This window comes from Triticum urartu, chromosome 7A (genome assembly GCF_056163025.1).
Source record: "Triticum urartu cultivar PI428250 chromosome 7A, HENAU_Tu73, whole genome shotgun sequence".
NCBI classification, from domain to species: Eukaryota; Viridiplantae; Streptophyta; class Magnoliopsida; order Poales; family Poaceae; genus Triticum; species Triticum urartu.
Genome location: NC_141879.1, coordinates 682,882,134 through 682,953,768, shown reverse-complemented (window position 1 = coordinate 682,953,768; position 71,635 = coordinate 682,882,134). Strand labels below are relative to the sequence as shown.

At 45.2% G+C, this 71,635-nt stretch overlaps 4 protein-coding genes, 2 long non-coding RNA genes and 1 pseudogene across 7 annotated transcripts; 3 read left to right on the top strand and 4 right to left on the bottom strand.

The window, feature by feature from the left end:
* Positions 1 to 269: 269 nt before the first annotated feature.
* LOC147961455 (uncharacterized) lies at positions 270 to 1,368 on the bottom strand. Its single transcript, XM_087532715.1, has 3 exons — positions 1,186 to 1,368; positions 603 to 868; positions 270 to 471 (listed from the first exon to the last, which is right to left on the bottom strand). Exons 1-3 carry the CDS (start codon positions 1,366 to 1,368, stop codon positions 270 to 272), a joined length of 651 nt encoding a protein of 216 aa, XP_087388841.1.
* A 21,812-nt stretch (positions 1,369 to 23,180) lies between these two features.
* LOC147961454 (uncharacterized) lies at positions 23,181 to 23,976 on the top strand. Its single transcript, XM_087536567.1, has one exon. The coding sequence runs from the start codon at positions 23,240 to 23,242 to the stop codon at positions 23,573 to 23,575; it is 336 nt and encodes a 111-aa protein (XP_087392693.1). The 5' UTR covers positions 23,181 to 23,239; the 3' UTR covers positions 23,576 to 23,976.
* Positions 23,977 to 41,721: 17,745 nt separating this feature from the next.
* On the top strand, positions 41,722 to 42,258 carry LOC147961453 (uncharacterized; annotated as a pseudogene).
* Positions 42,259 to 47,898: 5,640 nt separating this feature from the next.
* LOC125519827 (bZIP transcription factor RISBZ5) lies at positions 47,899 to 49,980 on the top strand. 2 transcript variants are annotated; one of them, XM_087532169.1, is made up of 6 exons: positions 47,899 to 48,217; positions 48,323 to 48,440; positions 48,771 to 48,906; positions 49,018 to 49,093; positions 49,229 to 49,354; positions 49,448 to 49,980. In XM_087532169.1, exons 1-6 carry the CDS (start codon positions 48,026 to 48,028, stop codon positions 49,544 to 49,546), a joined length of 747 nt encoding a protein of 248 aa, XP_087388295.1. In that variant the 5' UTR covers positions 47,899 to 48,025; the 3' UTR covers positions 49,547 to 49,980. The 2 variants fall into 2 exon arrangements, with proteins under 2 accessions (XP_087388295.1, XP_048540557.1); XM_048684600.2 differs by having other exon boundaries at positions 47,900 to 48,217; positions 48,320 to 48,440.
* On the bottom strand, positions 49,414 to 56,942 carry LOC147961452 (uncharacterized). Its single transcript, XR_015609780.1, has 2 exons — positions 55,897 to 56,942; positions 49,414 to 50,144 (listed from the first exon to the last, which is right to left on the bottom strand). It is a non-coding gene; the product is annotated as an uncharacterized LOC147961452 (long non-coding RNA).
* A 3,564-nt stretch (positions 56,943 to 60,506) lies between these two features.
* LOC125522642 (uncharacterized) lies at positions 60,507 to 61,308 on the bottom strand. The gene is made up of 3 exons (XR_015610806.1): positions 61,271 to 61,308; positions 61,125 to 61,187; positions 60,507 to 61,044 (listed from the first exon to the last, which is right to left on the bottom strand). It is a non-coding gene; the product is annotated as an uncharacterized LOC125522642 (long non-coding RNA).
* Positions 61,309 to 63,193: 1,885 nt separating this feature from the next.
* Positions 63,194 to 65,789, bottom strand: LOC125524027 (subtilisin-like protease SBT3). The gene has a single exon (XM_048689107.2). It carries the CDS (start codon positions 65,589 to 65,591, stop codon positions 63,330 to 63,332), a length of 2,262 nt encoding a protein of 753 aa, XP_048545064.2. The 5' UTR covers positions 65,592 to 65,789; the 3' UTR covers positions 63,194 to 63,329.
* Positions 65,790 to 71,635: the final 5,846 nt, after the last annotated feature.

Here is a 71,635-nt window from a genome sequence, read left to right as displayed (position 1 = left end):
AAACCGGTGCTAGAAACGATGAAACCATTGTAATAATGATAAACATAAAAACATATCTGTTGTAACGCCTAAAATAGGTTCACGTCCACACATATATTACAGAAACTATTCAAATGTCGCTCACACACCACCACTACATAGTAGGCTATGCGGGGTTGCAGTCATAACATAGCACACAAACATAGTTTTCGACGAGAACAAAGAGATAGTACCTTACATTCCTCGGCAACAGAATGTAAGGTATGCGTCCGGTGTGTAATGCCACGTGATCACTTGTACTTCTTGAAGACTTTCTTGACAGCTTCCTCCACGAACTCGCGTGCTCCGGACCGCTTGTTGAAATCTTCATTCGTCAACCAGTTCCATGTGTAGATTTTCCGGAGCTCAACGACCGTTGCAGCTGTGATAGGGGGGACAATTCTGCCTTCCCACTTTGCAAAGTATTCCAGCGCGTGAAAGCCACAGTCCGTCCTGCACGAGGAAAAGAGTCAGGTGAACACACAAAAAGGACAGACGTAACAAAGATAGACTTCAATTCAGATGTGACAACAAAAGAGGGGTTGGATTGATGTAAATGGCACATGAAGGAAGGAAGAAATTACTTGTTCCCTTGCTTCGCAGTCGCCACATACTCAGTCGGGAAATGCCTGATCTGGACCTTTGAATGTTCGTAGTGACGGTTCCATGTCTCTTTGAGGTTGTTAATGAAGAATTCGGCATGCGTAGTAAGGTCTGCATCAGCTTTCGAACGGATTGAATAAAGCACCTCAAAACGTTGGTTCTTCAGGTCAAGACAGATCGCATAGTGGTGACCACACTTGTCGTGTGGGTCATGTGGTGCAAGCTCCTGGAACATGGGGAACATGACCTGCATTTAAAAGTGAAGAAATGAGAAGCAAAGTTCACATAAAGAACAACAAAGAGACAAAAAAATAGAATCACGTAGAATGTTTGGTTATGGGTGGGGGTAGTTGAAAGAAAGTTGCCGTCCATGTATGAACAAAATGTGCCGTGTATTTTACTATCAAGTTGCCACATAGTTTGCACGGGATGCAAAAATCAAGAAGTCAGTGTGCACGGCAAATGTTGCCACATGAAAACATCTGCCACATAAACACAAGTGCAAATGATGGCAAAAAACCACACCATGTGAAAAAACATTGCAGACAGGGAAGGAGTACTCACATATTTCTTCAGTGTGAGCTTGAATTCACCGTGTTGAGCAAAATTCTTCCTCGGGATTTTGTGGTGGAAGTCACCATCCCATATTTTGCAGGTCACACTGTAATGCATGATTATCTTGTCGGCACACACATCGGTGTGATTGTTGATGTAGTCGATCCCGCATGCAACTACATTCGTCGACATTTTACCGTTTGACCTCACGGACTCGGCAAGATCACCCAGCTCGAGGTACGTCGCTCCGCATTGAATGACTTTGGTTCTGTCCAAACATAAGCTGTATGAAAACGATATGACATGGAAGAATCATGCCTACTAAGTAAAAAAAATATGAAAGAACTAAAACGTAAGCGGGTCGTGTATAGAAAGTACGAAGAAGATGAATGGTAAAAAAGGAGCAAAGAAAAATGAGAGATTATGGGGTGTGTTCATTTACGCTTTCAACTCCTTCATGTGCTTGCTGCTGGCCCTCGCATTTCCAAACCGCTTGACGATATCGTACAGCTGGGTCTATTCCTTAGTGGCCCTGAATTCGGGCTCGTAGTCTTCCGCGGGAGGTGGGTGAACTACCCTCTGCTGCCTCACAGAACCAGGAGTGGCACTCCTAATGGTATCCTCAGATACCGTATCTGCAGGCACGTTGGAACGATTGCCCTTGCCCTCGTGAGGACCTCCTCTGCAATGCTGCCTCCTCAATCATGTGGTAAGCTTCGTCAAGTGATGGTGAAATCTCCTCAGGGGTGGCTGCAATGATAAAAAAAGTGGGTTAGGATACCTAGAAAATCAAAAACAGATGGATTGTGAGAAGATAGGGTGCATGATGTGAGATGTAGGTAGAAAAAGTGGGGCAGTTGCCATGTGTGGTCCAACTACAGTGGCCATGTCATAGCAACTACAATTGCCATGTAGTTGCACTGTAGTTGCCATCTAGTTGGACTGTAGTTGCCATGTCACAGCAACTACAGTTGCCATGTTGTGTCAACTCCACTTGCCATGTGATTCCCGTATGAAAAAATGCAGCATGGAAACAAAAAATGCAGGTGACATGGTGTGGCAAATCCAGTTGCCATGTGTAATGCACTGTATTTGCCATGTGACAGCAACTACAGTTGCCATGTTGAATCAACTTCAGTTGCCACGTTGTTGCCCCAATGTCAAATGCAGCATGGCAGCAAAAAAATGTAGGTGACATGGTGCATCAAATCCAGTTGCCATCACAAGTGAGAACCCCCAAAAAATATGATTGGGACAAAAGTCAAACTACAAAGATGTATACAAGAAAAATCATAAGGACATGACAAGTGTACCTTGCACAATCGGCTCTGCGAACTTGACAGCCTTCCTGCCCTCGACCATTGGCTGCGCCATCATTGCGGGCATGCCTCCTGGGAAAGCAAAGGCAACTGGCATAGGATCTTGCACCACCGGTTGATCTTGACTGATGCCAAGGCTGAAGCTCGGTGGGGTAAAGGCCATTGGGTGCCTCTCATTCCTACTGGCCGGACCACGAATGACTTGCGGGGCAGAATCCAAGGGTGAAAGACCGACAAACATATCTGAATCGGCCGCTATAGAATGATCGGCCTTATTTGCAGGGTGGGGCGTGTTGTCAGCGGTATCAGCCGCAGCTTTCATGACAATCTTCTTATTTGGGCTGTAGGGGACACCGACATTGACTGGGAGCCTGGAAGTGCGCAGATTTATGCTGGGGATTTCCACTGCGGGTAAAGGCGTAGTCTGCTCCGGTTTTTCACCTGCATCACTCGTGCCCGGCTTGACACCTGCATCAGTTGTGCTCTGGTCTTCCGGTTTCTCCATCACATTGCTTTTGGCAGGTGGCGGGAACAGTGTGGACGCAGGAACACAACCAGACTCGTCTCTCCTGCTCCTAGCTACAGCCGGTGCATTGGGTATGTCTGTTGGTTGCTTGCGGGGGCTACGATGCCTAGGTGGAAGACCAGCACGCGAAACAGTCACCTTAGCAGTATCTGCACCGACAGGAGCTGGAGCTGTTGTGCCAGGACTCTCACCTGTAGATGGCATATCCTTGTGAACTGCCGCCTCAGCCGCTTCTGTCGTGGACACGGGAGTGCCACCACGCACGTGCTTGGAATCAGTGTCAGATGAGCAGGAATCTTACTTGCTTAGGTTCGTCTCGGGAGCGTCCACTTCAACGCTTGCTGATGGGGTGGCATGGCTCATAGCAGCATCCTTCATTGCCAGAAGAGTTGGCAATATTTCAGCTGTCCTGGCAGATACCGACTCGTCACTCCCCGATGTACGGATGCCTGTTGTTCTAGCTTGCACATCTGCAGCCGGCGGAGATGGTCGGCCACTTGCATCAGAGTTGGTGGGAGCGGTCAACGGTGCAGCAGTAGTATTGTCGCCTGGTGCCTCATGTACATCTGAGTTGCCCCCTGTTGACAACTTTGAATGCAGGCGTTCGAGCGGGTCCTTACTGATATGCTTGGCCCCGCGCGTAGTAGTCTTCTTCACCCTGCAAAAAAAGCACATGAAAAAGGTATTAAAATGAACAAAAATATGTTTGCCTTGGTAGAAATCTTAAAAAAAATGAAAAACAAGTGGAAAAGATGGTAGTTGCCATGTAAGGGGAACGTGAGTTGCCATGTGTCATAATTAGCAGTTGCCATCCAGCAGTAGTTGCCATGTTAGCCAACTTGAAAAATGATAAAAATGTCTGATCTGCCATGAATGCAATTTCAAACCTAGGTGTGGGATGAGCTCACAAGCCAACGGTAAAGATGGCAGTTGCCATTAGGTACATTAAAGTTACCATTTGGCCTAGATTCCAGTTGGCATGTAAAAAACAATAGGAGTTGCCATACACTTAAAAAGGAAGGAAAAAATCATTTGGAGAACAGTAGTTGCCACGTGGGGGGCGATGACAGAAGACAATGTGACAAGCTAAACGGATGCATTGGAAAATCAAGAAAATATAGCGCTATGTCAATGAAAGCGGATGAAAAAACCTACTTCTTGACTGCCTTCCTCGGGTCTGGAAACACAACAGGATCCCCGGTGTTAGTCGTCGTCGTGCGAGGAGATGACCTGGTGGAAGGGGTGTCACCGGCAATGGGGGCGCCTTTGTTCAACCGAGCAGAAACACGGGTTGGCGTTGGCGCCTGTTTCTTCGTAACTGCTCGTCCACCAGCTGTCGGCTCGCTGCACGTATGTGATGGAGGAAAAAAAAGGTGGCAATTGTCAGACAGCAAACTCGTTGCCGCGCTTGACAAAAACAAGTGCAAAAAAAGGATGAGTCTGTTCGAAGAAAATAGACAAAGCAAAAAACTAAAATAAAAGTCGAACCTCTTCCTGGCAGCTATGGGGTCGGTCCTAGACCTCTTGCCAGCAGAACCCTGCCCAACACCCTCTGGAGCCCTCCCCCTCTTTGATGGCAAAACCCCCTCGCCTCTCGCAGCCATATGTTGTTTGACTTTCTCCGGTTGGGGGACATCTGTTGCATCCTTTCCCTTGTTACCACCTGCGCGAACTTCAGCATGATCATCATCATCGGTGTCCTATTGCACATTCTCCATGACATCGTCGTCATCCTTGCTGAGACCAGCATCTCCACCTAGTTCATCTTGTGTGTCAGCGGGCTCTTGGGAACTGTTGTAGTCATACCGGCCACGGCAACCCGTTGGCCGGTGTGTACGTTCTGGGACAAATGAAGTGAACTGCCTCGCAACCGCGTCGCTGTCAGAGCCACTGAGGGACGTCCACCCCTCAACCAACTTCCCGAGCAAGCCGGTCATTCCAGATGCAAACTGCCCTATTAGATGCTCAACAGGTGCCCTCGCCTGTGCACGAAACAAAGAAGCATCAATGACCACCCGTATTGCAATCACTTGCACGACATCAAAAAATACTCCACGGCAAACCATAGATGTAGATCTTTTGATTACCTCGGCAGGGCAAGACGGAGCTGAGTGCACGTCCATCCACTTTCCAAAGTTTTGAGGCCCCCAAACACGTTGTAGTCTATAGCATGCTTGACCATCAGCTGGAAAGAACAAAAAATAGCTAGGACGTAAGAGAGAGAATGTAAGTTTAAGCACGAATGAAAAGAGTTGCCATGTGGAATGAGACATGGATACAGTACTCAGAAAGCCATGGATAACAAAGGTAGTCATCTCTTATGACCCACAGACGGTTGCCTCATGCCAATTTGTAGGCATGCCGTGTGGGCAAAGAAACCAGAACTAACCTGCAGTTTTCCATATGTGGTGTCAGTAGCCTTGTCTGCGACAAGCACAGCCTTGACAGCGTTGATAGTCCATGCAGAAACAGCAAACTTGTGCGCAGGCGGCGGGCCTCCTGTCCTAGTGAAATCCACAGTGGACAGATCAAGACAGTCGACGTACATGAGCTGATGCAAAACAATTTTAAAAAGAAAGAAATATCAGTTGCCATCATGGGTACTGTGTGGGGGAAAACAGGATAATATATGTTCCCATGATAATCAAGTTGAGGTGCATGGAAGAAGAGAAGAAAAAGAAGAAGATGCCATCTACATGTGCTAATTGCCATCATAGTGTGATAGCAGTTGCCATGTTGTTATGATGGCAGTTGACATCATAGTATGATGACAGTTGCCATACTAATATGATGGGAGTTGCCATATTGTCATTATGCCAGTTGACATATGTCATTATGGCAGTTGCCATCTTGATATGATCAGGTTGCCATCTTGTTATGATCAGGTTGCCACGCATGAATAAAAGTGTGTTAAAAAAACAGTGTTCACCAGAAAGAATTGGTAAAAAAATATCATTAAATGCAGTCGACAACCCTTTTGGTACATCTTGCTTGAGAATGCATCGTGCAGGAAGTCGGAAATAAACTTACACCAATTCATGTTCTTCACATTTTCCAGATCCGCCTGCACCACACAAAATTTCAGGACAAAAAAGGTTGCCGCATCAGAAATCAAATGGAAAAAAACATCGGAAAACGCTGGCAGTCACTAGCTTTACACATGACATCGGAGCCAAAAAGATCAAAGGAAAATAAAGTAGTAAAGATGGATCATTCACCAGGATGGGGAAGCATTTGTTGCTTGGGCGAAGAGAGGTCGTCGGCGCAAAAACAACTGAGATGAGGTACATGAGTAGCTTCATCTTGAAAACATCTCCATGCGTCGTCATGGCCTGCAGCGAATCTGCCACTGCAGACGTGTTCGGCATGGATTCTGACCCAGGAAACAAACGAGGGAACAACGCTTCCTCGATCTCATTGTTGACCTCGTACGGGACTTTGATATGTCCACGAGGCACACCCAAAGTGCAGAACACGGATTCCTTGTCCAACGGTAGTCTTCCACGTCCCGGAATCACGAATTCCCTGGAGGCGGGGTCATAGATCTCACCAAGCCAGTCGCATACAGGGTTGACAAGGTTCGTGCACCGGACATCCATCATAGACTGCATACCCATCTCAGCAGTAGCCCCCTTCTGATCGTCGGTGAATTTGTCAATCAACGCAGTCAGTCGTTCTTGGGAGGCTCTGTTGCGAATACGTTTCTTCTTCTGCAAAAAACAGACAAAAAGTGATCGGTTGTTGCCATGTTTTTGCAAAAAGTGATCAGTTGTTGCCATGTTCTGCAATGTCATGAAATTTTAGTTCGTGTCAGACGACTGCAAGCTCGAGGTGTCAACCAGTAACATAAAGCAGGAGGAAGGGGAATGTGTGAACATTTACCTCATCACCCTCTTTTCTTTGTCTAGTTGCCCGATTACGCTGTGGTGGATCTATGAAATCATCATCATCGTTTTGATGATCGCCACGAGCCATTCTGCTGAGATAGGAACAGACCAAATTGTCATGGTGGAAATGTAAATGCAAGAGGTGAGGAGTTGCCACCTAACAGAAAATGTCAACTAGTGAATGCAGAAAAAATAACATGAACACACACGCACCCCTCCTATGATTGTCGGAAACATAAACGTGGCAAGTAAGCACGTTGGTTGCATTATCAAGTAAAAAAAGTGTACATATGGTAAATGCACTTGAAAACAAAAAATGTTGAAGTTGGCATGTTAGCCCAAGATAGTACGATAGAAAGTCACAGAATCCTCCACATCAGAAAAACTAAGATGTGGCAGCTCACACACTGTCCTAAAAATACACCAATCAAATGCCACTTGTTCAGCGGCAGAAATGTGCTAGGGTGAAATTGCCATGCTGAAATGCAACACATACTACAACAAATCGATGAAACCACATCTAATCAAGAACCTAGAAATTGCCACAGTGTGATCAGATATCACAAAGTCATTGTGGCAAAACAAAAAAAAATTGCGCCTACAGTACAATGAATTTGCCATATTGTACTGACTGCGGCATGGCAACAGACATGATGTGGTCAGCCAAAAACTTGCCACATGCAAAGCATATGTATGGCATCTGACACAATTGATATGCAAATTTGGTTGCCACATTATGCAGCCAATTTGCCACACTGTCTTATCTGCAGAATGGCAATAGACAGTGTGTTCACATTCTATTTGCCACATGAATATACTATCCAAGTGGCAACAGGCACACTTGATGTGCACATTAGTTGCCGTCCAGTGCAGTTGGCTCCTGAAACTGCATTGACTACTGATTGTGGCAACTATCACAGTGTGGTAACTATCACAAATCATTCAGAAAAATTAGATGCCACAATGAAAAAGCATGTTTGTGGCTACTATCACAGTAATTCAGCAAATTTAGTTGCCACATGGAAGAGTGTGTGTGTGGCAACTATCACAGCCATTCAATAAAAATAGTTGCCCCATGCGAAAGCTTATATGTGGCAACTAACACAGTCATTTCAATAATTTATTGCCGCAAGGGGAAACACGTTTGTGGCAACTATCACATTTGTTCAGGGAGTTAGTTGCCACACAATCATGATAGTTAATGAAACTATCAAGTTCGCCTCATACTACAGTTTCAAAACCCAACTAACTAGATCTAGGGTTCAATGGCAACTACCGCGACTTCAAATTCACCCTCAAAATTCTCCCACGAACTGACTGCAAACACAAATTCGAACCAATGCGCATCAAACAAACCAGGAGACACCTGCCCAATCCATAGGCAAGATTAGTGTGTGCCTCCGAACAGGCATAACCACACCGACGATGCCGCCGCCGCGGCCGCGACGAAACTGCCCAGTGCCACCAAAAACGGCTAGCAGACGACGTCGGCGCCGGCGGGAACGCCGACGCATCGCCGAATCGCCTGAATCTCTATGTATCTCGATCCAGGAATCGAACAGGGTGGAGGTAAAAGCCTACATCCTGCTGCATTGATATTGATGATGATGATCATGGTTACAAGAGTGCTCTATCTTGAGAGCTATTGTCTAAACCTAACTTGTTCAACTTGTGGAACTTGTCAATCTTGTCCCTTTTGGGGAGCCCTGCCCCTCCTTATATATGTTGGAGGGGTGGGTTACATGTAGAGTCCTATTAGGATTAGGACTAGTCTATCTCTAATACAAACCGGATATAAGTCCAGGTCTTAACTCCTTGTAGGACAAATATTCCTCATGCCTTTCCTCTTAAACCGGCCCACCGTTAAACGTGAACCGGCCTTCTGGGCCTTGGGCCTTGTCATCCGTCTGTCCCGCATGCCGGATCACCAGTGAGTCATAATGACCAGGTGGGTTGCTTGTAGACCGCCAGGTCAGGGCGGGTCGCTAGTAACTTGCCAAGTGTCAGCGGGGGTAGCAACCTGCGCAGGATGAGCGCTAGTGCAAAAAATAATATCTGCTCATGCCCCTTTTGCAAGACCTTTTTGTGAGGAATAATGGTCCTGCGAAAAAATAGCATAGACCAAATAATTGTTCTTTGATAAAAACAATGTGTTAAGAAAAATAAACTTTGATAGATATCACCTGATTCGTCTGAATGATACTCAGCCGCCAAGTTGATGATGACGTCAGCATATTTACGTAGGAATTAGTACTGATAACATTATGCAACGTACCAGCCACAGTAGTGTTTGTAGCCACTGTCCCTCATCACCTCCGTTCCGGTCTTTTCGGCATAAGTGCGTGCAAAGGGAGGGGCGGCTCAACACATCCCTGGCGGCTCATCTCGCGGCAGGCGCAGCGTTGGCAATGGCGATTTAATCGTGGCGACTCATGACGAGTCAACGGAGTATGGGACGGCTCAAGAAAACGGGCGTGCACTTTGGCGGGTCACAATAATATAAGCGAGCAGCAAGGTGGCTCAGGGTCAGCAGGCCACGTTTCAAATCCTCATCTTGATCGATGTTAGTTTGGCTGTCCATATCCGTGTCGTCCAGGTCGTAATCTCCCTTTTTCCTTTTCTTTTAAGCTGGACATGAAATAGGCCATTGGGAGATTCACGTGATGAACTTGACTGATTTTGGTGCATGCCTCTTGTCTTATTCCTTCCCATCCAAATAGGTAGTAGTACTATTCCTTGATTTCTCTGCAAACATTGCTCTGCTGTTTTGGCCTATACCTGGGACGCAGAGTAGTATTTGATTTTTACGAGGAAACAGACTGCCCCCGGCCTGGCGGCAGCAGGAGCAGTGATTTGTCTAATCACCTGGTAGCAGTACTAGTTTTGATCTCCACTTGATTTATATTTGTGTACCCCCGCTACATCAGCACACGCGATTGACTTATTGTTCGCCCCTGCGGCCGATTCTCCCGCCCGCACCGGTTTATAACGCTGCGGTCGACTCGCTGTCCACGCCGGCTTACAAACGTCGCGGCCGACTCACCCGTCCGCACCGGTTCATCTGTGAGCGACTTCAATTTCACCCAGCGATATCAATCTCATGACGGATTATTTCCGGCTTGGCACATTAGGTGATATCAATCTAAGATATATTTTATTGGCATATATTATTGTTGTCAAAGAGCAGTTTATCTTTGCCTTGGTCTGCACTATTGTTGATGCAGGACAATGTGGTTGACTCACCCGCGCCGGTTTACAGCACTGCGGCCGATTCATCTGTCCGAGCCACCTCTAATACTGTGGACGTCTCTACCGTCCGTTTATTGCGGCCTGGTTTACATGGACATGCCAGGGCCGCACCTGTCTGCATGAGCTGTTTATTGAGTATGAAAAAGTCACAGCTTGGGTAGCCCGGTTTTCCTTCAACAATTTGGAGGCAATTATTATGTATTATCAGCCGTCGTCTGCCACTGGATGGTTCAATGGACATGCACACAAGTCGCCGCCACTATAGTTTGGTTAAACTTCAAGGAGCCAGTTGGAAGGAACCATTGGCCGAGTTGCTGACACGGCTCATACGGGATCATTTATAACCCGCCGCAGTCACCTCAACCTTCTGTGGATTCACATCATGCTATCAACATCAATAATATACAAGTTATGCCGGTTTATATCGCGGTCAAATATGGAGAGTCTCAAGCCAACTCCTCGAGGCACCTTTGAGACTCGGGGGCTACGATGACATGACTCACCAAATCTTACCAGTTTCAGCCGGTTTAAGAACCCCAGGACGATGGAGGGAAAGATAACCCAGTCCTGGAGGCTACTGTTATATGAAAATTTAAAGGCCGTCAGAAAATTTCCGGTTTAGAAAGTATATGACAGTTACAAAATCCCAGCTCAATGAAGAAGATCCGGGTCATCAGAAAGGATTCCGGTTTAAAATCCGACTCAAGGGAAGTCAGTATGACTGCAGCTCTCAAATATCCGGTTTACAGTCCGGTTCAAGGGAAATCTGTTCTCCCACAAAGCTCTGAAGCGCTCAAATCCGGTTTAACAATGTCCGGTTCAAAAAGTAATTAACTTCTCGCAAGTTCGAGTTTAAAGGCCGTCAGAAAATTTTCCGGCTGAAAATGAAGATTCCGGTTTAAAATCCGGTTCAAGGGAAAGATGTCTCCCACAAAGCTTTGAAGCTCTCGATATCCGGTTCAAGATCCCGGTTCAAGAAGAATTTATCTCTTGCAAAAAGTTAAAAATTGCCAAAGAGGACCTGCTGCCATGATGCGCGGTTCAAACATGGGTATCCCGCCTTACTGGCCTGACATATTATTGATCACATGGGGGCTTTTGCTTCATAAAGCGGGGTCTCTGTTCTTTTACATCATGTGTGGTTACACGGAGTTGTTCTAAAGCAGCCTCCGGTTTACCCCTTGAGTTAGCTTTTCAATAGCATCATGTTATATCACTTGGGGGCTTGGTCATGTCCAAACCAATGAAATACCTCTTGATAGGCGAGAGCCACCAGATCACTTGGGGACTTGGTCACGTCTGAACCAGTCATGCCTCTTGATCGGCCTAAGGCCACAGAATCACTTGGGGGCTTGGTCGAACCCGAACCATTGCCATGCCACTTGATCGGCATAAATGCCACGGTTTCATTTGGGGACCTGGCTGACTTGAACCATAGCTACACCTATCGGGAGCTTGGTCGTGTCCGACCATGGTAACGCCATCTGATCAGCTCAAATAAGCCTCTTTTTGCAAACGGTTTTATCATTGCCTTTGCTTGAAATTTTCTTTGATAGATATTTCTTTCTTTTTGTTGCGTTTTTTAACCGGCAAAATTTTAAACCGGTTCACACTGTCAAATTGGCGGAACACGGTCAAATCTTAATCCGGAGACTATCTGCCCGGTTTGATTTTCTGTTACCATCCTATTATGGAGTAAACCGGTGTTTATCACAACCCGGCACGGTTTTATCATAAACCGGCACAATATGGAAGGAGTTATCAGTACTCAAGATTTGGGTTATCACCTTTACTACAAAAAGTTGGTAAAACCAACAATGTGATTCAATGTCACAGGTATGATATATTTCATATTTGATTATTCTTAAGTGCAGCCTTGGTTATAAACCCGGGTTATATGTTGGGCATTATGACCCGTCCGGCGGTAAACCGCCAGGACACTTTAAACTTGTTGTATGCAGAAACAGGTTGAATAAAGCATAATTACAAATCATCGGGGTTTATTGACCCGGCCTAGCTTTGGACTATAAGTCGCCAGTATATATTTGGATTGCGCCATTGGAATTATGCGCTTATAAATCATTGGGTATATTATTCAAATAGCCAACATGGCTGGATTTTTATTATGGTTATCAATAACCAGTATTATGATTAAGGTTTTCAAAAGTCGCTTTAGCGCAATGGCTATCATATTATCAATAGATATGATTTATTCTAGAATTGAAGGAATAGTCCTGAGTTGCTGCAGGCTTACGACCCGGCACTTGAGGGCTATATTATTTCAGTTGAAATTACATCAAATACACAAGTCTCATGTCACTGCAAGCATGCACCATGACACTTGGGGGCTAATGCGAAGACATTTTTTGCTCACCTTATTGAAGACCCGACTCATCATATTATAATGAGCCGGCCCTTGGGGGCTACCAATTGCTCCTGTCAACAATTGAAGATACACACGTTTTCATCTATTATTGAAGGATCCACTGCTCAGTTGGTAAAGCACAAAGCTCTCAACCTTGTGGATATGGGTTCAAGCCCCATGATGGGAGTTACATAATATAATGTTATTCTCAATGAAGTATATATAAAGTCCCAGCTCAATATTATCTTACTGAGCCGGCCCTTGGGGGCTACACGTTGCTGTTAAAGTCTACATGATCATATTTTCAAAGTCCCTGCTCATTATTTACATAATGACCCGGCCCTTGGGGGATACACTGGTTGAAGTTTTTTATGAGCATCAGGAAATTACAAGTCCCAGGTTGCTGCAAGCATGACAACCCGGCACTTAGGGGCTACATATATGGAGTATTCAGTTTATATGATTGAGATGGACTAATCGGATTTCTTCAAGGTTGAAACACTTATTGGAGCAAGTCTTAAGTTATCACTATGTTCTCCTCTTAAGACTTGGGGGCTACGGGTATTATGCATATAAAGGAGGAACATCTTCATTTTATCAGTTTTGAGCAAATCAGGAAGATCAATTACACGACCCGGTGTCGACAACAATTATGACCCGGCGCCATCAATATTTATAAACCGGCCATTTTGGTAATATTAAACCGGCAAGTTTTACATCTTCAAACAGGCTGAATATCAGATAAGTATTTTCAGACCCATATTTCTTAAACCGGCGGAGCTGAGTCAAAGGAGTTATTCTTCACAATATTTCTCGATGACAAGCCAATGTCGGCAAATTGATTATGAAGCTGGTCTGTTGACCCGGATTTCCCACAAGGAGGAAATAACAAGGACTTAAGGATGATCAGGTACCGGTTTACAAAAATTCTTAACCCGGAGCATAACCTGTCAAATTTGTTCTTGTGTTTATTTTACAGCATAAGTTTACCATGAATAAATCCAAGCTAAACTTGGGGGCTAATGTCGGGGATATACCCCGCGGTGTAAACCGGCCGGAAGTTAACCCGGCCGGACTTGGCGGTTTATCTGAAGACCCCGCTGACACTAAGGACGTCTGCCGTGACAATTCCACGACAAAGGGGGGAAAATGCAGGAAGGGATTGCGAGAGTTGTAGCGAGCATTACCTTCAACCCGCGGGCGCTCCGGCGAAGCCGCTCCGTTCCGGCGAGCACCACCGACGGCCGCGAACACCGTCGATTCTTCCGCCTCCGCCGTCGCCTTCTCCCCTCGCCTTCTCCTCCAATGGTTTGAAATGCGAGTGGGTTGTGCCAGTAACTGCGGTGCGGGTGAGTAAATGGAACCGTGAGGGAGAGGGGGCAGAGGTGTGCGACGTGTTTGACGTCAACCGCGATCGGAGCGTGGCGTGCGGGCGCATAGCAGTTCCACCGCACGCCTCCGAGTGGAAACCGCTGACCGCGGGATGGCAACCAACGTGCAGGCGAACTGACTCGCACACCGCACACGCGCCTCGTCCTACGTGGCGCAGAAAACCGGCCGGTTTTTGCAAGATTCGTGCACAAAGTTGCCAACAGAGATGCTTGCGTGTGGTCGGGATGGTGAACGCCCACACGTGTGGGCGTTAACATTTCCGATAATTTATTATATCTGATTATTATATAGTTTTAAAATATTATTGAATATGAGTAGCATGGATGGTGCATGTTAAGGTGGGATTTTTTTTCCTGTAAGGTGACATGGTAAGTTGGTATAGTTGGATGTTGAAAGAATTAAATTTAGTGAGGCATTCATGTTAGCATGATGAGTTGTCATGGTTGCATGTTAAGATAATTGAGTTAGTGGGGATCAAATATTTAGGTAGCACGTGCGTTGCAACGGGGCATAAATACATTATAGTATAAGATCAGTAGTACCACACATGCATGTGCTTCACTATGGTGCAAATGGCAATTGCCATGAATCACTAATGGTCGGGTTGAGTAACTGAATCACGAGACAATTAAGAGTTCAGTTCAACCTTGGTACCTAAAATGAGTGTGTTGCTACAGAAAAAAAAGGTGAGGAAGGGCTTGCAAGTGAAAAGGCGAGGAATGCATTCCTAATGAGAGCATTTGATTGTTTTTTGTAGTATGCGTTCATTATTCATAGTAGGCATGGAACGACCTCTTCATCAGTCACCATGAATCTGCAGCTTAATTAATTACATATGAGCTAAATATGATATTAGTTACATATGAACTAATATGTTGTGAAGAAAGGAAGCATGTCAAAATTTAACAACGGGGCAATTTTCTTGCTTTTTGGTTTTATGTGACAAGAAACATATGAGATTGATACTTGAATGAAAAACTAGGAATAAGCTACGCCAAGAATTCTTAGCTGCAAGATTGATTTTGGAGTTTTTCAATTGGGCAATCCAATAATCCATCATATACCTCTCACCTTATTGGAGCACTTGCCTTTTATTACACCCCTGAATTAGCACAAGAACAACAGATGCAACATGCATCTTTGCCAATCATGCATTCATACCATAGTGTACTGCCACCTAAGTAAAGTTTTGCTGATGGGTTTTGTGCTAAACGGATGAACAAAAAAAAAGATGAGAGTCCCGTGATCACATGACTTGACAGAAAAATAGACTGTGAAGATGTACCTGAACGATCAAATGATCGGACGCGATGCTCCCTGATTCGTTCATGCAGTCAAGCTGCTGAGCCACAAGGCAACATCATTGTCGGGTGCGGAGGTCGTGTCCAGTCGCAAGCCGGCGTTGTATAGGAGCCACCGTCATATCCAGTCACGAGATGGCAATGCCTATACGCTACAAACGATACAACAACATTGGGATTATGTCCTGTGACAACGGCATATAGGGAGGTGGCATCGACGCCCGTCAGATCGGAGCATTCTGGTATGAGGAGTCGGTGACAACAAACCTTCGGCGAGGAGCCTATACCAAGATTACTTTTGTGTGTGGCCGACATGAAGCACATGAAGTGCGTAGAATCAACAACAGCACCAAGTCCTCGATACTAATACATGCATACAATGTGATCATCCATGGTCCTTTATATCATTGTTGGAAGCAGCCGCTAATGCCATCAATCAGCAAGGTCTGATCTGAGTGCTCACGTGCTTGATTGGGAAGAGGAGAGTACGTGAGTACTTTTGCATATGAGTTGAGGCCAGACAACCTCTCGGCGGGCATGCTGTCATCTGTGTCGAGGCATGGCTTTTGCTCACTATTTAGCCTGATGGAATTGTTCCTCTCGCCCTCTCGGGTATGATCCCTCTGCGTCTCCTCGTTCGTTGGTCGCAAGACGATAGTACGTGCTCCGTTGAGCGGATCGAGGCCACAGGCCGCAAGAGATTGGATTGATATCATGAGGAAAAAAAATCGAGGGGGGGTTGCGAGTAGAAGGAACGATTATGTAACGTAAGGTTGGTTCTCCTTCCTAATCCAATCATTAGGAAATAGGGGGCAGATACGTAGTGTGTTCGGTCATGACTTTTATTAGTGATAGCTGCGTGCAGGTAACAAATGGCTACATGCACAGTTATTAAAAAAAACAATACACAACAAAGAAAGAGAACCAAAAACCTCAGCCGTCAATTTTTATGGTTAACACAAAATCAACGGATATGAAGGGGTGATGAAAGAAGAACTAATAAAAAAACGATCAGAGGGGCCACACGGCCCTCATTTTCATTACGAAAATGGAGTCACAGCATACGAATCAAGTTTCATACAGACTCAACTTCTTTCGATGCCTAACATATGCATCATGAAAAAAAAAACTACTCCTACATCTTGAGGCACTTCATCTGCACCTACAGGATGCTACAACATCTTGAAGCTCATCAACAAAAAAGCTTCATTTTTGCATCAGGTGAAATAACTCACTACAACTTGAGAAACCAAACTCTGCACCTACAGGGTGCTATAGCAAAAGAACAAGAGAGATCATCGCAAATGCTACATCTATCACCACTTGATCAACAGAGCCTCCGTACAGCAGGCCCCCAGCCGTAAGCACGCTTGAAGACGTCCCTCGCTATCTGGGCCAACCTCTTGGTCACTTCCTTAAGAGTTTTTTGCACTCCTCTTTTCTGTAGCACACCCCACGAATCCAACACGAAACATAAGGAGAAGATAATATCAGTAGGATCATTAGGTAAAGAACTTTGAAAGCAAGATTTATTTCTTGTTTTCCAGATCGACCATAATAAAGCAGCCGTGCCAATAGCTATAACCACTCTATCTTTCCCAGTATACTTAGGAAGCCAATTCTGGCAAAAGTAAAAGAATGACAGGGGTGTTTGGGGATTTCCCAAAGCACTCCCAACTACATTCCAAAGAAACCGAGCAAAAGAGCAAGTGAAAAACAGATGGTCAATACATTCATTGGCATCACAAAATTCACATTTGTTGGTGCCTTTCCAGCCTTTTTTACATAAATTGTCCTTGGTCAGGATCCTCCCTTTGATAACTAACCAAATAAAAGCCTTAATTTTCAAAGGTACCTTCAGTTTCCATAGAAACTTAAAAGGGAACACTACTCTCCTAGCAATAATATATTGATAAAGAGATTTAACAGAGAACTGGCCAGAGCTGGTCAAAAGCCATTTGACTTTGTCAGGTTCCTCACTCAGAACAACCTGACTGCACATATCTAGAAGTTTATTCCACATATCCAATGTCTCCCCATATAAACATCTCCTAAATCTAATGCAGTTAAAATCTTGTTCAAATGCTTTAGCAACCGTAATGTTTTGATGGAAAGTAAGTTTGTACAAGCGAGGAAAAGTTCACAGAGAGGCTTGTTGTGGATCCAAGCATCTTCCCAAAATCTAGTTTTACACCCATCTCCAACAATTCTCTGACAACAGTTGTAAAAGATATTTTTAACACTCATGATACCATTCCAGAAATGAGAGTTGGCAGGAGATGACTCACATTGAGACAAAGTTTTTCTCTTCAAATACTTTGCTCTAATCATCTCCTGCCAATCCCCATCTTCATTCTCAAGTCTCCAGAGCCATTTACACAAAAGACTAATATTCTTGATATCCAGATTAGTAACACCCAACCCCCCTTGGTCTCTAGGTTGACAGACATCAAGCCAGTTAACTAAATAAAACTTCCTAACCCCCTCTTTCTCTTGCCAAAGCACCCGAGCTCGAAAGAAGTCGATTCTTTTGCCTACTCCCTTTGGTAGACGGAAAAAGTTAAGTAAATGACTAATGACGTTACTCAAGCAAGTTTCGGTACGGATAAGCCTACCACCCATAGATAAAAGAGCCCCCTGCCACGCTGCAGCTTCTTTCTCTACTTTTTCTTCCGCTGGCTTCCAGTCAGCATTACAAAGCTTTTTATAATGCAGGGGAAGACCTAAATACTTAAAAGGGAAGCCCCCAATAGCACAAGTAAAAATGCCGGCGTAGTCAGCTTGTTTCTCCAAAGCTTTACCGAAACAGAAAATTTCACTTTTTAAAAAATTAATCTTCAGACCGGTCAAATGCTCAAAAACACATAGAATTATTTTGAGGTTCCTAGCCCCCTCAAGGTCATCTTCAAAACAGAAAATAGTATCGTCCGCATATTGCAAAATATTTAGACCTCCTGAATACAACCTAGGCAACACTCCCTTGATAAATCCTTGTTCTTGCGCCCTTTGCACCAGGGTAGCAAGAACATCAGCCGCCAAATTGAAAAGCAAGGGGGAAAACGGATCCCCTTGCCTCAAACCTTTCCTGGTAACAAAATACGGGCCAATAACATCATTAATAGTGACGGGAACCTTTCCATTACTAACGACATCTTTTGTCCACTGGACAAAACATTCAGGGAAGCCTTTCATTTTTAGGACATCAAGCATGAAACTCCAGTTAATTTTATCGTAAGCTTTTTCGAAATCAACCTTAAAAAGCATAGCAGAACATTTATTTCTATGTAAAGAGTGGATAGCTTCATGAAGCATAAGCACATTGTCCAGGATGTAGCGACCCTTTATAAATGCAGATTGCGTTTTAGAAATTGTTTTATCAACAATTTTCATGGCTCTATTGTTAAGAACTTTTGTAAAAAAATTAAAAGGAACATTCAGCATGCAAATGGGACGGTACATTTGAATCCTATTAGCCCCTGCCCCTTAGCAAGCAAAGTGACTACACCATAGTTAAGCCTTGAAATGTTAATCTTGCCCTCATAAAAGTCATGAAAAAGCCTAAGGAGATCGTTACAAATGAGGTTCCAGAAAAATTGAAAGAACTCGGCAGGAAAGCCATCCGGGCCAGCCGCTCTGTTGCGCTTCATAGAAAATAACGCATTTTTAACTTCATCCATAGTAAATTTGCAACTGAGCTCAACCTTATCCTCTTCTGACAAAACATCATCAAGAGGGATACACAGAGATATAGGGGGTAAATCTACATGACCAAATAAGTCCTTCAAGAAATTAGTTGCATATTTGAGCAAGTTATCATCCCCCTGGATGATCCCTTCATCCTGGATAAGTCGAAAGATTTTACTCTTGCGCTTCCGCCCACTAGCCTTAATCATAAAATACCTAGTGTTGCTATCCCCTTCTTTGATATCCCTCTCCTTCGAGTGTTGATACCATTTTATCTCTTCCTCTCTAAGAATTTTATTCAAATCATTTTGCAAACTATTTCTTTGCACATAGTCAGCTGCTGATACACCAGCAAGCTCACACTTCTTATCAAGTATATCTAAAGCGTTAATAATAAAACTCTTCTTTCTCCTGTAACTACCCTCAACATTAAGGTTCCAACCCTTGAGCCCGCTTCTTAATTTTCTCATAACAGCCTGCCACCACTCCATGCTGTTTTTATTAGGAGCGATAGAGTTCCAAATTCTAGAAACAACGGCCGGCAACTCATCTCTGACAAGCCAGCAAAGCTCAATTTTAAAAGGCCTGATAGCTACAGCATTTACAACTCCAGTATGTACCAAAAGAGCAGCATGATCAGAGACACCTCTAACGAGTGTCCTGACCGTAACTAAAGGAAAATGTTGTTCCCAAGATGGGCTAACAAGAATCCTATCTAGTTTTACATACAAGGGGTCGTCCTGGTTATTAGACCAAGTAAAGCTCCTCCCTGAGAGCTCTAACTCTTTTAGCCCCCAGTGTTCAATGATGGAATTAAAGTAAAAAGACCAAATAGGGAGTATTTTAGCTTTACTTCTCTCATTGATCCTCCTAATGATATTGAAATCACCACCAATAACAAGGGGCAATTTATTATGACCTAACATATGGACAAAATCGATCAGGAAGTCCTTCTTGTCTTTGGTATGAGCAGCCCCGTACACATGATCAAAGTCCACTTGAAACCCGATCTCTTATCCATAACGATCATACTGGTAAAAAACCTACTAGCAATGCACGTGTCGACCTCAAACAGGTCCTCCCTGACACCCATGAGGAGCCCACCCGAGGCTCCTACAGAGGGTTGCCAAAGCCAAACGAAAGTAAAACTGCCACCGATACTAGCTAACATGGCATAGCTGTCAGGAACTAATAAATATTCCTCCATTTATTAATAGGTATGGATATAGATAGATAAATAGATAGATAAAATGAAAAAATGAAAAAATGAAAGAAAAAATAAAAATAAAACAAAATCACTGAAAATCGGACAAAACAGTGAAAACCTCGAAGCAAAAAACCACAGAAGAAAAAAACGCAGGAAACAGCAGCGAACAAATAACACACGAATTACGTACGTGGGCCGGCCCAACTATAGGCTCGCTTCAGCGAAGCCATGCCTATTTTCCCGGGCACCCCTATGGAAAACCCTATTGGACGCTCGCTGCGTCCAGTTGTCGAGGCTTCGCACAGAGAAGCGAGCGACTAGCGATCAAGATGGACCGGCCCAGTCACGAGATAGCACAGGCGCTACAGCATCCTGGTTTTTGGGAACCTTCTAGAGGGTTCCTGAACGGTTTTGGGAACCTTCTGGAAGGTTCTTGAACTGGGTTTTCACTGGTTTTTTCTGTTTGCTTTTTCTTTATAGTTTTTTCTTTCTTTTCTTTTTCTTTCTTTGTTTTTCTGTTTCTTTATTTCATCTTTCAATTCCTTTTTCTTTTCTTTTTATTTTCTTTTTGTTCATGTTTCAAGTTATGTTTGGGAGTTTCAAAAAATAATCCAATTTCAAAATTTGTTCACCAAATTCAAAAAATGTTCATGTTTTCAAATTTTGCTGCGAGTTTCCATAAATGTTTCCATTTAAAAAATTGTTCGCAAATTGCAAAAAATGTTCATGCTTCAATTTTTGTTCGGGAGTTTCGAAAAAATGTACGCAAGTTTTAAAAACTGTTCATGTGTTCAAGTTTTGTTTGGGAGTTTCAAAAAATGTTCCAAGTTTTAAAAAATGTTCAAGTATCCAAAATTTGTTTTCGAATTTGAAAAATGTTCGGGTTTTGGGAGACTTTACAAAAATGTTCCCATTTCCAAAAATTGTTTGCATTTTTCGAATTGTTGAGTTTTTACAAATTTTGTTCTCAATTTCTAAAAGTGTTCGCTGTTTCATACAACCTTCATGTTTTTTTTCTCAAAAATAGCGTTTCACAAAAATGTTCGCACTTCCAAATTTGTTTGGAATTATTCAAAATTGTTCTCTATTTTAAAATATGTTCTCAAGAAACAAAAAATGTTCGTGCTTTACAAAATTATTCATGCTTCCAAATTTGTTCAGGATTTTTCAAAATTGTTCTTCATTTCAAAATTTGTTCTCAAGGTTCAAAAAATAATCCGCGCTTCCAAATTTGTTCTCAAGATTCAAAAATCGTTCATGCTTCATAAAAATGTTCACAAACTCCAAAAATGTTCAATTTCCGAAAAGGTTTGGGAAATTCAAACTTTTCGGTTTTCATAAAATTTGTTCACATGTTCAAAAAATGTTCATGTTTCAAAATTTGTTTACAAATTCAAAAAATTGTCCACATGTTTATTTTTTTACTAATTCAAAAAATTGTTCCTCTTTCCGAAATTTGATCACATATTCCAAAAAATATGTGAACAATGAAATTTACAAGCTCTATGTCAAAAAATATTCCAAAAATTTGTTCACATGTTAAAATACTGTAGGATGATTTACAAGCTCTACGTCAGAAATTTCTTTTTGAGATTGTAACATGCAAGGACAATGAAATTCAGCTGCCGTTAGTAACTTCTTTCCTGCAGAGACATGTAAGTTCTCTATTTTTTTTTTCTCTCCTATGGAAACAAAAGAGATGTTATTTTCTTAGAGCCTGTTCTTTCATACCGAACAGTGAAATTAATTTCTTCTAATCGCATATATGTTTCTTCTAATTCTTCTTTCTATTCTCAAGGGTCTCATTAATACTGTCACCTTCAAGGGAAGTGCACTGCAAGATTCAACTCAAAGGAATACTTCCATGGGAAAAATATTTCCTTACCGATAGAGCTATCTTTTTTTTCTCTTGCTGATCTAGTGATAGTTTCTTCCAAGACCTTCAACTATAAACAATGTCCGAAAACAGCTGAAACAGTTATGAAAACGAGCAGTAAGACATGTACATTTTTTTTTGTCTTTCATGACGCCTTGGTGATACTATCATCACTCAATTTCATCAAGATGTAAGCTTACCACTTTTATGACAGTTTTAGAAGTACCACTTTGTAATAAATGTAAAATGAAATTTCATGTTTTTTTTATAATTAAAAACTAATTGAATCAATAGGAACAGCACCTGGTTTCATAAAAATGGAACCTACAACCATTGTTAGTAAATTCAAGGTTTTTGTCTTTCATGTTTCTTTGGGAAACAGTTGAAACTGTACCATTGTTTAGTTTATACAAGGAAAACAGAAGAAACAGTAGAAACATAAGAAACAGTGGAAAACAGCAGGGACAACAATCAGTGGAACAGCTTCGCGAAGCAGAATCAACGAAGCAGTAGAAACAGTTCAAAACCAGGGAAACGCGCGCCTCGCGGCCCACAAAACAGTAGAAAAACGAAGCAGTTCAAAAACAGTTCAAAACGAAGCAGTTCAAAAACAGTTCAAAACGAAGCAGTAGAAAAATGTTAATCAAGCATTTGGAAAATGTTAAATGTGTATAGAAAAAATCTTTTTATTTGAAAAATATTACTCAATCATTTGAAAAATGTTTAAAATGTATATAAGAAAACGCATTTTTCATAAACCAGTAAAACTTGTATTTAAAAACGGAGAAAAATGATGAAAAAAACAGTTAAAAACCGGACCGTGTCGCCTCAAGTATGACGCGCCATAGATTTCATCAATACGTCCGACATGAGCACAATGGTTAGCTGCTCTTCTTATTACCCGCCGGCGGGACGCAAATAGCAGTATTGGACTGTGTGATGTGTGAACATACCCATTCACAAATTCAGGGGGCGGCCCATCACCTTTTGCCCCGCCCTCCCCAATATTAGTCACTTCTTTGTATTTTGGGCGTGAACAGTAATTTTTTTGTTATGTTTTCTTAATCAGGCCCCCCTCAAAATCATAAATTTACAATTCCTGCCTCCGCCACTGCTCCCTCCACTCCTCTCCAGCCGAAACTCAAATCTTTTCATCCCTCCCTCTCATTCCCCTCCCCCACCTCCGGTACAAATACCCAAACCAGACACCTCGCCGCCTAGGCATAGCTCATTACCGTGCCCGGATTCCGAGAGCGGATGCTCTTCTCTTCTCTTCTCTTCTCCGAGATGGCAGTTGACCACGCCGACAAGGAGAATCTGCCGCCTTCGACCGCCGCCGTCGCCCGTCCTCATCTCGTAGCTGTCAGGAGCTGCAAGCTGAAGCTGCTCGGGAGGGCGCAGTGGCGGGTGCCGCTCAGGGACATCACCAACCTCTTCGTTGTCGGGTCTGCGGTTGCCGAGTGGCAGCAGGCCCTGCTCCAGCAGCCGCGGCACGAGGGGTCAGCGGCGGCGGAGCTGGCCGTGAAGATTGGCCCTGCCGGTGGTGCGGCACTGAAGCCTGGCAGATACTTGCTCCGGAAGGAGTTTAGATAGCTACAGATTGTATATGTATTATACTTCCCATCTCCTTGTCCAATGATTCGTTGGACAAGATTTGGTTGGATTGATTATAGTAGGAAATGAGCGGCTGAAAGAAAAAAAGAAATACTAGTAAAAAAAATATGCCAAATTGGTGAACGTCTGTCATTCTGAATCGGAATCTGGAACTCTCAAGCATGTTTTGAGAAATTGTAGTTGGACTTGAGATTTGCTTCTCCACTTCTCTAGCTGACATTCACAAAATACTGCCCGTATTTTCTACGTCGTGTGTATGCGATTTTGAATGCTGCTGGCAGTGTGTGTGTTTTTTCCTTCTAGATTTGTCATCATCTGGTCTTTGTGTCATATTATGAGTGGTGGCGTATCCACAAGCTTTTGACTTATGATGTTCTTTTATTTGATTGCCTTTCGGGTTTCAGTTCTTTTTAGCCTTTTTCTTCAGATTTTACAGTGACTCCCGGTTGATGCGTCTAAATTGGAGTCAGTAGTTGCCAAGCTTTGTTAACATATTCTACTCTTATTTATTTTCTGTTTTCTTTTTTGTGAGTTCTCTTATATAATGAGGTGATCTCCATGAATTTACAGCCACATTTCATTGACAATCGTGCTCAAGAGACTCCAAAGATGTCAGGATTGTCCGAGTCTATACTAGAGCATCTACAACCGGGCTCCCCAAACTGCCCTCAAACGCCTGGGCGGGATGACCGGTCAGTGACTGATCACAAAAAAATCAACCCAGCCGAGCGCCTCAAACGAATCTCAAACGCCCGGCCTAACCGGCACCCCTCATATCCAGCCCAAATATGGGGTGTATATGGGGCGCCCGGGCATGTCCGCCGCGTAGGACTGACGATGGGGTCGCACGCGGGTGAAGGAAATATGCCCTAGAGGCAATAATAAAGTTATTATTTATTTCCTTATATCATGATAAATGTTTATTATTCATGCTAGAATTGTATTAACCGGAAACATAATACATGTGTGAATACATAGACAAACAGAGTGTCACTAGTATGCCTCTACTTGACTAGCTCGTTGATCAAAGATGGTTATGTTTCCTAACCATAGACATGAGTTGTCATTTGATTAACGGGATCACATCATTAGGAGAATGATGTGATTGACTTGACCCATTCCGTTACCATAGCACTTGATCGTTTAGTTTGTTGCTATTGTTTTCTTCATGACTTATACATGTTCCTATGACTATGAGATTATGCAACTCCCGTTTACCGGAGGAACACTTTGTGTACCACCAAACGTCACAACGTAACTGGGTAATTATAAAGGTGCTCTACAGGTGTCTCCGAAGGTACTTGTTGGGTTGGCGTATTTCGAGATTAGGATTTGTCACTCCGATTGTCGAAGATGTATATCTGGGCCCTCTCGGTAATGCACATCACTTAAGCCTTGCAAGCATTGCAACTAATGAGTTAGTTGCAGGATGATGTATTGCGGAACGAGTAAAGAGACTTGCCGGTAACGAGATTGAACTAGGTATTGAGATACCGACGATCGAATCTCGGGCAAGTAACATACCGATGACAAAGGGAACAACGTATGTTGTTATGCGGTCTGACCGATAAAGATCTTCATAGAATATGTGGGAGCCAATATGAGCATCCAGGTTCCGCTATTGGTTATTGACCGGAGACGTGTCTCGGTCATGTCTACATTGTTCTTGAACCCATAGGGTCCGCACGCTTAAGGTTTTGATGACAGTTATATTATGAGTTTATGAGTTTTGATGTACCTAAGGAGTTCGGAGTCCTGGATGAGATCGGGGACATGACGAGTAGTCTCGAAATGGTCGAGATGTAAAGATCGATATATTGGACGACTATATTCGGACATCGGAAAGGTTCCGAGTGATTCGGGTATTTTTCAGAGTACCGAAGAGTTACGGGAATACGTATTGGGCCTTATTGGACCATACGGGAAAGAAGGAAAAGGGCCTCAAGGGTGGCCGCACCCCTCCCCTTGGTCTGGTCCGAATTGGCGCGCCCCCTCCTAGGGCCGGCCTCCTCCTCCCTTGCTCCTTTATATATAGGTGCAGGGGGCACCCCAAAGACACAACAATTGATCATTGATCTCTTAGCCGTGTGCGATGCCCCCTTCCACCATAATCCTCGATAATATTGTAGCGGTGCTTAGGCGAAGCCCTGCGACGGTAGAACATCAAGATCGTCACCACGCCGTCGTGCTGACGGAACTCTTCCCCGACATTCTGCTGGATCGGAGTCCGGGGATCGTCATCGAGCTGAACGTGTGCTCGAACTCGGAGGTGCCGTAGTTTCGGTGCTTGATCGGTCGGGCCGTGAAGATGTACAACTACATCAACCGTGTTGTGCTAACGCTTCCGCTTTCGGTCTACGAGGGTACGTAGACAACACTCTCCTCTCTCGTTGCTATGCATCACCATGATCTTGCGTGTGCGTAGGAAATTTTTGAAATTACTACGTTCCCCAACAATGACATCCGAGCCTAGGTTTTATGCGTTGATGTTATGCACGAGTAGAACACAAGTGAGTTATGGGCGATATAAGTCATACTGCTTACCAGTATGTCATACTTTGGTTCGGCGGTATTGTTGGATGAAGCGGCCCGGACCGACATTACGCGTACGCTTACGCGAGACTGGTTCTACCGACGTGCTTTGCACATAGGTGGCTGGCGGGTGTCAGTTTCTCCAACTTTAGTTGAACCGAGTGTGGCTACGCTCGATCCTTGCGAAGGTTAAAACAGCACCAACTTGACAAACTATCATTGTGGTTTTGATGCGTAGGTAACTACGGTTCTTGCTAAGCCCGTAGCAGCCACGTAAAACTTGCAACAACAAAGTAGAGGACGTCTAACATGTTTTTGCAGGGCATGTTGTGATGTGATATGGTCAAGACATGATGCTAAATTTTATTGTATGAGATGATCATGTTTTGTAACCGAGTTATCGGCAACTGGCAGGAGCCATATGGTTGTCGCTTTATTGTATGCAATGCAATCGCGCTGTAATGCTTTACTTTATCACTAAGCGGTAGCGATAGTCGTGGAAGCATAAGATTGGCGAGACGACAACGATGCTACGATGGAGATCAAGGTGTCACGCCGGTGACGATGGTGATCATGACGATACTTCAGAGATGGAGATCACAAGTACAAGATGATGATGGCCATATCATATCACTTATATTGATTGCATGTGATGTTTATCTTTTATGCATCTTATCTTGCTTTGATTGATGGTAGCATTATAAGATGATCCATCACTAAATTATCAAAGTATAAGTGTTCTCCCTGAGTATGCACCGTTGCGAAAGTTCTTCGTGCGGAGACACCACGTGATGATCGGGTGTGATAGGCTCTACGTTCAAATACAACGGGTGCAAAACAGTTGCAACGCGGAATACTTAGGTTAAACTTGACGAGCCTAGCATATAACAGATATGGCCTCGGAACACGGAGACCGAAAGATCGAGCGTGAATAATATAGTAGATATGATCAACATAGTGATGTTCACCATTGAAACTACTCCATCTCATGTGATGATCGGACATGGTTTAGTTGATTTGGATCACGTGATCACTTAGAGGATTAGAGGGATGTCTATCTAAGTGGGAGTTCTTAAGTAATATGATTAATTGAACTTTAATTTATCATGAACTTAGTCCTGGTAGTATTAGCATATCTATGTTGTAGATCAATAGCTCGCGTTTAGCTCCCATGTTTTATTTTTGATATGTTCCTAGAGAAAACTAAGTTGAAAGATGTTAGTAGCAATGATGCGGATTGGATCCGTGATCTGAGGTTTATCATCATTGCTGCACAGAAGAATTATGTCTTTGATGCACCGCTAGGTGACAAACCTATTGCAGGAGCAGATGCAGATGTTATGAACATTTGGCTAGATCAGTATGATGACTACTTGATAGTTTAGTGCACCATGCTTAAACGGCTTAGAATCGGGACTTCAAAGACGTTTTGAACGTCATGGACCATATAAGATGTTCCAGGAGTTGAAGTTAATATTTCAAGAAAATACCCGAGTTGAGAGATATGAAGTCTCCAACAAGTTCTATAGCTAAAAGATGGAGGAGAATAGCTCAAGCAGTGAGCATGTGCTCAGATTGTCTGGGTACTACAATAGCTTGAATCAAGTGGGAGTTAATCTTCTAGATAAAATAGTGATTGACAGAATTCTCTAGTCACCATCACCAAGTTAGTAGAACTTCGTGATGAACTATGATATGCAAGGGATAACGGAAATGATTCCCAAGCTCTTCGTAATGCTGAAATCGACGAAGGTAGAAATCAAGAAAAATATCAAGTGTTGATGGTAGACAAGACCACTAGTTTCAAGAAAAGGGCAAAGGGAAGAAGGGTAACTTCAAGAAGAATGGAAAGCAAGTTGCTGCTCAAGTGCAGAAGCCCAAGTCTGGTCCTAAGCCTGAGACTAAGTGCTTCTACTGCAAAGGGACTGGTCACTGGAAGCGGAACTGCCCCAAGTATTTGGCGGATAAGAAGGATGGCAAAGTGAACAAAGGTATATTTGATATACAGATTATTGATGTGTATTTTACTAGTGTTCGTAGCAACCCCTCGGTATTTGATACTGGTTCAGTTGCTAAGAGTAGTAACTCAAAACGGGAGTTGCAGAATGAATATAGACTAGTTAAGGGTGAAGTGATGATGTGTGTTGGAAGTGGTTCCAAGATTGATATGATCATCATCGCACACTCCCTATACTTTTGGGATTAGTGTTGAACCTAAATAAGTGTTATTTGGTGTTTGCGTTGAGCATGAATATGATTTGATCATGTTTATTGTAATACGATTATTCATTTAAGTAAGAGAATAAATTGTTGTTCTGTTTACATGAATAAAACCTTATATGGTCACACACCCAATGAAAATGGTTCGTTGGATCTCGATCGTAGTGATACACATATTCATAATATTGAAACCAAAAGATGCAAAGTTAATAATGATGGTGCAATTTATTTGTGGCACTGCCGTTTAGGTCATATTGGTGTAAAGCGCATGAAGAAAATCCATGCTGATGGGCTTTTGGAATCACTTGATTATGAATCAGTTGATGCTTGCAAACCATGCCTCATGGGCAAGATGACTAAGACTCCGTTCTCCAGAACAATGGAGCGAGCAACAGATTTATTGGAAATCATACATACTGATGTATGTGGTCCGATGAATACTGAGGCTCATGGCAGGTATCATTGTTTTCTGATCTTCACAGATAATTTGAGAAGATATGAGTATATCTACTTGATGAAACACAAGTCTGAAACAATTGAAAAGTTCAAAGAATTTCAGAGTGAAGTGGAGAATCATCGTAACAAAAATAAAAGTTTCTACGATATGATCGCAGAAGTAAAATATTTGAGTTACGAGTTTGGCCTTCAGTTAAAAACAATGTGAAATAGTTTCACTACTCACGCCACCTGGAACACCACAGCATAATGGTGTGTCCGAACGTCATAACCGTACTTTATTAGATATGGTGCGATCTATGATGTCTCTTACCAATCTACCACTATCGTTTTGGGGTTATGCATTAGAGACAGCTGCATTCACGTTAAATAGGGCACCATCTAAATCCGTTGAGACGACACCGTATGAACTATGGTTTGGCAAGAAACCTAAGCTGTCATTTCTTAAAGTTTGAGGTTGCAATGCTTATGTGAAAAAAAATTCAACCTGATAAGCTCTAACCCAAATCGGAGAAGTGTGTCTTCATAGGATACCCAAAAGAAAATGTTGGGTACACCTTCTATCACAGATCCGAAGGCAATATATTCGTTGCTTTGAATGGATTCTTTCTAGAAAAGGAGTTTCTCTCGAAAGAAGTGAGTGGGAGGAAAGTAGAACTTGATGAGGTAACTGTACCTGCTCCCTTATTGGAAAGTAGTTCATCACAGAAATCTGTTCCTGTGACTACTACACCGATTAGTGAGGAAGCTAATGATGATGATCATGTAACTTCAGATCAAGTTACTACCGAACCTCGTAGGTAAACCAGAGTGAGATCCGCACCAGAGTGGTACGGTAATCCTATTCTGGAGGTCATGTTACTTGACCATGACGAGCCTACGAACTATGAGGAAGCGATGATGAGCCCAGATTCCGCGAAATGGCTTGAGGCCATGAAATCTGAGATGAGATCCATGTATGAGAACAAAGTATGGACTTCGATTGACTTGCCCAATGATCGGCGAGCCATTGAGATTAAATGGATCTTCAAGAGGAAGACGGACACTGATAGTAGTGTTGCTATCTACAAAGCTAGAATTGTTGCAAAAAGGTTTTCGACAAGTTCAAGGTGTTGACTACGATGAGAGTTTCTCACTCGTATCTATGCTTAAGTCTGTTCGAATCATGTTAGCAATTGCCGCATTTTATGAAATCTGGCAAATGGATAAACAAAACTGCATTCCTTAATGGATTTATTAAAAAAGAGTTGTATATGATGCAACCAGAAGGTTTTGTCAATCCTAAAGGTACTAACAAAATATGCAAGCTCCAGCGATCCATCTATGGACTGGTGCAAGCATCTCGGAGTTGAAATATACGCTTTGATAAGTTGATCAAAGCATATAGTTTTATACAGACTTGCGGTGAAGCCTGTATTCACAAGAAAGTGAGTGGGAGCACTACAGCATTTCTGATAAGTATATGTGAAATACATATTGTTGATTGGAGATAATGTAGAATTATTCTGCAAAGCATAAAGGAATGTTTGAAAGGAGTTTTTCAAAGAAAGACCTCGGTGAAGCTGCTTACATATTGATCATCAAGATCTATAGAGATAGATCAATACGCTTGATAAGTTTTTTCAATGAGTGCATACCTTGACAAGTTTTTGAAGTAGTTCAAAATGGAACAGTCAAAAGGAGTTCTTGCCTGTGTTACAAGGTGTGAAGTTGAGTAAGACTCAAAACCCGACCATGGCAAAAGATAGAGAGAGAATGAAAGTCATTTCCTATGCCTCAGCCATAGGTTCTATAAAGTATGCCATGCTGTGTACCAGACCTATTGTATACCCTGCCCTGAGTTTGGCAAAGGAGTACAATAGTGATCTAGGAGTAGATCACTGGACATTGGTCAAAATTATCCTTAGTGGAATAAGGATATGTTTCTCGATTATGGAGGTAACAAAAGGTTCGTTGTAAAGGGTTACGTCGATGCAAGTTTTGACACTGATCCAGATGACTCTAAGTCTCAATCTGGATATATATTGAAAGTGGGAGCAATTAGCTAGAGTAGCTCCACGCAGAGCATTGTTGACATAGAAATTTGCAAAATACTTTCGGATCTGAATGTGGCAGACCCGTTGACTAAACTTCTCTCACAAGCAAAACATGATCACACCTCAGTACTCTTTGGGTGTTAATCACATAGCGATGTGAACTAGATTATTGACTCTTGTAAACCCTTTGGGTGTTGGTCACATATCGATGTGAACTATGGGTGTTAATCACATGGTGATGTGAACTATTGATGTTAAATCACATGGCGATGTGAACTAGATTATTGACTCTAGTGCAAGTGGGAGACTGAAGGAAATATGCCCTAGAGGCAATAATAAAGTTATTATTTATTTCCTTATATCATGATAAATGTTTATTATTCATGCTAGAATTGTATTAACTGGAAACATAATACTGTTGGAAATATGCCCTAGAGGCAATAATAAAATGATTATTATTATATTTCCTTGTTCATGATAATCGTTTATTATCCATGCTAGAATTGTATTGATAGGAAACTCAGATACATGTGTGGATACATAGACAACACCGTGTCCCTAGTAAGCCTCTAGTTGACTAGCTCGTTGATCAATAGATGGTTACGGTTTCCTGGCCATGGACATTGGATGTAGTTGATAACGGGATCACATCATTAGGAGAATGATGTGATGGACAAGACCCAATCCTAAGCATAGCACTAGATCGTGTAGTTCGTGTGCTAAAGCTTTTCTAATGTCAAGTATCATTTCCTTAGACCATGAGATTGTGCAACTCCCGGATACCGTAGGAATGCTTTGGGTGTACCAAACGTCACAACGTAACTGGGTGACTATAAAGGTGCATTACAGGTATCTCCGAAAGTGTCTGTTGGGTTGGCACGAATCGAGACTGGGATTTGTCACTCCGTGTAAGCGGAGAGGTATCTCTGGGCCCACTCGGTAGGACATCATCATAATGTGCACAATGTGATCAAGGAGTTGATCACGGGATGATGTGTTACGGAACGAGTAAAGAGACTTGCCGGTAACGAGATGGAACAAGGTATCGGGATACCGACGATCGAATCTCGGGCAAGTATCGTACCGCTAGACAAAGGGAATTGTATACGGGATTGATTAAGTCCTTGACATCATGGTTCATCCGATGAGATCATCGTGGAACATGTGGGAGCCAACATGGGTATCCAGATCCCGCTGTTGGTTATTGACCGGAGAACGTCTCGGTCATGTCTGCATGTCTCCCGAACCCGTAGGGTCTACACACTTAAGGTTCGATGACGCTAGGGTTATAAAGGAAGCTTGTATGTGGTTACCGAATGTTGTTCGGAGTCCCGGATGAGATCCCGGACGTCACGAGGAGTTCCGGAATGGTCCGGAGGTAAAGATTTATATATAGGAAGTCCTATTTCGGCCATCGGGACAAGTTTCGGGGTCATCGGTATTGTACCGGGACCACCGGAAGGGTCCCGGGGGCCCACCGGGTGGGGCCACCTATCCCGGAGGGTCCCATGGGCTGAAGTGGGAAGGGATCCAGCCCAAAGTGGGCTGGGGTGCAACTTCCCTTATGGCCCATGCGCCTAGGGTGAAGGGGGAACCCTAAGGAAGAGTCCCAAGGAGGGAAGGCTCCTCCTGGGTGCCTTGGGGGGAAGGGAAACCTCCCCTGGCCGCCGCCCCCTAGGAGATTGGATCTCCTAGGGCTGGCGCACCCCCCCTTGGGCTCCCTATATATAGTGAGGGTAGGAGGGCCTCTTGGGACAACCCCTTATGCCTTTGGTGCAGCCCCTCCCTCTCTCCTAAGTCCTTCTCCTCTCCCGTGGTGCTTGGCGAAACCCTGCAGGATTGCCACGCTCCTCCACCACCACCACGCTGTTCTGCTGCTGCTGGATGGAGTCTTCCTCAACCTCTCCCTCTCTCCTTTCTGGATCAAGGCGTGGGAGACGTCACCGGGCTGTACGTGTGTTGAACGCGGAGGTGCCGTCCGTTCGGCACTTGGTCATCGGTGATTTGAATCACGACGAGTACGACTCCATCAACCCCGTTCACTTGAACGCTTCCGCTTAGCGATCTACAAGGGTATGTAGATGCACTCTCCTTCCCCTCGTTGCTGGTCTCTCCATAGATGGATCTTGGTGACACGTAGGAAAATTTTGAATTTCTGCTACGTTCCCCAACAGTGGCATCATGAGCTAGGTCTATTGCGTAGATTCTATGCACGAGTAGAACACAAAGTAGTTGTGGGCGTTGATTTTGTTCAATATGCTTACCGTTACTAGTCTTATCTTGATTCGGCGGCATCGTGGGATGAAGCGGCCCGGACCAACCTTACACGTACTCTTACGTGAGACCGGTTCCACCGACAAACATGCACTAGTTGCATAAGGTGGCTGGCGGGTGTCTGTCTCTCCCACTTTAGTCGGATCGGATTCGATGAACAGGGTCCTTATGAAGGGTAAATAGCAATTGGCATATCACGTTGTGGTCTTTGCGTAGGTAAGAAACGTTCTTGCTAGAAACCCATAGCAGCCACGTAAAACATGCAAACAACAATTAGAGGACGTCTAACTTGTTTTTGCAGGGTATGCTATGTGATGTGATATGGCCAAAGGATGTGATGAATGATATATGTGATGTATGAGATTGATCATGTTCTTGTAATAGGAATCACGACTTGCATGTCGATGAGTATGACAACCGGCAGGAGCCATAGGAGTTGTCTTTATTTATTTATGACTTGCGTGTCAACTTAAACGTCATGTAATTACTTTACTTTATTGCTAACCGTTGGCTATAGTAGTAGAAGTAATAGATGACGTGACAACTTCAAGAAGACACGATGATGGAGATCATGATGATGGAGATCATGGTGTCATGCCGGTGACAAGATGATCATGGAGCCCCAAGATGGAGATCAAAGGAGCTATATGATATTGGCCATATCATGTCACTATTTGATTGCATGTGATGTTTATCATGTTTATACATCTTATTTGCTTAGAACGACGGTAGTAAATAAGATGATCCCTCATTAAAATTTCAAGAAGTGTTCTCCCCTAACTGTGCACCGTTGCTACAGTTCGTCGTTTCGAAGCACGCCGTGATGATCGGGTGTGATAGATCCTTACGTTCACATACAGCGGGTGTAAGACAGTTTTACACATGCAAAACACTTAGGGTTAACTTGACGAGCCTAGCATGTACAGACATGGCCTCGGAACACAGAAGACCGAAAGGTCGAGCATGAGTCGTATAGAAGATACGATCAACATGAAGATGTTCACCCACGTTGACTAGTCCGTCTCACGTGATGATCGGACACGGCCTAGTTGACTCGGATCATGTAATCACTTAGATGACTAGAGGGATGTCTATCTAAGTGGGAGTTCATAAGATGAACTTATTTATCCTGAACATAGTCAAAAGGTCTTCGCAAATTATGTCGTAGCTCGCGCTTCAGTTCTTTAGATATGTTCCTAGAGAAAATTTAGTTGAAAGTTGATAGTAGCAATTATGCGGACTAGGTCCGTAAACCGAGGATTGTCCTCATTGCTTCATAGAAGGCTTATGTCCTTAATGCACCGCTCAGTGTGCTGAACCTCGAACGTTGTCTGTGGATGTTGTGAACATCTGACATACACATTTTGATAACTACGTGATAGTTCAGTTAAACGGTTTAGAGTTGAGGCACCGAAGACGGTTCTTGAAACGTCGCAAAACATATGAGATGTTTTGAGGGTTGAAATTGGGATTTCAGGCTCGTGCCCACGTCAAGAGGTATAAGACCTCCGATGATTTTCTTAGCCTGCAAACTAAGGAAAAAAGCTCAATTGTTGTGCTTGTGCTCAGATTGTCTGAGTACAACAATCGCTTGAATCGAGTGGGAGTTGATCTTCCAGATGAAATAGTGATGGTTCTCCGAAGTCATTACCACCAAGCTACTAGAGCTTCATGATGAACTATAATATATCAGGGACATATATGATGATCCTTGAGATATTTGCGATGTTTGACACCACAAAAGTAGAAATCAAGAAGGAGCATCAATTGTTGATGGTTGGTGAAACCACTAGTTTCAAGAAGGGCAAGGGAACAAAGGGATACTTCATGAAACGGCAATTCAGCTGCTGCCCTAGTGAAGAAACCCAAGGTTGAACCCAAACCCGAGACTAAGTGCTTCTGTAATAAGGGGAACAGCCACTGGAGCAGAATTACCCTAAATACTTGGTAGATTAGAAGGCTGGCAAGGTCGATAGAAGTATATTTATATACATTGTGTTGATGTGTACTTTACTAGTACTCCTAGTAGCACCAGGGTATTAGATACCGGTTTGGTTGCTAAGTGTTAGTAACCCGAAATAAAGGCTACGGAATAAACGGAGACTAGCTAAAGGTGAGCTGACGATATGTGTTGGAAGTGTTTCCAATGTTGACATGATCAAATATCGTACGCTCCCTCTACCATCGAGATTGGTATTAAAACCTAAAATAATTGTTATTTGGTGTTTGCGTTGAGCATAGACATGATTGGATTATGTCTATCACAATGTGGTTATTCATTTAAGGAGAATAATGGTTACTCTGTTTATTTGAATAATACCTTCAATGGTCTTACACCTAAAATGAATGGTTTATTGAATATCGATCGTAGTGATACACATGTTCATGCCAAAAGATAGTAATGATAGTACCACCTACTTGTGGCACTACCACGTAAGTCATATCGGTATAAAACGCATGAAGAAGCTCCATGTTGATGGATCTTTGGGCTCGCTCGTTTTTGAAAGGATTGAGACATGCGAACCATGTTTGTTGGTAGATATGCATGAAGAAACTCTATACAGATGGATCGTTTGGACTCACTTGATTTTGAATCACTTGAGACATGCAAATCATACCACATGGGCAAGATGACTGAAAGCCTCGTTTTCAGTAAAATGGAACTAGAAAGCAACTTGTTGGAAGTAATACATTTTGATGTGCAGTCCAATGAGTGCTGAGGCATGTAGTGGATATCGTTATGTTCTTACTTCACAGATGATTTGAGTATATTTACTTGATAAATCACGAGTCTGAATTATTGAAAGGTTCAAGTAATTTCAGGGTGAAGTTGAAAGATCGTCGTGACAAGAGGATAAAGTATCTATGATATGATCATAGATGAATATCTGAATTACGAGTTTGGCACAGAATTAAGACATTGTGGAAATTGTTTCACAACTAATACAGCCTGGAACACCATAGTGTGATGGTGTGTCCGAACATCATAACTGCACCCTATTGGATATGATGCATACCATGATGTCTCTTATCGAATTACCACGATAGTTTATGGGTTAGGCATTAAAGACAACCACATTCACTTTAAAATAGGGCACCACGCAATTCCGTTAAGACGACACCGTATGAACTATGGTTTAGAGAAACCTAAGCTGTCATTTCTTGAAAGTTTGGGGCTGCGACGCTTATGTGAAAAAGTTTCAGGCTGATAAGCTCGAACCCAAAGCGGATAAATGCATCTTCATAGGACACCCAAAACAGTTGGGTATACCTCCTGTCTCAGATCCGAAAGCAATAAGGGATTGTTTCTAGAATCGGGTCCTTTCCCGAGGAAAAGTTTCTCTCGAAAGAATTGAGTGGGAGGATGGTGGAGACTTGATGAGGTTATTGAACCGTCTCTTCAACTAGTGTGTGGCAGGGCACAAAGAGTTGTTCCTGTGGCACCTACACCAATTGAAGTGGAAGCTTATGATATTGATCATGAGACTTCGGATCAAGTCACTCCCAAACCTCGTGGGATGACAAGGATGTGTACTACTTCAGAGTGGTACGTAACCCTGTCTTGGAAGTCATGTTGCTAGACAACAATGAACCTACGAGCTATGGAGAAGCGATGGTGGGCCCGGATTCCGATAAATGGCTCGAGGCCATATAATCCGAGAGAGGATCCATATATGAAAACAAAGTGTAGACTTTGGAAGAACTACTTGATGGTCGTAAGGCTGTTAGGTAGATATGGATTTTAAAAGGAAGACGGACAATGATAGTAAATGTCACCATTAAGAAAGCTCGACTTGTCGTTAAGATGTTTTCCGACAAGTTCAAGGAGTTGACTACGATGAGACTTTCTCACTCGTAGCGATGCTAAGAGTCTGTTGGAATTATATTAGCGATTACTGCATTATTTATGAAATCTTGCAGATAGGATGTCAAAAAAAAAAACATTGTTTCCTCGACGTTTTTTGAGGAAAGGTTGTATGTGATACAAACCGGAAGGTTTTGTCAATCCTGAAAGATGCTAATAAGTATGCAAAGCTCCAGCAATCCTTCTAGGGACTGGAGTAAGCATCTCGGAGTTGGAATGTATGCTTTGATGATGATCAAAGATTTTGGGTGTATACAAAGTTTATGAGAAACTTGTATTTCCAATGAAGTGAGTGGGAGCACTATAGAATTTCTGATGAATATATGTTGACATATTGTTGATCAGAAATGATGTAGAATTTCTGGAAAGCATATAGGGTTATTTGGAAAGTGTTTTTCAATGGAGAGCCTGGATTAAGCTACTTGAACATTGAGCATCAAGATCTATAAGGATAGATAAAAATGCTTAATGGTACTTTCAAATGAGCACATACCTTGACATGATCTTGAAGTTGTTCAAGATGGATCAGTCAAAGAAGGAGTTCTTGCCTAAGTTGTAAGGTATGAAGTTAAGACTTAAAGCTCGACCACGGCAGAAGAGAGAGAAAGGACAAAGGTCGTCCCCTATGCTTAAGACATAGGCTCTACAGTATGCTATGCTGTGTACCGCACCTGAAATGTGCCTTGCCATGAGTCAGTCAAGGGGTACAAGAGTGATCCAAGAATGGATCACAGGACAGCGGTCAAAGTTATTCTTAGTAACTAGTGGACTAAGGAATTTTCTCGATTATGGAGGTGGTAAAAGAGTTCGTCGTAAAGGGTTACGCCGATGCAAGCTTTGACACTAATCCAGATTATTCTGTGTAGTAAAGTGGATTCGTATAGTAGAACAGTTATTTGGAATAGCTCCAAATAGAGCGTGGTAGCTGCATCTAGGAGATGACATAGAGATTTGTAAAGCACACACGGATCTGAAAGGTTCAGACCCGTTGACTATAACCTCTCTCACAAGCATAACATGATCAAACCCAGAACTCATCGAGTGTTAATCACATGGTAAATGTGAACTAGATTATTGACTCTAGTAAACTCTTTGGGTGTTAGTCACATGGGGATGTGACCTTGAGTGTTAATCACATATCGATGTGAACTAGATTATTCACTCTAGTGCAAGTGGGAGACTGTTGGAAATATGCCCTAGAGGCAATAATAAAATGATTATTATTATATTTCCTTGTTCATGATAACCGTTTATTATCCATGCTAGAATTGTATTGATAGGAAACTCAGATACATGTGTGGATACATAGACAACACTGTGTCCCTAGTAAGCCTCTAGTTGACTAGCTCGTTGATCAATAGATGGTTACGGTTTCCTGACCATGGACATTGGATGTCGTTGATAACGGGATCACATCATTAGGAGAATGATGTGATGGACAAGACCCAATCCTAAGCATAGCACTAGATCGTGTAGTTCGTGTGCTAAAGCTTTTCTAATGTCAAGTATCATTTCCTTAGACCATGAGATTGTGCAACTCCCGGATACCGTAGGAATGCTTTGGGTGTACCAAACGTCACAACGTAACTGGGTGACTATAAAGGTGCCTTACAGGTATCTCCGAAAGTGTCTGTTGGGTTGGCACGAATCGAGACTGAGATTTGTCACTCCGTGTAAGCGGAGAGGTATCTCTGGGCCCACTCGGTAGGACATCATCATAATGTGCACAATGTGATCAAGGAGTTGATCACGGGATGATGTGTTACGAAACGAGTAAAGAGACTTGCCGGTAACGAGATGGAACAAGGTATCGGGATACCGATGATCGAATCTCGGGCAAGTATCGTACCGCTAGACAAAGGGAATTGTATACGGGATTGATTAAGTCCTTGACATCATGGTTCATCTGATGAGATCATCGTGGAACATGTGGGATCCAACATGGGTATCCAGATCCCACTGTTGGTTATTGACCGGAGAACGTCTCGGTCATGTCTGCATGTCTCCCGAACCCGTAGGGTCTACACACTTAAGGTTCGATGACGCTAGGGTTATAAAGGAAGCTTGTATGTGGTTACCGAATGTTGTTCGGAGTCCCGGATGAGATCCCGGACGTCACGAGGAGTTCCGGAATGGTCCGGAGGTAAAGATTTATATATAGGAAGTCCTATTTCGGCCATCGGGACAAGTTTCGGGGTCATCGGTATTGTACCGGGACCACCGGAAGGGTCCCGGGGGCCCACCGGGCGGGGCCACCTATCCCGGAGGGTCCCATGGGCTGAAGTGGGAAGGGATCCAGACCAAAGTGGGCTGGGGCGCCACTTCCCTTATGGCCCATGCGCCTAGGGTGAAGGGGGAACCCTAAGGAAGAGTCCCAAGGAGGGAAGGCTCCTCCTGGGTGCCTTGGGGGGAAGGGAAACCTCCCCTGGCCACCGCCCCCTAGGAGATTGGATCTCCTAGGGCTGGCGCACCCCCCCCCCTTGGGATCCCTATATATAGTGAGGGTAGGAGGGCCTCTTGGGACAACCCTTTATGCCTTTGGTGCAGCCCCTCCCTCTCTCCTAAGTCCTTCTCCTCTCCCGTGGTGCTTGGCGAAGCCCTGCAGGATTGCCACGCTCCTCCACCACCACCACGCCGTTGTGCTGCTGCTGAATGGAGTCTTCCTCAACCTCTCCCTCTCTCCTTGCTGGATCAAGGCGTGGGAGACGTCACCGGGCTGTACGTGTGTTGAACGCGGAGGTGCCGTCCGTTCGGCACTTGGTCATCGGTGATTTGAATCACGACGAGTACGACTCCATCAACCCCGTTCACTTGAACGCTTCCGCTTAGCGATCTACAAGGGTATGTAGATGCACTCTCCTTCCCCTCGTTGCTGGTCTCTCCATAGATGGATCTTGGTGACACGTAGGAAAATTTTGAATTTCTGCTACGTTCCCCAACAAATACATGTGTGAATACATAGACAAACAGAGTGTCACTAGTATGCCTCTACTTGACTAGCTCGTTGATCAAAGATGGTTATGTTTCCTAACCATAGACATGAGTTGTCATTTGATTAACGAGATCACATCATTAGGAGAATGATGTGATTGACTTGACCCATTCCGTTAGCATAGCACTTGATCGTTTAGTTTGTTGCTATTGTTTTCTTCATGACTTATACATGTTCCTATGACTATGAGATTATGCAACTCCCGTTTACCGGAGGAACACTTTGTGTGCCACCAAACGTCACAACGTAATTGGGTAATTATAAAGGTGCTCTACAGGTGTCTCCGAAGGTACTTGTTGGGTTGGCGTATTTCGAGATTAGGATTTGTCACTCCGATTGTCGAAGAGGTATCTCTGGGCCCTCTCGGTAATGCACATTGCTTAAGCCTTGCAAGCATTGCAACTAATGAGTTAGTTGCAGGATGATGTATTACGGAACGAGTAAAGAGACTTGCCGGTAACGAGATTGAACTAGGTATTGAGATACCGACGATCGAATCTCAGGCAAGTAACATACCGATGACAAAGGGAACAACGTATGTTGTTATGCGGTCTGACTGATAAAGATCTTCGTAGAATATGTGGGAGCCAATATGAGCATCCAGGTTCCGCTATTGGTTATTGACCGGAGACGTGTCTCGGTCATGTCTACATTGTTCTTGAACCCGTAGGGTCCGCACGCTTAAGGTTTCGATGACAGTTATATTATGAGTTTATGAGTTTTGATGTACCGAAGGAGTTCGGAGTCCCGGATGAGATCGGGGACATGACGAGGAGTCTCGAAATGGTCGAGACGTAAAGATCGATATATTGGACGACTATATTCGGACATCGGAAAGGTTCCGAGTGATTTGGGTATTTTTCAGAGTACCGGAGAGTTACGGGAATACGTATTGGGCCTTGTTGGGCCATACGGGAAAGAAGGAAAAGGGCCTCAAGGGTGGCCACACCCCTCCCCTTGGTCTGGTCCGAATTGGACTAGGGAAGGGGGGGCGCCCCCTTCCTTCCTTCTCCTTTTCCCTTCCTCTTTTCCTATTCCATATGGGAGGTGGAATCCTACTAGGACTAGGGAGTCCTAGTAGGACTCCACACTTGGCGCGCCCCCTCCTAGGGTCGGCCTCCTCCTCCCTTGCTCCTTTATATACAGGTGCAGGGGGCACCCCAAAGACACAACAATTGATCATTGATCTCTTAGCCATGTGCGATGCCCCCTTCCACCATAATCCTCGATAATATTGTAGCGGTGCTTAGGCGAAGCCCTGCGACGGTAGAACATCAAGATCGTCACCACGCTGTCGTGCTGACGGAACTCTTCCCCGACATTCTGCTGGATCGGAGTCCGGGGATCGTCATCGAGCTGAACGTGTGCTAGAACTCGGAGGTGCCGTAGTTTCGGTGCTTGATCGGTCGGGCCGTGAAGACGTACGACTACATCAACCGCGTTGTGCTAACGCTTCCGCTTTCGGTCTACGAGGGTACGTAGACAACACTCTCCTCTCTCGTTGCTATGCATCACCATGATCTTGCGTGTGCGTAGGAAATTTTTGAAATTACTACATTCCCCAACAGCGGGATCACCCAAAAACCTAGTGGTCCAACAGATGCCTCTTCGTCGCCATGTGGCGCTGCTCCGACTCGCCACCCGAGGCCAAATCGGGCTATTTAGGCCGGCCGGCGTCCACCAATGTCCTCCCTCTCTGCACCACCACCCGAGCATGTGTGCCTCCTTTCCCCCGCTCTTCAGCATCGCCATGGTCCGGCAGAATATCACCACATATGCTATGCTGATGTCGGATCGCCGGAGACAGATCACGGAGGAGATCCAGGCTAGGTGCGCCACCTGCATCACCGTTGGGCTGCCTCCGGACTCGCCGGAACCGAAGGAGGAGGAGGAGGAGGAGGAGGAGGAGCTGAAGGAGGAGGAGAGAGAGCAACTGCTAGAGCAGATGGAGGTGGCGGGTCCGGAAGAGGACGAGGCGGAGCAACCTGCTCTGGGGTTGAGCATGGAGGAGGCGGAGGCGGAGTTCACCGTCGCCAAAGACGTGGAGATGGTGGAGCAGCAGACCATCCTGGACTCCATCCAGGATGAGACCTATGTGGAGGCCAACCCAGAGTTCCTCCAGCAGGAGCGGGCGGCGACCGACACACTCTTCGCCGAACTCGGCGTGGAGATAGAGGAGGAGGTCGGACCGGAGCAGCCGGAGGTGTCGGAGGAGCCGGAGCTGTAGCTGACGCCTATGCACCCGAAGCTGGGCACGGAGATAGTTAGCATCTCCGACGAGGAGTAGCTAGGTGATCTACGTAGTACGCAGGTTTTTTCTCATTTGCATGCTTTTGTATGGATTTACGAATCTAGTATGAGGTGTCCGGATGCAGTTGTGGTAATTTGAGGGGGTCATATTTTTTCATATGCGATTGTAGATGCTCTTAGGCCTTCCACTCTGTAGGCCAAAATATGTGCCAAGTCCATTTTTTCATTATTTTGCACCGGTGCCCTCCATTACCTATGCGGTGCCATAAAAAAATTTCTGCAACCAGAGCAAATAGCTACTTCAATGCGCATTTCCAGCATTGCAATATTAAATTATAGCTGCCATCTATACTGGAGGTTTCATATCTCAATTACCACTGAACAACAAATTTCAATTCACATAAAACAACATTTCGTTCACAGCATATGACTGTTGCATTGCAAAAGAAAATTTTTCTGTTTGGAAAATAAGAATATATCTTTATATAATATGTAGAACAAGTCATCCGACTCAGGAGGCAAGCCCAATCCGAATATGCCCGGTTTAGTAGTTAAACCAAGTCTGAGCCCAACTCAGGAGGCAAGCCCGATCCAAACATGTCCGGTTTTTTGGGCCAAGTCGTCAAGCCGGGCTACACATGCCCAAGTTTATTTATACTAAACTTTTATATTTCGTTGTAAACTTGTTTTCACAACATTATAGTTTTAATGTGTATGTTTTTCTGTTGCTTAGTTGGCATACTTAACCAAACAAAATCTTGGTAAACATTAATTATATTTTTTTTTGTTATAAAATTGTTGCATATTATTTAAATGCATTATTTTTGTGCTAAATTTGAACTATATTTTATTAAAAAATTATGTTATTTGTCATTTTGAACGTTGCGTCTTAAACAAAATATTGCTCCAAAAATCCCTTGAATGCAAGAAGGAATAACAATGACAAAATGATACATCTTAGTGAATTTCCTTTTGATAATTTTGTGAATTATATATATATATATATATATATATATATATATATATATATATAGTGTGTGTGTGTGTGCGATCATGTATATTTTAATATTCTTGAAAATTTTCATAGAGATCGCTAAAGCATGCATTCTAATAAATATCATGATAGAGGTTTCTAGTGAACATATGGAGAAATTCCTAACTTACAAATTAACAATTGGCACTGTTATCTTTTAATCATGTTCCGTGGTCAAATATGTCATACGGAACGGGATAAAAAATGAGAAGGTATGTTCAAAGATAGAATCTATTGACAAGACTATAAAAATGAATAAAAAATAGGAACATTTGTTTAGAAATATAGCACAAATGCATATGCTCACTACACGCACAAACTCACTCATATGAACGCGCACACACGGTCTCTACCCATGTGAACATGTCCAACAGGCTGAGCCAATATATCTTGATATTGACGAAGTCACTAGTTCACAACCATGTCATAACGTTGAAAGAATAGCGCCGAAGAACCTGAAATAAATGCAGGAACTATGCGAACACATATGCCATTAATCCGGATGGACAGATTCCAACGCAAGTAACCTGACAATCTAAGATAAGCTTAGTTTGTGGGAGGTTTTTTTCCTCTTTTTGAAGAAGAAGTTTGGAATACATAAGTAGAATTATATTCATCAAATTCAGAGATAGCCCCATGAACTAGTGGTGTCCACATGCCACAGTGGGACAGAGCGAGGGAGCTGACAAGTGGGACTATGGGCCTATACATGCACCAACGTGATGTAAAGCTTTGTCAATTAATTTGCATCGAAGGATGTATAAGTTTTGTTTTAGAAAGCATTGTGCATGGATATCTCGATCATAGAAATCTGATCCACTCAAAAAATTGATCTGAGCAACACTTGTTGAGTTCAACGAAATCTACGCAATGAGAGGAGAGGCCGAAAGAACAGTAAAGAGAGACAAACTTGGACGTCTCAGTTCTCATTCCTCTGTTTTCAGTTCTATATATGCACCAACCGGTATCCACAAGCTGTTGACTTATGTTGTTCTTTTATTTGATTATTTTTCTGTTTTCAGTTTTTTTTGCAGATTTTACAGTGACTACCGGTTGATGCATCTAAATTGGACTCACTAGTTGCCAAGGTTTGTTAACATATTCTACTCTTATTTACTTTATCCGTTTTCTTTTTTGTGAGTTCTCTTATATAATGAAGTGATCTCCATGAATGTGCAGCCACATTCCACGGACAACCGTGCTCAAGTGACTGCAAGGATTTCAGGATTTTCTGAGTCTATATTAGGCCTTTCACTATGTAGGCCAAAACAGGTGCCAAATCCACTTTTTCATCATTTGGCACTGGTGCCCTGCATTGCCCATGCGGTGTCATATAAAAGTTCAGGGAACCGGAGCAAGTAGCTACTCCGGTGCCCACTTCCAGCATTGCAATAAAATATATTAAACTGTAACTATCATCTCTACTGGAGGTTTTCCTATCTCAACTACCACTGAAAAACAACATTCAATTCACAACAAACAACATTTAATTCACATCATATGACCATTGTATTGCACCAAATTTTTTTGCCTGTTTGGAGAAGAAGATCTCTATATAATGTACAAACCAAGTTCATGGAACACAACAGATCCTGGAATGTTCTCCCACAAAACATGGAGCATTCATATTCTCAAAACTTTACAAGCATTATGAACTCCGATAATTCAACTCAGAGCCCGGGCTCAGATGAGTTTTTTTTTGAACTTTTTTCTATTTTAAATCACGGTATTTTTCATGTCCGGGCTCATTTGAGCACGGGCACCAAATCGCCACTCTCGGTGAACTCCTCATTATCACCTTCAGATGCACATAGCCAAATACATCCTAGAAAATCCACAAAACCAAATTAGTGTACAATCTAATTCTAGTTTCCAGCCACATCATCCACATATGAATTATCCACCCACACAATATATTCCTAGTTTGGTAGTTAAACCAGGTCTGAGCCCCGACTCAGGAGGCAAGCCCGATCTGAACATGGCAGGTTTTTTGGGCCAAGTCGTCAGGCTGGGCTGCACATGCACAAGTTTATTTATACTAGACTTTTATATTTCGTTATAAACTTGTTTTACAACATTATAGTTTTAATGCGTAAGTTTTTCTATTGCTTAGTTGGCATAGTTAACCAAACAAAAATATTGCTAAACATTAATTATATTGTTGTTTGTTATAAAATTCATGCATATTTTTAAAAATGCACTATTTTGTGCTAAATTTGAACTATATTTTATTAGAACAATTATGTTATTTATCATTTTGAACGTTGCATCTTAACAAAATATTGCTGCAAAAATCCCTCGAACGCGCAAAGGAATGACAATGACAAAATGATACATCTTAGTGAATTGCCTTTTGATAATTTTGTGAATTATACACCGAGAGTCAAGTTAGGGAACACAAAATCGTATTTTGAAAGTTCTAGCACCAAACTGAATATGCAATGCAAGTTCTACGCATTAAAACTATAATGTCACCGGGAGTCATACAACTTGCACTCGACGTTCAGTTTGATGATAGAACTTTGAAAATACGGATTTATGGTCATCTAACTTGACATCACGCGCAAATACAGTCAAAAAATATGCATGCGGACGTATTTGGGTGTATGCCCTCACCTGTCAGTGAGTGATGTCGCTCGGCTGACTAATTTTTACACAAAACACCCTTGCATTTTTTTATTTACGGAACTATACTATTGAGGTAAGTAGAACTATACTATTCATCAAATTCAGAGATAGCGCCCTAAACTACTGGTGTCCACACGCCACAGTCGGACAGAGCCAGCCAGGGAGCTGACAAGTGGGACTTGGGCATATACATGCACCAATGTGATGTAAAGCTGCGTCGATTAATTTGAATCGAAAGATATACTTTCTCCGTTTCAAATTACTTGTCGCAGGTATGGATGTATCTAGATGTATTTTAGTTTTAGATACATCCATTTCTGTGACGAGTAATTTGAAACCGAAGGAATACTAGTTTTGTTTTAAAAAGCATTGTGCACGGATATCTCGGTCATAGAAGTCGACCCGAGCAAACACTTGTTGAGTTCCACGAAATCTATGCAATGAGAGGGAGGACAGGCCTAAAGAACAGTGAAGAGAGACAAACTTGCACGCCTCAGTTCCCATTCCACGTTCAACTCCTTGCCACAGTCCTCAGTCCTTCCGTCTCGCCGATGTTCAGTGACAAGAGACAAACGACGACGTCCAATGCATCTCCTCCAATGTCGTCGCGTGCGACGAGACCGGAAGACATTTCCATGCCATTGTAACCACTCCAGTATTTTAAAAGGCGTCGTCTTTTTGAGAGAAGCAAGCCGTCCGGCGGCCGCTGTCCCGTCCGACGCAGCTCCACGCACCGGCCGCGAGCCGAGGCGGCAACACCTCAACCCGCCCTGTCACCACACGCACCCCGCGAGCGACACAGGCCCAGTTTTTTTGGACGGTTCTTTCAAAATCGCTTTCTTTTCCAGCTTCTCTCAGAATCGTTACTTTATATTTTTTTAAAATTATATCTAACTAAAGCCTAATTAGTTAGGATTGTAAAGAAAATCAAGAAGCGATTCTGGAAGAAGCTAGGAGGAGAGTCGTCCCAAAAGAACTGGCCCACACACACCCATCAGACATCGGATAACAAGAGCCGAGTCAACCGGCGCCGCGTCACGGCCCACTCACCAACCGATCTGTCGCCGGCCGGGCACCGCTGGGCGCCCCGGAAAAGATCTCCGTCCCTCCCGTGGCGGGGCCCGAGGAGGGCCGTGTGATGACTCGGACGGCCGCGGTCCGCGCGCGCCCGTGGCCACTCGCCCGCCCCGGCGTCCCCGTCGCCACGCACGCCCATGTGGTACACTGATGATAGCCTTGTTTTTGCCCCGGCCGACACGCTTTTAGCGCTGCTAGTGCCTGGCTGACTCTTCCCCTCTTTCCGCAGCCACATGGTTTAACCGGCTCGGGTGGCCACGAAATGATGGGTGGCACTGCCGCTGTTACTGTGGGTGGATCGTTGTTGTTGTTGATGATAATCTGATTGCCACCACCCAAGGTGCCGACTTTCACATCATGCCTGCCTGCCTGCCGCCGTTGCATGAGCAGGAAGAAACAGGCCCGGCACTCAACTTGCCGCCAGGCAAATCTGTGGGCATGAAAATGTTTGCACGAATCTTCGTGTAAAATCAATGACATTTGCTTAAATATGTAATACTTATGACACATCTAGATGTGCTTTAGCAAAACTGACGATATATATATTATCAAAGAGCAAAATGTGCGAGGTTTTCTTTGGAGGCGAGATCTTCATAAGATCCACGAGACCATGACAAGGCGGACGTAACCTAAGACAAAGTGAGAGAACAACGGCCACCGGATAACATAATCTGGTACCAATAAGATAACTGAATGCAATCCGATTCATCCAATTCATTTAGTCTAGTGTTATTTAACTACACTTTGAGCAGATCTCAAGTCCTCAACCCAATGAAAAGTCGCCGACGGAGCCACGCGCGCACAGCCTTGCACGCTGCCTCCCTCTCGGCCTTACGAGGATCCGAGTCATCCCGCGTCACTGTCCATTCAGCCAGCCGCTATCATATTCATCTCCCCCAACGGAGCTTTCCACGTCCCCTTCCCGTGCCCCATAAAAGCCGTCGCCGGCGACGCTGTCAGCCCCCGCAACGGAGGCCTCGCCAAGAAAGACAGACAGACAGACGCACGGAGTGACGACAACACCACCACCGTGACGAGAAGACGGAGAGGCAGGCGGCCGCCGGAGATGAAGAAGTGCGCGTCGGAGCTGGAGTTCGAGGCCTTCATTCGGCAGCACCTCGCCGCCGCCGAGGCCGAGGCCCAGCGGGGCAGGCCTGGCCACGGAAACGACGACGGCGGGTTCGGCGGCGACCCCGGCGCCAGAGCGGACGTGTTCTCCCCCGGCAGCGGCCTGCCGGGCCTCTGCTTTGGCGACTCGGTGAGCAGCTGCTACTAGCCCGAAGCTTCCCTCTTAGCTCAGCCTCTGCTTCTGTACCTTCACTGTTCGTGCGTTTAACTGAATTTTCATCCTGTGCTCCAGCAGAACGCCCTGGAGCTGGAAGGGAGCAACCCCGGCCACTTGTGGTGGTCCGAAGGCCTCCGGGCGCCGCCGCACCACGCTGCCCCGGCGCCAACCCAGTCGCAAACGCCCGCCGTTTCCGGTATGCACCTTCAGCCTGCAACAGAGTTGGATCTTGTTATCAGTATGCGCAGAATGTTGTATGTTAAGTCAACACCTAGCGAGCAAACGCCCATGTGAACCGCAGTGGATTTCATCGAAAGAATTCTGAACAAAAGAGAAACATCACTTGCTGATCTGTGTGCAGATGTTTTCGTCTGCTCCAAAATTCCTAGGATTTATATTCTTGTCTTCCAAAATTGCCCTGGTCCAACATAGAAATAGAAGTACACTGATTTTAGAGTTGGGAAGGAAATTGATAGAGACACACCAGGGTTCTGTCTCACCTGCTGCCGCATTGTTTTGGTCGCAGCTAGCCCGAGGGAAACAATCTCAGGGAACCAGGCTCTCGAAACCGAGTCGGACTCTGACAGCGAGTCATTGGTCGAGATTCAGGGCGGCCGATGCAAGCGGAGCGGCAAATCATCAGATACCAGGCGAATAAGAAGGTATGCAGAGATCAAGCCAGTGCCAAGTTCTGTAAATTCTAATTAACACTGAACAAACTGCTTACGTTTCTTCTCTCCAATGAACTAATGAATTGCCTGTGTAAATTTCAGGATGGTGTCCAACAGGGAGTCAGCTCGACGGTCCAGGAGGAGGAAGCATGCGCAGCTGACTGACCTTGAGTTGCAGGTGGATGCACTCTCTCTGCTGCTTCATCAAACAAAAATTACCTTCTTGTAGCCTTGTTGCCTCCTAATGCACATGCCATGATCCAAGTTTGTTTCAAGCTTCTGACCGTCGACATGTGCCATCCTGATTGAGCAGGTCGAGCAACTTAAAAGTGAAAGTGCAACCCTCTTCAAGCAACTGACAGAGGCAAATCAGCAGTTCACCACCGCGGTCACTGACAACAGGATCCTCAAATCAGATGTAGAGACCTTAAGAATCAAGGTAACACTTCTCCTCTGGTACAAGGAAGAAATAGTCACCTCTAAACGATCATCAGTTCCATAGCAGAAGTGACATCTGAAATTGGCTCCGCAGGTAAAAATGGCAGAAGACATGGTGGCTAGAGGCGCAGTGTCATGCGGCCTAGGACAGCAGCTCGGATTGGCACCATTTCTGAACTCCAGGAAGATGTGACAAAGCCTTGGTGAGCGTTCTCACAGGCACAGGGTTGAACTTGAAAGGGAACCATGCACTCTTCAGAGGTTTCTAGCTCTAGCTCTTCAAGTTCAGACATCGGCGGTACGAAGCACTGCAAGTCTAGAGTGCTCGAATAACCGGATGCCCGCTTGCCCAGCGAGGCGGCCAGATGTGTGGATGCCGTGTGGCCCGGAGATTCACACCAAAGCAGGGCCTTTATGTATAGTAACGAACACTGGCTGTTGCATACCTGACATATGTGCATGCCTCGCAGGCTGCAAAGGTACTAAACTCTGAAGGTAGTGAAACTACTCTGTGTTCTGTATACTGGTGAGTGGTGAATATATGTATTGATGTTCATATACAACCAACCGAGTCGTCCTCTGTCCATTACTTATGTAACTTCTGCTAAAAAAAATCTTTGTTCCATACTTGTACAGACTACAGAAAACTTAACTATGCATCATCTAGTCGGTTCTTTGATGTAGCTCTGATGTACAGTATCAGTGCATAGTATCGTCTGTTGGCGTTGGCAGGTCTGAAGGTCCTTAGGAAATGATGTAAACCTCACACCTCAACCGCAATCAACTACCAGCTGAAAAAGGGATTGTGTTTGTACAAAACTGTAAGAAACAGAGTGCAAATGTAAATGAAATGACAACATAACAGCCACCAATTTCAAAGTAATGGACAATTAGGTAACCAGGTCATAAGGAATTTTTCTTCTCCCGTTGAAGAAAATTTAATGAAGAATTAGGCCTTGGTCACCCATAGGACCCTAAGGAAGAAATATTCAGGGTTTCGCGCTCTTTCTCTTTTTCCTAACTACTTGCGCAGTTGTCCAACCAAAACATAACTTACAAACATATACAGTAGAATGCTACCGTTCTTGCTACAAAAAGGTAAGCAGGTTAGGACCCGGCCAGCGCACTGCCGCACCGCACGTACACACACAGAGAGACAGACACACCAGTACGTTTTTTAAGAAGATATGTGAGATGGTTGTAATAAGGTAACACAAAGGAAAATATGTTTTAATGAAAACAATATAAAAGTCAACCAGATTACTCAATCTAAAACGAATAATATGGAAAAATCAACTAACTCTTAAGTAAAATTTTAAGCTACACGAGATGTGCAGTTCTATTGGGATTGCAAGTGTTATGGCGCTGCTAGAAGGAGGACGCGAGAGGGCCGGCTGGGGGGCCTTTTTGCCCACGGCCGGGCAAGAGGGAAGGGATTTCCTTCTTAATTCTTGCTTTTCTTAGATTGATACATCTCCTCTCTTTATATAGAGAGGTTTACTTGACTCTCAAGCAAGGCTTACTTGACCCCTAAGCAAGCGACTCTTATCTCTAATTAACCCTAAGACTAACAGGCCCATTAGGCCCATTACGTACTCTAACACTACACCCCACCTGGACATGCAGCTTGTCCTCAAGCTGCAACCTAACCAACTTATAACCATGACTCGACGCAACCCAAACCTAACACCTAAAAACAAGCCTTTTACATCTCAGCTTGTTTTATTATTCTCAACCTGAAATGGACTGGAACGCTTTATTTTGGACCCCTTAACAAAAAGTGGACACCATCCGCATGTCGGACATGCACGTGTACAGCCACCTGGATCCCATGGAGACCATCTGGACAAAAGGAGTGCATGTATAGGACCACCTGGAAGTGGTCGCAAGAGTGACCAGCAGAGGCGCCCTTGTGGCGCCCGGTGACGGAATGCAGTGGTGCTACGTGGTGCGTTGTTGTCGGTGACACCATGCCTTCTTCCTGCCGGACGGCTGTTGGTCTGCACCGCACAGGGAAGAGTGGGGGGCTTGCGATGGAGAATGACGAGGAGGGGTGCGCCCCCCAACCGCCAATGACGCAGACTTGGAGGTCGCTGCCCGTGGGGAAAACAGCATGCCCGCTGCCCGTGGGGGAAACCGCATGCCCAAGATCCCCGGCGCAGCGGATGAGATCAAGGTCCTTTGCGCAGCGAAGGCAACTTGGAGGAGCGGCAGCTGCAGACCACGCATCTCCCGCACACGCCGACGCGCTAGGAGGCCGCGCGCAGTAGCCTGCAGCCTCACCGCCGCCGACACGTGGCGGGTAGCGATCCAAGACGAAAGCGGTGACGGCGACGGCGGGGACTGGACTTGGTGGAGCGGGACTCCCGCCGGCGCGGTCGATGCGGGGCCGGAGCTAACCGGCGGTGGCTGCTGCAGCGGCTGCGGCGGTGGCACACCGGGCAGCGGCTGCTGCGGCAGAGCGCCGGGCGCGGCGGAGGCCGGCAGGAGCGGCGGCTGCCAGTGCAGCCAGGGTTGGGCGGTGGTGGCGATGGATGGCAGCTGCAGTGGCCCGGCGAGCGCGGCGAAGGCCGCCTGGTGCGGCGGCTGCCACGGCAACCAGGGCGGCGCGGGGGCGGCGATGGGCGCTGGAGGCGCGGCAGGAGCCGGCCCTGGCCACTGCGGGGCGACGGTGGGCGACAGCTGCAGCTAGGGCAGTAGCGTCCCAGCGAATGCCGCGGAGGCCGCTGGATGCGGCGAGTACCACGGCAGGGCCGGCAGCCCGGCGGTGGCGGTCAGCAGCAGGGGCGGCGGCGGCCCGTAGGGGCTGGCCAGGTACAGCCGGATCCCCTGGACGGCTGTGACGAGGTCGTTGAGGACCCCGGTGATCTCCTCCGGAGTGTAGACGGCATACGGTGGTGCGGTGGAGGGCGTCGACATCTGGGCGGTGGCGGCGCCGGAGGATGTGACCAGCGGCGCGGACGGGGAGGGCAGCGGCTCGGTGTAGATGGCCAGCGGCGCGGTGGTGACGGTCGGCAGCGGAAGCGACAGGGTGGGAGGCGACGAAGACATGATCGAAACTGAGCTACCTGATAGCAAATTATTATGGCGCTGCTAGAAGGAGGGCGCGAGAGGGCCGGCCAGGGGCCTTCTTGCCCACGGCCGGGCAAGAGGGAAGGGATTTCCTTCTTAATTCTTGCTTTTCTTAGATTGATATATCTCCTTTCTTTATATAGCGAGATTTACTTGACTCCCAAATAAGGCTTACTTGACCCCTAAGCAAGCGACTCTTATCTCTAATTAACCCTAAGACTAACAGGCCCATTAGATCCATTACGTACTCTAATAGCAAGTGATTAGTTTTTCATACTGCTTACATTCGGTAGATGTATCGAGACATCTAGAAAGCATAAAGGAAGACAGCGATTCCATACACGTTACGACATTTCGTAAAAAGCAATCTTTCTATATAGAGGAATTGTGCCCCCACCGATTGTTCGCTTCCACTGTTATTCCAACTTAAAGAAAATCCTGTGCACCCTAAAAACATGGGGATGTGGAACAAAAGGTGGAAAGAATCAGATGGAAAGGGTTGACCGAATAAAAATCTCCGAAAAGTGAATCTGCCTCTAGGGAGTCCAAGGGGCACCACTTGCAGCACCTTTCCCCCCACCAAAAATGTATGATGCGGTTGTTCTCTATTATTATTTCCAAGAAAAGGTATGGCATTGCTCAAGCATGCCATATTTCCATTTGTGCTTTTGGGCCACATAATTTTATTCCTGGTCCCCTATCATCCAATAGGCCAGCCTGTAGAGGAACCGTATCTGTCGTTTGACAAACGTAATGCTCTGATCTGACTTTATGTAATTCACCAAAGTAGGAAAAAGCAAATTCACATGCTGTATTATCAAGAAATCATACATGTGCTACTTGGCCCAACCAAATTAAGACCAATGATGAGTACAGCGTTCAGAAGTAAGTGGTAGGCAATCTGGAATGGTATCCCCACCCCATCATGAATGATGAGTCTAGGGGTGGAGGAAATGTTTACTCAGAAAGGGATTAATCGAAAGTGGAAAGGGAGAAAAATGGCATTAACACTCAGTCTCTCACTACCCCTCAACCAATCAACTGGCGACAGAAGAAATTAACTTGTGGATCATGAATTCATGACAGCCTGCCAGGAATGTAGGCATCAGCAGCACTATTGATCAATCAGGGTACGACACACATTGGAAGGGAAAGAGACACCAAATCTAATGATCCGCCGGTTCTTTCGGGTTTGCACGTAAAGGCAAAGGCAGATCCTAAATAAGAAGAGAAAGTTTGACTTCTTTGCAGCTATATGCATGAAAGTTCTTACTGTGACTAGGCTTTACTTTCTCTTAGCTGCTTCAAGAAAACATAATTGGCTGTAGATGTACAGATAATCACATCACATAAATCATTGGAAAAGTCTTTAAATCATTAAAATTTCATATCACTTGGATTGCTTCGATTTTCTAACCTTCTGGAACTATTAAACTAATTATGATTTTCATATTAATGTGGAAGCTTAGGGCTTCATTACAATTTAAAAAATATTATTAGCATATCAGAATTCAGTAATAGATCCCATTGGTTCTTAATTTTTTTTTCTAGTTTTCTCCTATATTCACGTGTATCATAAAAATAAACTAACTCTTGACAAAGGCTAAGTCCATTTGAAGCACAATCAAGTTGACATTTTATCCACTGTTGTAATACAGAAATTAACTTGTGCATGCCGACAACACAATGCGTGATATCAGTAAAACCACATTGCTCTACATGGAAGTGGATAGAAGATCTACCCATATCAAACCTAACATGTCCATCCAAAAGAATCGAGCATCGCCTTTGAGAAAATTCCATAGCAAAAAGGAAAACCATATCTTGAGGGTATTCCATTGGAAGTCTATATATAACAAGTCAGAAGGGTGAAGCAGTCAGACAAGACACACATACACATCTTACATAGCAAGCAGCAGCCAGCAGGAATGCATACAAACACACATCATCCCTCTAGCTGTGTGCATCGTAGAGAAGTTTAGTGTCAGTGATTCATGTCGCCCAATAACAATCACGAGTTATACTGTCAATGGCCATACGTGAATCGAGATAGAGGGCAGAATGTAGCCAAGGATGACTTGCCGGGTATGTGCATGTATGCTTCATGGTGAGGGTATGCATCCCCTGCTTTGAATCCATGCTGATATTTTCCGGCAAGTTGTTCTTGGCTAGCATCTTGTCCTTTTTCTCTCACGCGGGCCATTGTATGGATTACATGTTCACCTTTAGCTTCCAATGCAATGCATACATCATACCATTGTATATTAAGGATCTGTGGATGGGGGTAGACATTATATCATGATTATTATGTTATTTTAGCTGAGACTGATGTACTTGTTTTGGTTCATACACAGCAATCTACAGGTTAGGCTGACAGTGACATGGTCAGAGTGAGATGTGCCATTTAGGTGAGGCCCTCCAAGCCCCCAAACAATATTATATTATGTTCATGTTTATGCATATAGGAATCTTTGCAACCCACAAGCTAGATGTATGGATTAGTAAAAAAGATGTCGGCGTAGCGACTAGCGAGTGGCATATCATTTCACCCCTTATAGGCCTAGTGTGTCAAGGATGAAAAAAGCTGCAGTGGTACCGTTTAACTAACTAGGCGACATGGAAATATACGCAGGCCAAGAACCAAAGTTAATTTCCATACAATTGGTCCAAATCCAACAAGCTACGTTCAGTTTTCCGCGTTGTAGCTAAAAGTTCAAAACCAACAAACAAGGAATCACCAATACCTTCTTCAACAACAAAACCCATAGAACAGCAAGTCCCATGCTGACTCAAATACAGTAGCAAACTAGTGTATGCAAGGATAACTGAATATCCCCGCCCAAAAGGAAGGATAACTGAATAGCATACGTTAGTATCTATCTTCGTCATAACTTGGCTGAGAACAAGAAGCGAGTCAATTGGACAATAGCACGCTCAGTGACAGTAAACATATTAATCCAAGATAGCGTACTCACAAGAGGAGGCTCAGAGTTCCCATTTGGTTATTAATCCAAGACAGCGTACTCACAAGAGGAGGCAGAATTCCTTTATCACACAGATTTTGGGATTGGGATCAGAGTGAGTACGCCTAATTTGTCGGTATGCTCTGGGAAAAAATGCAAGTTTGGGAGCATTCGACCAGGATAACTGCATCCGAGTAACCCAAAGCGAACACAGACGATGACTGCTCCTCAAATTCGCCAAGTGGCTAGACTGTTTATTGCCGGTCGGAAACTATTTTAGTACTGTATATCTGCGACACACGCCCTTACTGATGATTTCCCTTGCGGTCTGCCAGGGTAAGCAGGGACCGGAGCCCTACAGGTAGAGATCCCCTGGAGTCTCTGATGAATCTCTATCTACTGTAGATTTGCAGGCGAGGCGCATATCCAGCATGATCTGCAGCAAGAGCGCGGATCGTAGCTGGGGGTTGGAGCCCCTGAACAAGCAGGGAGGGGCCAAGCAGCGTACCTCTCTAGGCATCTCGTGGTCCGCCGCGGCACCCTGGTGGAGGACATGGGGCCAGGAGAAGCAACCGGCGTCGGCGAATGGCGCAACCGCGACGAGCCGCCGGGGACCCCGCGTCCGGCCGTGGTTTGCCTCCCTCCCTTCCGCTCTGGGCTCTGGGAGAGGCTGGCGAAGTGGCTTTCCCTATGGGCTTGTGGGCTTGAATGGACTGGTTCCCGTGGGTTGATCACGAGATGGGCTTGCTAATATCACGGGCTGTGCGGGTGTGGGCTCATTAGGCCTTGGTTTTGTGCTACGTGTTTCGAGCTAAAATTTGTATTCCCCTAACTAAAGGTTACATATGAATTTTGCAGCTTTCTCAAAAAAATAAGAATGAGTTTTGCAGAGTTGGCAACTCGGCCAGCACTACAAAGGGCCAGATATTTTCGCTGCAGCTTCTCCACATAACTCATGGTGGAAAAAAACTCCGGAGAGAAGTTGTAGTTCTTTTCGCCTTATGCCCTCATAGTTTATTTGTTGAGTTGTCTGATGAAAAGTTTATAATGACCATGTTTTGTAATTGCGTGATGTTTAACTTGTACTTTCTTTGTTTTAAAATAATTGAAATTCTAAGATCTACGTCAAACTTCATTAAGTTTGATCAAGTTTGTATAAAAATATATAGGCATCTAAACAACCAAATTTACTTCATTTGATTCAATATGGAATAATTTTTCGTACTATATATATTTGGGACGATGCTATCTCGCTCTCGCGCGCGCCAACACTTGTTTTCCGATAGAGTCAGTTTTCCCAATTTGGAAAGTAATTATTGCTTCTTTAGAGGATTAGATGGAAGGTTATTGTGTAGATTAGAGGTAAATACATGCCACGAATGTTCAGTTTAGTGCATGAACTTGAACAATACGTCGAACTGGTTCTAAAACTTGGCATGAGCGTACAAATACAATGTTAATCTCATCCATAGACGTAAAGTGGGCCGACATGGCACTGACATGGCATAGGGCCTGTTTGTAACGACGAAACATGATTACTTGTATACTATACTAGTGGACCCGTTGCGTCAAATGGCGCAGAGGCATGCTAAATCCATGTGCGCGATGAAAAGAAATCCATGGTTTAATCCTCTTTAATACTAGAAATGTGGTGGATTGATGTCTACGTACAATGAGATGAAGCTTGTTGTTTACAAACAGATCTACATTGAATCTGACAGTAGCATTCTAATCCCTTTGTATAAAAAGACAAACGGGGGCTTGTTGTTTACAAACAGATGACCCATCTCGCCAAATCGCGTAGAGTCCCATTTAGAACCATGTGTGCTTTGAAAATATTTGCATTTGGTAGTAACTTTACGTTTTAGCATGCATGTATGGTAAGAATTCTAGCCCTTTTATATAAAAAAAAAAGAAGTGAGACTTGTGTTTGAAAATATATGCACTTATAATAGTACCAACTGAAACCCTATGTTTTTTATCAGGTCTAAATTTCTACGACTATCCTTAGAGTTAATCACAACATTCAGGCATCATTTTCAACTATTTATATAAAAAAAGGGCAGCCCGGTGCATGTAGTACGCAGTCTTTCCTTACATTTCTGTAAGAGGCTGTTTCCAGGACTTTAACCCGTGACCTCATGGTCACAAGGCAGTAGCTTTACCACTGCGCCAAGGCTCCCCTTCCATTTTCAACTATTTATGCATATGAATATTTCATAAACAAAAAAAAAGGTCACCCCCATAGACAGTGTACAGATGTCCACAGAAAATATCATGTTCATATCTTCCTATGCTAGTACACTATGTGTGAAGCATAATAAAGTTCAGTATTGTAAGATTGCTTACAACAAGGAACTTTGAGTGTTCATAGAAAGCACAAAATTTGGAGAGTCAGCTTCCATAAAAGTGGACAAAACGGCCACTTGATTAGCCTATAAAGTTTTCTCCTCCGCCAGTGCTTACATCATACAGCTTGCCTGGACAATCATATGCCTTTCTAATTTATTTCTCTTAAAACAGAATATGAAGTATACTGAAAAATTATGTATGAATTGCTACAATTAACCAGTCTTATTTCACATGAATATCTGATATTATATTTGACTAATCAAATAAATAAGTAGAACATGGGAATGGAAAGGTATACACATCCTCCCGCAAAAAAAAGGAAAGGTATACACATCCTAGAGGAATGATCTGCAGCTCAGCACTCAGCATCACCTACGGTCTGACAGAGCTGATACAATTTTCTGCTGGCGCAACCAGCAAGCTTATACACAGGGTGATCGCACTACAGTCAGCGCTTAAGTTTCAACAATACTGTAACAGGAGGTATTATATGATACATGTTTGGTCAAGACAGGACTCAATATGGTTATGAGACAAGTCAAAGCAAGGAATTGCACATGGAAATGAAGTGCTAAACAGATGTAAGAGTGGAATCTGGTTGATCCTGAGTGTAGAGAAAGTTCAAGCGGATTTATTGAAACAGGAAACTTATTCGATGTCCATGTTTCTGCATCTTGGGCAGGTCCTGGATACTTTCAGAAGAGATAGAAGATGCAGAAACATGAGAGACAGATGTTGAAGTTCTATCTCAAGGACCATACAGAACAGGCACAATTAATATGCATGTGGTCCCCCAGCAAAGTTTGATGAAACACATTATTTTTTATCAGAGAAAATGCAGCTTTTAGAACATCCACCTGAGACACAGTAGATGAAAAATGACTATCACAAATTCACAATAGCACTCTAGTTAAAGAGAAGAACCAAGTAGTACTTTTCCTGCAACTGAAGAATCTAACCAGGGAATTTAAGTAAGATTCATTTTGAGAATTCAAGCAATGATCTATGAATCTCCATGGAGACCTTCCACATCATGTACTATAGTTTCACCCAGCACCATATCCATACATTTTATACATTTGTTTGAACGACTCCATACTCCACAGCATCAACGAGTAGTTTCTAAAGGCAAAAAAATAATAGATAAAATATACCACCAGACTTGGTGAGTACACCTTTACCTCAACTATGAGTTATAGTCACAAGAAACTGATAATGTTGATTTCTTATGTAGGTACCAAGCGAGTTTGCATAAAAGATTATTTGGAAATGAAGTGAGTGTGTATAAAACAATAAGCAAATGGTCTACTGGACTAATTGTTTATCTAGCTATCTTTTCTTTATTACCAAGCAACAACTATTAGTTGGGTAAATAACAAGCAGGTGCCTGTAAGTGAAGCTGGAAGGACGCTATGATGGATATAGTTCTGAACGTATTTTGATATGAGATTATTTCCATGGCAAGATAGCTGCATGGGATTGACAAATAATTCTGAAGCACAATTTCTATGACACTTCTAGGGGTTTTGTGGTGTTGTATTTCTTTTTTTCTGGCTTATTTGATAAAAATACATGGTCATATACTTGATTTAATGAGATTTGATTATTTAAAGGAAATTTATGCAATGCTTGCTATTTCCCTACAGGAGACCCGCTCCCTCAAGCCTTTGGGGTCAGGCAGTGCGCTGATTCCGCGTCTCCCCTCCAATAAGTGAAACCATTGGTCGCTCCCTACTTCCTTGGCATAGTAGATTCACTTGATAAATGAGTTTTCAGAAAAATGAGAAAAGCTTGACCAGGTATCATCACATCATAACAAGTTGCTTATGGTTTAAAAAAGTTTGGCCATGATTTTTTCTTTGTATATTGACTTCTCTTCTTCTGGGAGGATGCCAACTGATATACTTCTTTGTGATATTCTGCAGCGAAGAGCAGCAAGCCGCAATTATCTCTCGTGGTAGTTTCCATATTTTTTTATAGAGGAGAAACAAGACAGAGGAGAGCCAAGTAGAGGGGCCAAGGGAGGACCTCAAAATTAAGGAAAAAGATCCTAGATCAATCCGACCTCCTTGGTGAGGAGGGTAAGATGGAGGAGGCTCTTGGATCTCAATTGGCTCGGCTTCAACAGAAATCATCTGCGCAACACGAAAATAAAGATAAAACCTTGGCAACAGAAACCACGGGAAACCTGAAATTCTGGACTGAACAAAAAGGCATAAGTTGGGGAGAAATTTAGGTCGCTAGACTGCCGTGCTCCTGCATATGCATGATTTTGCAAATGTGATACCTCGGTGATCCCTTCAGTTTTGAACGACTCAAAGACCATTCTGATCCCTCTAGCAAACATGTTAACATAACTACATACGCAATGCATTTCTAAACCATTAACCAAAGCATTCATGCACTCAGAACTAAAATCATCTAATTGTTCTGTTCTAAAATATTTAAATGTCTGCACTTTGGTATGGCTGCAACTTGGTGACATGAACTGAATTATGGCTGAAGAATAAGAAAGTAGAACCTAGAAAGATCTACCATGCGTACATAACAAATCTGAACAAAAATAACGAACACTGATGATTCCAAGCAGCGCATAGCAAAACCATTCTTTTGGAATATAAGACGGGTCATTTTTTATGTACTGTATATTAGGGCCATTACTTATACAGCAGATATCAAATTAAGCAAGTGAAGTGGACAACAAAAGTCAGCAGCCCATCACCTTGCAATATACATAGAACATACTTTCACCGACCATCATACCGCTAAACAACAAGACTCATCGGCCATCCACTTGAATTATTATTCTGCAACAGAACAAAAGAAAACACACATAGAACACCAATTAGAAGGGCTCCTACACACCAGTCAATAGTCTATATGGCAACAAAAACAAATCATTTGGTCATTCATCAGGCCGATGGTGTGCATTAGGTTGGGCCTGCTTACACGGTACAGAGACATTTAGGCTACACAAATCTTTAGAGAGAGATTAGGGCATGGAACAGAGGGGAAGCTCATCTTGGCGTCTCCCCAAAATTTGCCCATGGTTGCCTGTGCCCGCAACCTCGCACATGCTACTATGCAGAGGAAGAGGCATGGAAAAGGAGGTGAGGGTGGAGGCAGAGGCGAGCCGGGCCGCCTCCCTGGCCGGCCGGCAGCGCAGCCTCCACGAGGGCCGGCCTACTCCTTCACCCTATCGCCGACCTCCTCCCTCTTCCCTGTAGCTTCACCACATCGCGACGGGCCGACTGTTGCCTGCCCTCGTCGCCCGCCTCCCCTGCCCATCCACCCCACCATCGACCTGAGAACAAACATGGCCGGGTTACTGCAGAGGCATTCTACCGAACATGTTGCATGCAGGCAAACGGAAGGAAGACTAACCTCAATGCAAAAGGCAGAACGGCGCGACGGCGGGCGCAGGAGACAGCGGTGGAAGAAACTGGTCTGCACATGTAGCACACAAGAGGAAGAACACCGAGGTAAGTAGGGTGAATTGCGCAGAGAAAGCAAAGGGAAAAAGGACGAACCAAGGAAGGCAGGCACGGACATTAACCATCACAACGGCTATGCACACCGGCGGCGAAGAAGGTCAGTCAGTCCGAGTCGAACAGGATGCGAAGCGTGGTGGGGCGAAGGAGGCGAACGGCGGACAGCGAAAATGGAGAGCGCGGCCTCTCTCCACACCAGGTAGCATTCGCCGCACGGAACAAACCCAACACCGCGGCGAAGGCACGTGCCCTAAGCGGACGACTCAGCCCCACCGTCATACAGACACCAGGCCAGCGGGTGAAGGCCACCCGCGCAAGAGAGGGACGCGCAGGCTCGGCCAACTGTCGCGCAGCCCCCCACGCACGCACGCCGCGGTCAGCGCGGGATGAGCCACGCGACGCGCCAGGAGTGGGCACCCGAGAATTTCGGACCCAGCCAATGGAAGAACCCGGCGAGCCCACCAGTCATCGTAGCCCACGCTCGATTCCCTGGGTCAAACCGTGACCAATCAAATTCGCGGATAATTTTTAAATGCATAAACTGTTCTACAAATCGAAAACAATTTTGAAATTCATGATTTTATTTCCGACTACCAAATGAGTTTTGCGCTTTCCCTCATACACTCCTATGCATCATGCTATTAAGATCATCACACACGGACATGGAAAGTTTAAACACCTCATTCATGGGATGGCCTGCGTAACTAATTTGATCATCGCCTCTTTCCCAGCCAAAGAAAATGTATCATGCATGCAATTATTCTTTTAGTGAGCCCCGCTTGCAGATTTTGGCACTTCCCATTCGACATTTTACCTTGTGGGGATAGGCAAGCTTAAATATTTCTCTTCAAAGGTAGAGAGATAAACTTGCAGTGTAGTGCGCACCGCCTCCTGGCTTGTATCCCGGACAGGCTTTCCCAAAAAACATGCTACATCCAATGGCCTCTCTCTTTCTCTGTGTTAGCGATTTTTTCCAGCATCACAACTGATAGCAGCAGCACGTAGTATATGCATAGGTATAAAATTTGTTTTGCACTGAATCAAACTATGGCGGCTGTCATACCGTGTCCATAGGGGTCCTCCCCGGTGAAGCTAAAGCAACGAGAAAATTATTAACTGAAGGTAGCCCAAATGATATCATTTGAAAGGCTGACTCCAACGCTTCGGCTCTACGAACCGCTACGTTCACTCCTAGAACCACCCCACACAGACTGGAGGAGGCGACTTTTTTCCTTCCTCAACACTGGCAAGTGCCGACGATGGGTCCTCGTCCTTATCCGTCTACTGCTCCAGCAGCGGGAGCGGGCAGGGAACCCAACAGTTTCTCTCCGGTAGAGGTATAGGGCAAGTGTAATATACTTTCAGATATGCTACATCAGTGCTGGGCACGGCGCCATATCGAAATAATTTGCTTATGCTCTTCCTCCATCTCGATGGCGTTCTAATGGGCGGTGCTAGGAGCAGGTGGCTCGATTTTCTTGCCAGTCTTCAGATCTGGTAAGATCTGTGTCTGATGGTCGGCGCACGACACTCTTCCGGGTGGCGTTGGTGTCGGCTATTGCAGTTGTGTTTGGTGTCTTGTAGTGAGCTGTGTGGATGGCGGCATGCAGCGACATTCGTCTTCTTTGATCATGTCAGATGAAGTTGACGGTGATGGAATCTAGTGGACATTGGGAAGAACCCTGATTGACATGCCACAAAGTTTCGGTCTTGTCGGCAGTCCGGTTCATTGGCTCGAAAAACATCCTTGTATGCAAAGATGCTCCTCCATATCTTGGTATAACTGCAGTGGAGGAGGACAATGGTGGGTGATGTTTTGGCGGGGCACAAGATTCTGCCAAAATGAAATCCTAGTTTTACTTTGAGAGAAACTTCTTGCGAACTGTTTGATGCAATATTGCAAGACATCTATATATATATATATATATATATATATATATATATATATATATATATATATATACTCTTTGTAATACGCTTTGTCTAATGAAATGTATGCGGTTATTTAAAAAATCATTTGAAACATTTCATTATCCATACCACATAACCATAATGTATTGGCGTATGGTCACTAGTTGGATCTGTGCACACGCATATCCTATGGCCGAGAAAAGTTCGCCGACGCCACCACGATCGGACTCCTCACCGTGTATTTGCCGGTGTCGTCCACCCATGTCAACGATCCATACAACGCTACTTCGGGGATTATTTGGCTATCCCCAACCTGAACCACGACCGTGTACCTCTGCTTCTCGTGCTTACCGTCGAACACCAACCTGTTGGGCACGACGTTCACCTTCACCCCGTCCAGTCCCTCCACCGTGGCATTGTACCTCACCGGCCCGTCGCCCACGTTGGTCACGGTCCTGGCGAACGTCTTCTCTCCGCCGTTGTAGTCGAAGAACGCGATGAACGACGGGTAATTGAGATTGAGCGTCGCGCCGGCGCAGTCCACGGGGCCCGACGATTGCACCACAGTCTTGATCTGCGCCGCCGTGAAGTTCATGGCGCACATGAGCTTGATGTAGTTGTCTGGCCCGGCGTCGTAGACCAGGCCAGGGTCCAGGGAGCGGTTCGGGTCCATGTGGCCGGACCCCATCGCAAGCGGGCTGGCTGCGTACTCGATGCCGTCGGCCCTGTCCTTGATGGGAGCCAAGGTGTTGTCCGCCGCGCTAGCCGTCGTCATCATCGCCGACCGCACCGCCGCGGGGCTCCATTCCGGGTGCACGGCCTTGAGCAGCGCCGCCACGCCTGACGCGTGTGGGCACGACATGGACGTGCCGGAGATGACGTTGAACTTGCTGAACAGCGGCGACTGCGTCCCCGCGTCGGTGACGCTGGCGTTCTCCGCCCACGAGGCGAGGATGAGCGAGCCGGGCGCGAGCAGGTCGGGCTTGAGCACCGTCGGGCAGCTCCGCGACGGGCCGCGCGACGAGTAGGTCGCCACCTGCGGCGCGGGCTTCGTGTCCAGCACGGTCACCGCGAACTTGATGGAGGCCTTGGGCGCGCGGCTCCTCTGGATGTAGTGCAGCAGCGCCGGGGTGCCCCGCGGCTTCAGGATCACGCCCGGAAATGGGAAGTTCTCGTATAGCTCCCTCAGCGTGTCGTTGGACAGGAACAGCCCGGCGCGCACCTTGGCGGCTTTCACCGACGATATCGCGGGGGTCAGGGCGTCGATGTACGGCACGTCGCAGACCACGACCTTGCCGCGGTTCGCTGCGAGCGCCGTGTCGTTGTCGCACAGGCCGAGGAACACGATCCTGGCGTTCCCCAGGCCGTGTGGGGTTCCGGCGTACAGCGATTCGCCGACCAAGGTCGTGCCGTCGCCGAGCCGGACGATGGCAGAGAACTCCCGGTCCACCGTGCCCGCCGCGACGGTGAGCACCCACGGCGAGCCGTTGCGAAGGTACCCGGGGTCCGGCCCGTCGTTACCGGCCGAGGTTGACACGAAGACGCCGCGCTGCATCGCCGCGAATGCGCCAATTGCGACGGGATCTTCGTATAACTGCCGGCCGTTGAAGCCAAGCGAGAGGGAGAGCACGTCGACGCCGTCGGCGATGGCCTGGTCCATGGCGGCGAGTACATCGGAAGCGTACGCGTCTTCCTCCCACAGGGCCTTGTACACGGCCACCCTGGCGCGGGGCGCCATGCCGCGAGCGACGCCTCGCCCATAGCCGAAGAAGGACGCGCCGGCCACGGGCGAGCCGGCCGCCGTGGACGACGTGTGCGTGCCGTGGCCTTCCGAGTCCCGCGGGGAGTCGACGGCGATGGTCACATTGGAGTTGGCGATGAGGCCCTTGTTGTACTTGCGTGCGCCGACGAGCTTCCGGTTGCACGCCTTGGCCGCGTCGAACGCCGGGCCGGACTCGCAGAAGCCCTTCCACCGTGCCGGCACCGGGGGCAGCCCGTCGTCGCGGAAGCTCGCGCTCTCGGGCCACACGCCCGTGTCCACCACGCCGATGATCATGTTCTCGCCGTACTCGGATGCCTCCCATATTCCTCCGGCCGCGCCGAGGCCGAGGCCGAGGAACTCGGGCGTGTGCGTCGTGTCGCGCACCGCCATCGCGTCGTCGCGGTAGCACGACACGAATCCCGGGGAGCGCCGAAGCCTGTCGAGCCCATCCGCGGAGAGCCGCGCCGCGAAGCCGTGCGTCGCGTGGTCGTAGACGTAGAACATGTCCGCCCCTGGGGCGGCCGCGGCGAGCGTGGACTCGTACCAGCGCTGGTGGCTCGAGAACACCCCCGGCATGGCCGACTTGTCCATGTGCACAATGTAGGAGTAGGACGCCGCCGCCACAGTATCGGCCGCCGCCGGACGCGGGTAGAGGGCGACCAGGACCAACGCCGCCCATGGCCACATTGTGCGATGTACGTACGTGAGTAGAGCGCCGGCAACGGTGGAGTACGACGGCCGGTGTCTTAACGGGCGACGGCGCGCATGGCTATTTACTGCATGGAGTACGAGTCCTTCGGTTGTTGCTTAGTCTCTGTTTAGACATGCCACTGGTAGCCAAGCCAGCGGCATGGGCCTCGTCGTGTACCACAGGGAAAGAGCATTTTGGCGAATGCTTACAAGCGTATGATAGAGTAGTCGATTTTGGTCGAAATGGTTCGGGCACGCACAACAACTAGATACATGTAGAATTAATGCTGAAGTTCATCACTGGGAAGTGTAGTGTCAGGCCGACAAGTTACTAGTTTAAGAGAAGAAAATCCGGTGGACAAGTTGATCAGTTGGAGCAGAGGAGTTCCGGGGCGAGTAACCCCAACGTGACCTGTCTCTGTCTGTTCAATTACGTAGAGGTATGTCACGGAGCTCGGAAACAAATCGGACAGCGATGCATGGCTATCCAACACAAATGGATACATCCATAGTTCTCATTATTTCCCATTTGCAGCCATGCATTTGATGCATGTTAATCTGTTGGGAACCCACTCATGCAACTACATATATCAGTTTTGCTAAAACGCATTAGATATGTCATAAGTATTGCACATCTAAGTCCTATATTATCGATCTCTTGCGAAGATTCGTGTGAGAATTTTGTTTTACTTTCTTTTTCTTTCTATACTTGATTGTTTCATTTAGATGTGTAATAACTATGGCACATTGGCCGATTCTTTTGGGTGATTCTACCAGAATCGCCCCCCTCCTCAGCTTCTCCCAGAATCACTACTCCATATGTTTTTTACAATCCTAGATAACTAGACCTTAACTAGATAGAATTGTAAAAAAAATATGAAGTGACGATTCTGGAAGAAGCTAAGGAGGAGGGGGGGGGCGATTCTGGGAGAATCGTCGAAAAGAACTGGCCCCTAGATGTGCATTTGCCGACGAGCCATGCAAGTCTCTCTCCAAATACTCCAGCAGGGCGTCCATCACCGTCTTCTGCCCTTTGCCAGCCTGAGTAGGGCACCTTTGGTCTCGACAACGATGGCGTGGCCGCTCTTTTGTTCCTTTGCATGCACCTAGATATATCCTTTTCATGGCGCACCGGACACCGGGTGGTGAGTGGCCACTGGCGCGACTACGTACATAGGTACGACTGTAACGGTTGATCCGTTGAGCGGCTGCGGATCGTGCGTCTGTGGCCCATCGACGAGCCCTCGCCGGCGGAGACGGGTCATCGCATTGTGCCAGGCCTCGAAAGCGCGCGTGCGTTCCACCCTCTGCGCGCACACCCCGACGGTCGACGCATGCATCGTGCAACGGTGCTGTTTCCACTGTGGCGTTGGCCGCGTGGGTGCGAGACCCAATCGCGGAGTGAAGTCTATTTTAAACCTTAAAATTGTAGAGCTCGTCATAAATGAACCCTCATTTTTAAATCCTTGAAGTCTATACCTTGTACTCATGAATCCCGGTCATTCCCAACCCTTAACCTGTTTGGTGCACGGGGAAAAACATGATCCCAGCCAGAATCAATTTTTTTTTTCTACTCACTACACCGGTTCACATCGTGATGGCTGTTGCCCTGGTCCTGCCGTCGCTCCAGAAGCAGAGCACGAAAGTTGGCCACCTTCTGCGTGCTGGCCAACTGGATCAGGGACAAGGCGCTGGAGCGTGCGAGTCCGGCTATACCGACGGCGCCTGAGGGGGCGGGCTTGCGGGTGGTGGTGACAGCGGTAGAGATCAGGGTCAGCGGGCTGCTGCCGTCGGTGGAGTGGGTGGAGAGCGTCCCGGTCGTCGTCTGCCCGCTGCACGGCGACGTGGTGGTCGGTGCAGATAGGTCGAGCACCGTCAGGTGGCCAGTACTCAGCGGCGCGGTGTAGAGCGCCGTGGCCGCACGCGCACCACCCTTGATGATCGTCGTGAGCAGATGCTTGCCTGTAGAACGGGAGAGAGAAGTGAGGCAACATGATTGTATTGCTCAAGCCAAAGGGCAATCGTACATGGGGCATGCAGATGCAAACGTGCATGACGACGTGCTAACAAACTCCGAGAGGCTAGCTAGCTAACCAGCTAATGATCCTAGCTTACAAGAAAGGATAAGCACAAGTATAAAATATTGCCTTTGGTCGTCGCCGTGGAGACGGCGAGCTGGAGGAAGACGAGGACTGACTTGCATGGACAGCCACATTTTGGCTTGTGGTTTGTGTATTTTGTGTTGGAATCGATGATGTGAAGGAAGGCGTGCATTGATTTCTAGCTAGACATTGCATGCGTGCTACACACTCGCCCAGTTTCCACATGCGTTTACTTTTTCTGTGTTTACACATGCGTACACAGCTGTAGCATTGCAAACTGGCCATGTAATATCCAAGATCCAGGACGTGCAGATCATATCAACGGCACCTCCTTCCGAGCGCTCTTGCATGTGGCCGACGCACTGGCCCAGTTTGCGCAAGGACCAACGTACGCTGCATTGCTGCTCGGATTGAATGGGCCCAGGCAAGAGAGAAAAGGAAGAGGAGATGAAGATGACATGCAGGCCCAGGTTGTCATAGAGAGAAACGAGCGATCCCGGCCGGGATTATGCTTACAAACTGGTCTAGAATTGGTTTAGGGTTGAAAACGATCTGGATTGCAGAGGATAGGGTACAAACTTCAGGGATTTAAAGGTGAGGGTTCATTTACGACGAGCTCTACAATCTCAAGGTTTAAATCAGACTTCACTCCCCAATCGCGGGTCCTCGTCGTTCTTTTGTCACGCTGCGTGCTGTCACACTGCTCCATATAGGTTGCGTACACGGTACTTCCGCTCTTATATTAGTTTACAGAGGTGGGATATTGTGAGGGCTGGGCGGTCAACGAGATCGACCTGAACAATGGGCAGCCCGGCTTGGACGGCCCGAAAATCCTGGGTCGGGCTGGGCCTGTTCGTGCCATTTGGCCAGGCTTGGGCCTAGAAATTGAGCCCGACGGACTGATCGGTCAGGCTCAGGCTGGCGAAAAACATGATTTTAGCCGTAGTCAGGTCGGGCCGATCGGGTCATGTTGGGCTTTTTCAGGCTCGTGCCCGATTTAGTAGGCCTGGCGATCAGGCCGCGCCGGGCCTGAGCCTGGGTTTTCAACACTAGGCTTTCTTAGGCCTGGCCTGAAGCCCGACCCGACCCGACATATGCCTAGGTATACCTCAGGTGTCTGAATGTTTTCACGCGTTTGTCGAATTTGCAATGAGGCCAAACACAGAGGCAGCGTGAGGAGCGACAATGACCACGGCGAGGCTGAGACAGGACCTCGGCCGAGACAGACAAGACTGCCATCGGCAACATCCTACAAGGAAGCGAAGAAGAAGGTTGGCGATTGCGGGTGCGTCGTCGTTGTACATGGAGGGAGGGGGGTTACAGGGATGCCTACGACGTCAACTAGCACGACAGTGGGGGTGGGCGGTGAGAGGAGGTTGGGGTGGCACACGGCAGCACCAACCGGCCGGGGGGGGGGGGGGGGGGGAGGGGGGTTGAAGGTAGGCTGATAAGACGGTGTAGGTCGGGGCAAGCCAGAGGAAGAAAAAGAACAGTGCATGGTGCAGGATGGCCGTTAGATTTTGGTTGGATGCTCCAAATTGACTAGTGCTAAAAGTTTCTTCAGGCACCTTGTTAGGTGCTTGGTTTACAACATGGCCTAGAAGGGAGACACCGTTTGTGAGAGCTGTGTCTCTACTTATTTCTATTGAGATGATGTCTCTGCTTATATATTGTCAGACCTAAACTCGTCTCGCCTCCGGCACTCCTGCGATTGGACTGGACCATAACACATGCGTTTATGTAGCTTTTATGGGAGTGGTTTTTGGAGATTTCTATGGACCAGTTTTAGAAGGTTTCGTGCAATTTACTTCCTTCTTGTTTTTCTGTGTGTTTTATGTATCGGGTTTTGCTTTTTTTGTTTCCAGTTTATTTCCCTTTTTCTTCCTTTTTTCTTACTTTTCCAAATACATATGGACATTTTTCAAATAAACTATGAATATTTGTCAAGTACACACTGAACATTTTTTGAATACACGGTGAATAACTTTTACATACACTATTTTTTTTCATAAATGCCATGACCATTTCTATTAAATCGGGTGAACATTAGTTAAGTGTTAGAATATAGAGTATTTTTTAATGTCCCAAACATTTTTGAATGGCACAAAATATTTTTTAAAGTTTTAAAACTTTTTTTATATTTATATACTTTTTCAAAATTTTACAAGCATATATTTGAAATACATGAATATATTTTAATGCAATAAAAATGTTTTAGATGATATGAGCACTTTTTATAAATTAGATAAACAAACTTTCATGAAAAGCAGATCTAAATGTGTGAACGCTCTTTTGAATGATGCAAACATCTTTTAATAGTTACATGAGCAAATCTTTTTATGCTGCCGAAATATTTTTTAAATTGATGATGAATGCTTTATAATTGGGAGGTGAATTAATTTTTCCAATATATGCATTTAAGTTAATTGTAAATATCTATACGACTATTAAATAATCCAACATTTTCTTTTCTATAACCACCCCGCTTTGTGTACCCAGACTAATTTCTGCCGCTAGATTATCCCACTTAATGAGATCCGACGGACTAAATACATCTGATTAGAGGCAATGATTGCATGTAGCAATTAGCTTTGACTGACCATACTCCACTGGACAAACTCCCACGCCACGCCCAGTCCGCATATAGAAAAAAAAATAGCCTCGCACGATCTGGATAATGATTGTCCCATCTATTTTACACGACGCCCCAGCCCCGCGGCGTCCTCACGCGATGCCCGACCTGTTGTCCTAGCTCCGGTGGCCACACTGCCTCCGCCGCCGATTTATACTGGTAGGTCGCGGACGACCGAGGCGCCGAGGCGGAGTTCCAGGCCTGCAATCCTCCTGCCCACGACGCTGGCGACGGCGACGCCCAACACCGCCAACCTGTTCGTCCTCGAGAGAATATGGTCCGTGCAGCCGGCGGCGTCGCCTCTAAGTAGTGGATCCTCTCGCCTCCAAACGTCCAAGGTGCAGGTCCCCTCTTCTTGTTTCCCCTATCCCCCTTTTTAAAAAAAATTCTGAACCCAACACAAAATGCATCTATCCACCCACGTTGCGCTCGGTCGTGGATATTATAGCTTGGACCAGCATGAACATGACGTCTATTATCCATTGGTTGGGCTAGCCCTCGCGTACGTCCATGTTGCCGTAGGCTTCCAATCGGTTTAGAGGAAATCCATCTTTTATGTACGTACTTGTCGGAAAGCATAAAACACTCTAGCGAGTAACTTTCGGGGATCGTGGTTGTGACAAAAATTGGTACCAGATCACAGGTTGTTGATCCATGATTTTCAAAAAGCAAGTACAAGATCATGGTGTTACTGACCTTAGGAGATAACTGATCTATAATCCACTTGTCTATCAAGCTGTCAATGGTATTTCCAATTATCAACTACCCCCCTCTTTTGTAGTATTGACAAAGACTACAGTTTCTTTCATCGCCCAAAAAAAGCACCCTGTTTTGGTAAATGTCAGCCATGTTTATAACCCATTTGCAAGATTTGGCACATGGAATTTAAGAACAATGAATCAACAAATCTTAATTAATTTAAGATCATATCTCAATGTGTATGATGTAGTGTGTTATGTCTTCTGTGTACAAATGATGTTGTGTGCAGCTCTCAAACTCTTGAAATTTATGACGCCACAGTTAGAATGGGTCTTGTTATCAGTAACTACACAAATGTATAGTCTTTTCAAAGAAACCAGTTCTGTTTTATACAACCAATGTCCTATTATTTTATCTCCATTCCCCTTCTAATTAATCTGTTCACTTACCTTTCCATTTAATGTGTGTATGATGTTTCCATGGTCATTGATTATTTGTACAGGAGATGATGTGGGGCCATGGGTCTTGGTATTTTTTTCCTTCAATAATTGCATCGGTGCATGCGATTCCTCCATGGAGTCTTAACCTGTTCTTGTGATGAAGGGTAA

Excerpts from the sequence above, each read along its gene's own strand:
- LOC147961455 (XM_087532715.1), bottom strand. The coding sequence starts at position 1,368 with ATGTCGACGAATGTAGTTGCATGCGGGATCGACTACATCAACAATCAC. Across the intron at positions 869-1,185 it reads AGCTCACACTGAAGAAATAT|GTCATGTTCCCCATGTTCCA; the intron begins GTGAGTACTCCT and ends TTTTAAATGCAG. Across the intron at positions 472-602 it reads ACTGCGAAGCAAGGGAACAA|GACGGACTGTGGCTTTCACG; the intron begins GTAATTTCTTCC and ends TTCCTCGTGCAG.
- LOC147961454 (XM_087536567.1), top strand. The coding sequence starts at position 23,240 with ATGCTCTTCTCTTCTCTTCTCTTCTCCGAGATGGCAGTTGACCACGCC.
- LOC125519827 (XM_048684600.2), top strand. The coding sequence starts at position 48,026 with ATGAAGAAGTGCGCGTCGGAGCTGGAGTTCGAGGCCTTCATTCGGCAG. Across the intron at positions 48,218-48,319 it reads GCCTCTGCTTTGGCGACTCG|CAGAACGCCCTGGAGCTGGA; the intron begins GTGAGCAGCTGC and ends CCTGTGCTCCAG. Across the intron at positions 48,441-48,770 it reads GCAAACGCCCGCCGTTTCCG|CTAGCCCGAGGGAAACAATC; the intron begins GTATGCACCTTC and ends TTTTGGTCGCAG.
- LOC125524027 (XM_048689107.2), bottom strand. The coding sequence starts at position 65,591 with ATGTGGCCATGGGCGGCGTTGGTCCTGGTCGCCCTCTACCCGCGTCCG.